The sequence below is a fragment of the Cherax quadricarinatus genome, chromosome 6 (assembly GCF_038502225.1).
Source record: "Cherax quadricarinatus isolate ZL_2023a chromosome 6, ASM3850222v1, whole genome shotgun sequence".
NCBI classification, from domain to species: Eukaryota; Metazoa; Arthropoda; class Malacostraca; order Decapoda; family Parastacidae; genus Cherax; species Cherax quadricarinatus.
In genome coordinates this window covers 1261211-1333299 of record NC_091297.1, presented here as the reverse complement: position 1 = coordinate 1333299, position 72089 = coordinate 1261211, and the positions used below count along the sequence as shown (strand labels likewise).

At 43.2% G+C, this 72089-nt stretch overlaps 2 protein-coding genes across 2 annotated transcripts in view; one reads left to right on the top strand and one right to left on the bottom strand.

Moving 5' to 3' along the window:
- LOC128691739 (solute carrier family 23 member 1) overlaps positions 1–23244 on the top strand; it is a 123813-nt gene extending 100569 nt beyond the window's left edge. The window contains exons 11-13 of the mRNA XM_070079692.1: positions 14976–15105; positions 15664–15766; positions 23027–23244. Coding sequence (XP_069935793.1) covers positions 14976–15105; positions 15664–15766; positions 23027–23219 — 426 coding nt within the window. The 3' untranslated portion in view covers positions 23220–23244. The remainder of the gene's footprint in view (positions 1–14975; positions 15106–15663; positions 15767–23026) is intronic.
- A 22611-nt stretch (positions 23245–45855) lies between these two features.
- On the bottom strand, positions 45856–67764 carry LOC128693551 (uncharacterized). Its single transcript, XM_070079685.1, has 18 exons — positions 67282–67764; positions 66853–67077; positions 59361–59804; positions 58972–59196; positions 58142–58603; positions 57443–57667; positions 56854–57327; positions 55193–55417; positions 54425–54898; positions 54021–54245; positions 53426–53887; positions 52768–52992; positions 52165–52623; positions 51690–51914; positions 50715–51176; positions 50280–50492; positions 48931–49242; positions 45856–48625 (listed from the first exon to the last, which is right to left on the bottom strand). Exons 1-18 carry the CDS (start codon positions 67609–67611, stop codon positions 48401–48403), a joined length of 5892 nt encoding a protein of 1963 aa, XP_069935786.1. The 5' UTR covers positions 67612–67764; the 3' UTR covers positions 45856–48400.
- Positions 67765–72089: the final 4325 nt, after the last annotated feature.

Sequence of the window (72089 nt, the reverse complement as noted above, 5' to 3'; positions counted from 1 at the left end):
TGGAAAATTCTTGAGGAACTAGTCCCAAATCTGCACACGAAAATCGCTCCCTACGAAAGCAAAAGATTCGGCAGGAGATGCAACATTCCCCCAGTGACAAGCAGGGGCGCCACGAGTACACTAAGAAACAACACAGTAAGTGTCAGGGGATCAATACTTATCAACTGCCTCCCAACATACATAAGGGGGATTACCTATAGACCCCTGGCTGTCTTCAAGAAGGAGCTGGACAGGTAAATAAAGTCATACCTGACCTGCCGGGCTGTGGTTCGTACGTCAGTTTCTTAGCGGCCAGCAGTAGTAGCCTGGTTGAACAGGCCCTAATCCACCACGAGGCTTGATCAAGGACCGGGCAGCGGGGACGCTGACCCCCGAAACCAACTCCAGGTATCGTTTAATATCTTTATTATGCTCCCTTTACCCATCCTGTGGCGGTAGTCATAGGATTACAGAGGTACGCAGTTGGTCCAGGGACTGGACCCCAAAGTTTTGATAGCTGAACAAGTTACAGCGGTAATGAACTATTTACATGTTTGCATTCGTTCACAATCGTAACGAGTTATTTATGCAGACATTAATATGGTCACGAACAAAAAGTGGTAATGCTTTATTTACAGTGAGCAAAGTCAGGGTATTTTTCCAGAATGGTTTGTAATATACCACTGTGAATAAAAAACTCTGACATTTCTGGAACATTTCTGAGTTGTCTCTGAATTCATTAATTTTATCGCACTCCAGTACATAATAGTAAGGGATCAAGACCCCCTCACAGGCCTCAACATACCCTTCTGGAGGGGAGGTATCAAGACTCCCCCATCACCGAGATCAACATGCCTCCCTGGAGGGGAGTCAAGACCCCCTCACCGGCATCAGCATACTTCCCTGGAAGGGGGTGAAGTCCCCCTTCACCGGCATCAGCATACCTCCCTGGATGGAATTGAGGGTAAGGAAGAGAATCCAACACTAACGTTCACCATCAAAGACTCACTGCAGCACAAGCCTCGTCTCAAATATTTTACTCATGATTACACATTCTTATATCTCACCTTATCGTAGATTCAGAAAAAAAAAATCTAGCTTACAAACGTTTGGTTGTATACCACGCCTGTACATTCATACACTTAGTGTACAGGCGTGGGAGGGCCGGAGGCCAGGGCTTTAGGGGCTTCACCCCAGGGACCTCCGCCAGCTAAAGGGCCTCCACCAGCTGGAGGGCCTCCACCAGCTGGAGGGCCTCCGCCAGCTGGAGGGCCTCCACCAACTGGAGGGCCTCCGCCAGCTGGAGGGCCTCCACCAGCTGGGGGGCCTCCACCAGCTGGAGGGCCTCCACCACCTGGAGGGCCTCCACCACCTGGAGGGCCTCCACCAACTGGAGGGCCTCCACCAGCTGGAGGGCCTCCACCAGCTGGAGGGCCTCCACCAGCTGGAGGGCCTCCACCAGCTGGAGGGCCTCCACCAGCTGGAGGGCCTCCACCAGCTGGAGGGCCTCCACCAGCTGGAGGGCCTCCACCAGCTGGAGGGCCTCCACCAGCTGGAGGGCCTCCACCAGCTGGAGGGCCTTCACCAGTTGGAGGGCCTCCAGGGCCCTCCAACTTACAGTTTACTGATGTTTTCGAGAAATTTGTTTCCAATAAATTACACAAAACATATTTTGTGTAATTTATTGAGGCCTGACAGTGCCTGTAGCTCGGGGGCCTGACAGTGCCTGTAGCTCGGGGGCCTGACAGTGCCTGTAGCTCGGGGGCCTGACAGTGCCTGTAGCTCGGGGGCCTGACAGTGCCTATAGCTCGGGGGCCTGACAGTGACTGTAGCTCGGGGGCCTGACAGTGCCTGTAGCTCGGGGGCCTGACAGTGCCTGTAGCTCGGGGGCCTGACAGTGCCTGTAGCTCGGGGGCCTGACAGTGCCTGTAGCTCGGGGGCCTGACAGTGCCTGTAGCTCGGGGGCCTGACAGTGCCTGTAGCTCGGGGGCCTGACAGTGCCTGTAGCTCGGGGGCCTGACAGTGCCTGTAGCTCGGGGGCCTGACAGTGCCTGTAGCTCGGGGGCCTGACAGTGCCTGTAGCTCGGGGGCCTGACAGTGCCTGTAGCTCGGGGGCCTGACAGTGCCTGTAGCTCGGGGGCCTGACAGTGCCTGTAGCTCGGGGGCCTGACAGTGCCTGTAGCTCGGGGGCCTGACAGTGCCTGTAGCTCGGGGGCCTGACAGTGCCCGTAGCTCGGGGCCTGACAGTGCCCGTAGCCCGGGGGCTTGACAGTACCTGTAGCTCGGGGGCCTGACAGTGCCTGTAGCTCGGGGGCCTGACAGTGCCTGTAGCTCGGGGGCCTGACAGTGCCTGTAGCCCGGGAGCCTGACAGTGCCTGTAGCTCGGGGGCCTGACAGTGCCTGTAGCTCTAGGGCCTGACAGTGTCTGTAGCTCGGGGGCCTGACAGTTCCTGTAGCTCGGGGCCTGACAGTGCCTGTAGCTCGGGGGCCTGACAGTGCTTGTAGCTCGGGGGCCTGACAGTGCCTGTAGCTCAGGGGCCTGACAGTGCCTGTAGTTCGGGGCCTGATAGTGCCTGTAGCCAGGGGGCCTGACAGTGCCTGTAGCCCGGGGGCCTGACAATGCCTGTAGCTCGGGGGTTTGACAGTGCCTGTAGCCCGGGGGTCTGACAGTACCTGTAGCCCGGGGGCCTGACAGTGCCTGTAGCTCGGGGGCTTGACAGTGCCTGTAGCTCGGGGGCCTGACAGTGCCTGTAGCTCGGGGGCCTGACAGTGCCTGTAGCCCGGGGGCCTGACAGTGCCTGTAGCTCGGGGGCCTGACAGTGCCTGTAGCCCGGGGGCCTGACAATGCCTGTACCTCGAGGGCTTGACAGTGCCTGTAGCCCGGGGGTTTGACAGTGCCTGTAGCCCGGGGGCCTGACAGTGCCTGTAGCCCGGGGGCTTGACAGTGCCTGTAGCTCGGGGGCCTGACAGTGCCTGTAGCTCGGGGGCCTGATAGTGCCTGTAGCTCGGGGGCCTGACAGTGCCTGTAGCTCGGGGGCCTGACAGTGCCTGTAGCTCGGGGCCTGACAGTGCCCGTAGCTCGGGGGCCTGACAGTGCCTGTAGCTCGGGGGCCTGACAGTGCCTGTAGCCCGGGGGCTTGACAGTACCTGTAGCTCGGGGGCCTGACAATGCCTGTAGCTCGGGGGCCTGACAGTGCCTGTAGCCCGGGGGCCTGACAGTGCCTGTAGCCCGATGGCCTGACAGTGCCTGTAGCCCGGGGGCCTGACAATGCCTGTAGCTCGGGGGCTTGACAGTGCCTGTAGCCCGGGGGTCTGACAGTGCCTGTAGCCCGGGGGCCTGACAGTGCCTGTAGCCCGGGGCTTGACAGTGCCTGTAGCTTGGGGGTCTGACAGTGCCTGTAGCCCAGGGACCTGACAGTGCCTGTAGCCCGGAGGCCTGAGAGTACCTGTAGCCCGGGGGCCTGACACTGCCTGTAGCTGCTAGGGGTTAGGTTAGGACGTGTTCTGTTATTGCTGTTCTTACTGTTGAACAGCGGTTTAGTGCCGATGAAGGTAGCGTAGGTAGCAATGATACGGCCGTGGACTAGATTGGCTTTAATCGGGTAGGAGTGAGTACACAACGGGCAGTGTGAGGAAGTGACCGCAAGCCAGTCCGTGGAGGGGGAGTACCTGTGTACCTCAAGTCGGTCGAAGAGGGAGTGAGAGAGGGTGGACTGTGTGTCCCACCGACCTAGGTAGGCCTACAGAGGGCAGCACTGAATGCCGCGAAATATGAACTAGTCAGAGCAGACGGCTAGGCTGTGTGCTCTGCCAGTACAGGCTGTCTACATTTGCTCGGCCACGCACCTCGCGTCGTCCCGACGCGACAATACTGGTGGGCCCATAGGTATAAAGGAATTACACTAGCTACCCCAGAGAGGGACTGGCTTTCGCTCACTAGTAAATAAAAAATGGACAAAAAAATGCAACAGGCAAAAAAAAACTCTCCCATCCAGGGGAAGAGAAAACTGGTTTGCCCGCGCTGTTTCATCGAGTAGAGAGCCGGGAGACGTCAGCACTGGAACTAAAATCTTCTATATACAGGTTGTCCGCAGGGCTGAACATCAGTTGACCACTCGTCTACTAACGTTGTTGCACGCTCACATCTGCAAACAATGACTGACAGTAGCATTTCCTAAGGTGTGACATGTAACTCAGAGGGCAGCACTACCCTGACCGTAATACAGGCTTTTTCCTTTAGTTAAAAAAACACTGGTGCACATACATACAATAATACTATATCCATGGAATTCATTACACTCTGGGTACCCTTCTAAAAGTATTTACATAATTACATGATGTTGTCCACCCTGACTCTATTATCGCCTAGCTATACAATGTGTGTGCATTTATACCCATTTCTGCAAGCAAACAATTAGCATAACTAGCGTAGGAGTCGGACAAGTCAGTAGGTACGTCAATGTCACAGAAATGTACTGTTGTCCTGGGTCGCAGGCCATAAGTATGGAGCCTTACTGGGCCGTCTTCCGTACCAGCAGTAGTGGGAGAAGGGGTAGACGGTTTGTCCCTAACATTAGTCTGATCGTGGCGTTGCAACGCACGCGCCTCCAGCTCTACTTCGGCCTGCATATGGTCCACATACTTCATGTGATCAAGGTGGGCTTCCTTGATAGCTCCCGTAGCAATCTCCCTCACCTCGAACTTATTGCCACGGAGCTGTCGTAGGACACGGTAAGGACCCACAAACTTTGGGACAAGTTTGTGCATACCTGGGGTCTGCACTGGGTTGAGCAACATAACTTTGCAACCTGGTTCCACTTTGCTTTCCTTGGCGCGGGCATTGCGCTCTGACGTGAACCTATCAGTAGCTTTCATAAGGTTCTCTCGTACCCGCTGGAAGACAAGCTGCGTTGTCCTCATCTTTACTACACTGGGGTTATCAGTATCGTAAGTAGGTCTAGGTGGAGTAAACAGAATTTCATATGGTAAGCGCTTGTCATAGCCATACAAAGCAAAATGAGGTGTCTCACCGATCGAGCTGTTGAGGGAGGAATTTAATGTACACTGAACATCTGGGATAACCTCATCCCATGTAGTACAACTTGGGTTAACGGTTACTCTGAGCACCTCCAGGACTTTGCGATTTGTACGTTCAGCAAGACCATTACTCGCAGGGTGGCGTGGAGCTACTGGCGCTTGATGAATGTTGAATCTGGAGCAAAGATCCTGCATTATGCCATTTATAAACTCAGACCCATTGTCTGACAGAAGGACACGTGGGCAAGTATGACGAAGAACAACATGCTCACGGAAAGCACTAGCGACCGTTTCAGCGGTTTTATCAGGAATGGGTACTAATTCACTGTACCGCGTCAAGTTATCTACCATTACAAGCAGGTGCTTATTTCCCTTCTCCGAGGTCGAGAAGTTCGTCAACAGGTCGACAGAAGTTCTCTCCCAGGGCTCCTTTGTAATGGGATACTTTAGAATGGGGTTAGGACCTGTAATGGTACCCTTGTGCTGTAGGCAGACAACACACTGGTGTACATGCTTGGCAATGTCCGATGCCATCTTAGGCCAGAAATATTTCATTCGTGCCTGTTTGATACTGCGGTCCTTCCCGGGGTGCGCTACACCTGGGACATTGTGGATCAACCTAAGAGTAGCTGGTATCATGGACTCTGGTATCACCAGTTGGTATACGGTTCTGCCGGGGTCCACCAGCTGTGCAACACGGCACAGTACTCCTTGGTTGACCACTAAATCCTTCAGTGGAACGGGAGACTTGACCTGTAAGTCAACGTCCTCCTTGGTAAGGAAACGAAGGACTGGAGACCACACAGGGTCCTGTCGTTGGGCTCTCTCGAGATCCTCAACAGAGAACGAATTGCCGACACTCACGAATGCTATATGTCTTGACAGGGCGTCAGCTACAACATTTTGCTTACCTGGGACATAGCAAATTTCAGGGTTGTAGTCATTGAACGTGAGCGACCACCGAGCATGCTTTCCCGAGAGGTTCTTATTTGCAAAAAGGGCCAATAAGGGTAAATGATCTGTATAAATCTTGATAGGATAATGATAGATGATATCCCGAAAATGACTCAGGGCCCATACAATGGCTAAAGCTTCTAGCTCTGTCACTGAATAATTGACTTCCGCTTTAGTAAGAACACGGCTAGCATAGGCAATAGGCTGTTGCTTCCCATAAGATTCCTGTGACAAGACTGCACCGATGCCAACTTTGCTGGCATCAGTCGTCAAGGTAAATGCCTTGGTGAAATCAGGGAATCTAAGGGTTGGGGCTGATGTTAACTTGTTCTTAAGAATGACAAAAGCTCGTTCCTGATCGCACGTCCACTCAAAAGGGGCATCCTTCTTGAGTAAGCGTGTCAGGGGTGCAGCAATGGTGGAGAAACCTGCGATAAAGGTGCGGTAGAAACCCGCCAGGCCTATGAAGGACCGGACTGCATCCGCCGTCATGGGTCTGGGGAATTTCTGCACGGCCGAGATTTTAGACTCGTCCGTCTTTATGCCATTCTGAGTTACTACGTGACCCAGAAATTTTATTTCCTTCCAGAGGAAATGACATTTGGAGAGCTTTACCTTAAGATTTGCCTGAGCTAGCCTGTCCAATACCCTGTCAAGTTTCTCAAGATGTGACGGGACATCTTGCGACATGACTATGAGATCATCCAGGTAGACCATGAGCGTGCCACCTAGGAGGGTACGGAAAATTGTCGTCATCAAACGACTAAACGTGATTGGGCTTCCGCGCAAGCCGAAGGGCATCCTCCTGAACTGGTAATGACCAGTTGGAGTAGAGAAAGCTGTCAACTCTCTACTCTCATCATCGAGGGGGATCTGCCAGAACCCTTGAAGAAGATCAAGAGTTGAAAAGACCTTATTATCGCCGATGTTCTGCAACAGGTCGTTCAGAACTGGCAATGGAAAACGGTCTGGGATGGTACATGCATTCAGTTTCCTGTAATCGATAACAGGGCGCCAGGTTCCGTCTTTCTTGGGAACCAGAATAAGGGGAGCATTCCACGGGGAAGTGGACTCCTCAATAACTCCATCACGGAGCATCCGTGTAATGAGTTCTTCGGCGAAGACTCTTTGCGCATGTGGCAGGCGATACGCAGGTACATAAATGGGTTTAGTACCTTTGTCAAGTGGAATACGGTGAGAGATCAGTGAGGTCAAACCCATTGACTCACCATCTAGTGCAACTGCAGAACGTGCACGATTGAGAACCTGGAGAAGTTTTGGAACCTCTTCAGGATAGTCTGTCAAAGCTAGATCATCTTCCTGCACTGGCCGGGTGTTGGAAGAGTCAGCAGCAGACTCGCCTGGGAGAACTGCACTCACAAGGAAGTCAGCTGGGGCTTCACCCTCCACTCTCACCGGGAGAGGGAATCTGACAAGGTCAACAAGTGAGGTATTCTTCCGCAGGGGAAATTCTCGACTATGCATGTTGACAACAAGGACTTGCAACTTACCACGTTGCACTGTGTGCAAGGATGGTTCAAGGGAGAGGCCCTTGACTCGGCATGTGTCGTTGTCAACCAGCACATGGTCTCCTTCAAAAGCTCTGCTCACGTACACCGTAACAGGAGTGAGCGAGTTAGCTGACAAAGTGACGTCATACTTTGTACAAGCAGTAACTCTGCTCGCTGATGCCATGACACGAGTCAGACAGTCGCCTGCCGACAGGGATACTGCGGCTTGACAACTGCTGGTCTCTACAACAGCGTCAGAGTTAGAGTGAAGGTTAGACTGGGCGTCCCCAGACTGGGTTTCACTGGTAACTACGCGCTGATGGCCAGGAGGTGATGGGCAACGAGCTCTACTACGAGGTCGATCAGGACGAGAGACCGACCCCGGGGAGAATGTGCTATGGAAACCACCGGTTTCCAACGATTCTAGGCACTGTGCGTACTCTGAGACGGAGTAGCACGTAGTGGATCCTAAGCGCACACCCCAGAAGGGCACATCCACTCCGTTGAATTCCGCTTTCCACTCAGCTGGATCTAAACGGATCCTAAGATCTGCCATGGTTTTGAACCCTATGAGCAGGTCACCATGGAAAACAATACCATCTACGACTAAGAATTTTGCGGACAGCTTGTGACCCTGGACCACAAATTCTAGCGTTGTGCGACCGCGAACCGTCAGCGGTTTACCTGAGACTCCTCTCAAGGTCTGAATGGCAGATGGCTCTGTCAACATGGCCGCGTGAAGGCCAATGTCTCGGAAAAAGGTGGAGCGGACAATGTTAACCACCGAACCTGTGTCTAGGAAAAGCTGAACAGGCTTATTGTGGACAGTGGACTCGATGAGCGGTCCACATGGGTTGTCATACCGAACATGAAGGCATGACAGGCCGACGAGATCCCCGGAGTCACAGCTGCTCGAGGCTCGACACTTGTTGACGAGGCTCGACCTGGAAGGTACGGTAAGAGTCTCAGCAACAACGTCAAGACACTCGGTTTCCTCACTGTCGGCAAGCGTATCACTGCCCAGGGCGGCGAATGCATTGCGGACAGGGACGGAATACAGCGACTCCGACAGGGTTACTACGTCTTTCGCTGGTTTTGCGGACGCGCCTCTTCCCCCGAACTAGTGGAAGGGCTTCTACGAGCATGTGCATTGCGCGACGACTGCTTGCTCCACTCAGCTGTCAGCATACTTCGCAGCTTGTTACACTCATGGGAGGTATGACTGGAAGTATTGTGGTAAACACAGATTCCCTCGCGAGACTGGGCATGGGGACGGTGACGGTTACCTTGATACTGAGCGTGGGGACTGTGACGGTTACTTTGCGGGGACTTAAGTTTGTAACACTCAGATCGGTAGTGCCCTCGTTTGCCACAGTTGAAACAAGTCACTACACGCTTAGCGGGTGAGGTTGGGGGTGGTGTCTGCTGGCGACGTTTCGCCCTGGTCCAGGAAGTCGATGACTGCCTTTTTGTATAAGACCGACTGTTGTTACTGTGGTCGCTATTTTTACTTAGGCGCGTATTAGTGGGACTGGGGTTAGAACCTTTGTGGGTTGGCTGTCTGACAGCAGCAGCAAAAGTGACTTCCGGCTGCGACCGCGGGGTCACTGCGGACGGCGCTGCAAGGATGGGTAGGGGATCATCCGCAAAGCGGCAAACCTTGCCTTGCTCGGAAGGCGGCTTGAGCGAGTCGATGGCGTCATATGCACCCAGGACGTCGTGCTGAGGGCCGAGTCCTAGCGCATCAATGGCAGCCCAGAGGTTAGGGGCGGAATCCCTCCGCATGATGCCGACAGCCAGCATGGGGATGATGTCTTTAATAGCCATACGGCCATCACCATCCGCCCACTTAGTGGAGTTGACGGCATCAGTAAAGTCCGTGGCGGCTTGCTCGAAACGGCAAACGCAAGCCAGGGGGCTTTCGTGCCGGTATTGACATTCGGCCAAGACGCTGGTAACGATGTCAATGTAATGGCGTTGGCGACTACGCCGAAAATAACGCCTAAATTCCTCCTTAAGTTCACCCCAAGACTGAATCTTACAAACGCGCTTGAGCTGCACAAAGGCACCTATATCACCCTGGGTGAGATCCACTGCTGCAACAGCAGCACGAATGTACTGTGTATCTGTTGGGCTATCAAATAGAGCCTGAACAGTCGCCTCGACTGACTGCAGCCATGGCTCTAAACTATTTGCACGACCGTCAAAAATAAGGGTCAGGTATGGACGATGAGCCGGCCCACTGGTGGTCGAGGCTTGAGCCACAAGTTGACCAACTGTCGCTGGGGCTTCGATGCCCTGCCGCGTGCTCACGCTGGCTGAGGCACCATTGCTGGCACCAGCAGAATCTGGGGTAACGGCATGGCCACTGCGTGTCTTAGTCATGACGTCAATTGTTGAAATGCAAGTAGGTCACGAAGATGGTAAACAGGTCAGAGCAAGAAATGGTATGCACTGGCTACAATTCAAAACAGAGTCAAAGAGAACTCAGCACCACAGTACTAGGTAAACTGCTTAGTGATAGAAATAATTTGAGCAAAACAACAATAAAAAGGGAAATAGTGATACACTCTGAAAACAAAATAAGAGATGTATGCAAGTGAATGTACTACAGGGAAGTGCACAAAATGAAGCTAAGGATAGTCAATAATTTCACCAGGAATCTGGCAACAAAATTTATGAAAAGGAGTTGAACTGTAAACACTGGTAGCAAAAATTGCACAAAATTAAAATAAATCAGGTACTACACAACACTAAACTGTGCTGCAAGCACAGTTTAAAAAGATTGCGGGTGCTAGCAGTAGCAAATTGAAACGCAAAAAAAAAAGGTAATTCACTTGCACAAGGGAAGTTGGCACAAAAAAGATATCAGAGTATGGAATAGTGCCAAAAATCACACAAAAAAAAATACACTGACCAGAATTGCTATATTGCACACAAAATAAAATTAATAAAAATGCAAATTATTAAATTCAAGAATATGGCAAAGGTTAACTGGTGTTAGCAGGGTGTACACTGGCAAAAAGAAAAAAAAAATTTGCACAATCTCAAGGTCAAAATTAATTAACTTCACAAGGAATTTTGGTAATTAATGGTAAATAAGCAGGTTCCCAAAAATACACTCAATGACTTGGGTATATAAAATAGCAAAAAGCAATGCACATAGGTGAATATTCACTGATAAAACATAGAATATATGTAGAGCAAAATAAATGGGGGAACAGAAAAAAAAAATTTAATGGGCTAGGCACAGATTGTATGACTGCAGGTAGAATATACTAATACTTAAGTACTTGAAGATTACACTTATAAAAAAAAACTAACAAACAAAACAGTGCAGGGGTGTCAACAATCTGTGGCTAACTTGCAGGTGCAACTAAAAAAAAATAACAGCACACAGGAATTACATGAAAACTGTATGTGAGAGGTAAATTGTATAAATGGTTAACACTGAACAATTTAAATCAATAACTGAGGTGCAAGAAGCAGAATAGAGAAAAACTGGAATTTAAAATGTAGGAGTGCAAAAATAAATTCACAAAATTTAAGCTGTAGGTAAATGGCAAAATGTGCACTGGAGTTTACCTGGAGAGAGTTTCGGGGGTCAACGCCCCCGCGGCCCGGTCTGTGACCAGGCCTCCTGGTGGATCAGCGCCTGATCAACCAGGCTGTTGCTGCTGGCTGCACGCAAACCAACGTACGAGCCACAGCCCGGCTGATCAGGAACTGCCTTTAGGTGCTTGTCCAGTGCCAGCTTGAAGACTGCCAGGGGTCTGTTGGTAATCCCCCTTATGTGTGCTGGGAGGCAGTTGAACAGTCTCGGTCCCCTGACACTTATTGTATGGTCTCTTAACGTGCTAGTGACACCCCTGCTTTTCATTGGGGGGATGGTGCATCGTCTGCCAAGTCTTTTGCTTTCGTAGTGAGTGATTTTCGTGTGCAAGTTCGGTACTAGTCCCTCTAGGATTTTCCAGGTGTATATAATCATGTATCTCTCCCTCCTGCGTTCCAGGGAATACAGGTTTAGAAACCTCAAGCGCTCCCAGTAATTGAGGTGTTTTATCTCCGTTATGCGCGCCGTGAAAGTTCTCTGTACATTTTCTAGGTCGGCAATTTCACCTGCCTTGAAAGGTGCTGTTAGAGTGCAGCAATATTCCAGCCTAGATAGAACAAGTGACCTGAAGAGTGTCATCATGGGCTTGGCCTCCCTAGTTTTGAAGGTTCTCATTATCCATCCTGTCATTTTTCTAGCAGATGCGATTGATACAATGTTATGGTCCTTGAAGGTGAGATCCTCCGACATAATCACTCCCAGGTCTTTGACGTTGGTGTTTCGCTCTATTTTGTGGCCAGAATTTGTTTTGTACTCTGATGAAGATTTAATTTCCTCATGTTTACCATATCTGAGTAATTGAAATTTCTCATCGTTGAACTTCATATTGTTTTCTGCAGCCCACTGAAAGATTTGGTTGATGTCCGCCTGGAGCCTTGCAGTGTCTGCAATGGAAGACACTGTCATGCAGATTCGGGTGTCATCTGCAAAGGAAGACACGGTGCTGTGGCTGACATCCTTGTCTATGTCGGATATGAGGATGAGGAACAAGATGGGAGCTAGTACTGTGCCTTGTGGAACAGAGCTTTTCACCGTAGCTGCCTCGGACTTTACTCTGTTGACGACTACTCTCTGTGTTCTGTTAGTGATGACACTGAACAATTTACTGAAGTATGGCTTCAGTAACTAACTGTATTGGTGCAGGACAGTTAAATAATGTCACAAAATATTAGGAAATGCTAGGTAAGTCACTGTTTACTTAACTTTGAGTGCAGGTGGACGAAGGTACGGCAGGTGCTGGAACTTTCAGTGATGTTCTAGTGACACTGCCTCGTAGCATTTGTATACTGCTATGGGGCTTCAATGTCGTAGAAAAAAAATATCAGAAAGGACTTGGGAAGAACAGGAAGGACCGGAGTAACTCTGTGGAGGTATAAGATATTAGACGTGGGTACCCGGCGTGAACCACAGCTGGTGTATGGTTGTTTACACTGGCAAGCGTGTCTGGGCGCGCTGACTGACTGCGGCTTCAGCACACGGAGAACAAAACATTTACTGCACTACTCGAACGTGCTAAAAACAAGCTTAAGTGAAACTTTGAACTGGGACGAGTAAGTTTTACTGTAACAAATCACTGGGGAAAACAGAACTGGTGATGAACTGGGAATATAACAGCAAGGGAAAGGAAAAAAAAAAAAAAATTAAACTGGGCAACACAAAAAAAAAGCTGCACTGGCTGGAGATACGTAGACGCTGAGTAGTTGTAGACACTATGATGAGTCACGAGCTGCTGTAGACGCTGAACTGAGCTGGCTTAGGGGCTAAGCCAACTGGGTTCCCACGTGGTTAAGCAAGGTAGAACTTCTTGGAGGAAACTGGGAAGAACACAACACACATGGACGGCGAGATGGACGTCGTTGCGTAGCAGAGAAGGCTGTAGAGGAGGCTGGTGTGTTTACACGCTGATTAGGGTATAAACCAACCCCAGAGCTGCCTCGTGGTCACGCGTGGAGCCACACGAAGCCAACACACTAAACGACCTCACCTCTACTTCTTGTAGCTGAGAAGGGCGTAGGGACGCTGTAGGAGGCAGGAGAATGGTGCTGGAGAGTGTTGAAGGGCTGTAGAGAAGGTGATGAGGTGAACACGTGACTGCTAAGGCTGGAGATGACGCCGTGACGCCTATGTCCAGATTTTGTGGGAAAAATCTAGGACGAAGATCTATCTCAGGTCCCGTCAAGCTGCTGGGAGTAACAGATAACTCTTTAGGGCAGCAGGTGCGTTGGATGACGATGGATGATGTTGACTGGCGTCGACCGATGGTGTTGACCCCTCCACCCTGAAGAGGCTCACAATGCCGTTGACTCCGCTGTCACCACTGTTATTTCTGTTCTTGCCGCTGAACAACGGTTTAGTGCCAATGAAGGTAGCGTAGGTAGCAATGATACGGCCGTGGACTAGTTTGGCTTTAATTGGGTAGGAGTGAGTACACAACGGGCAGTGTGAGGGAGTGACCGCAAGCCAGTCCGTGGAGGTGGAAGCACTTGTGTCTGTCAAGTCGGTCGGCCTAGGAGTGAGAGAGGGTGGGCTGTGCCTCCCACTGAACTAGGTGAGCCTACAGAGGGCAGCACCTGAATGCCGCGAAATATGAACTAGTCAGAGCAGACGGCTAGGCTGTGTGCTCTGCCAGTACAGGCTGTCTACAGTTCCATCAGCATTAAGTGTATTCCATTAATTAAATGAGAAGTGTTATTACCAATTATATTCGTTGTTCCCAGCAAATAAACCAGAATACCACAATCCACAAAACTTCAGTGTGTCAGAGTAGCTGATTTAATTGTATAATCATTAATTTAATGTCAGTGAAAGTTGTGAAAGTGGATAGGAAGTGGGCATTCGAAGAAGTGACAGTACTGTGACCTACTGTGACTAAGTCCCACTTACCTCACACAAATTACTTGCAGCACGGACATTATATGTCAAATGAGTTCCTACATTTCTTGCCTTAATAATTCTAAATTAGATTTCTTTGTTTACCTTAATTTACTTAGATAAGTCTCTCTCTCTCTCTCTCTCTCTCACTCTCTCTCTCTCTCTCTCTCTCTCTCTCTCTCTCTCTCTCTCTCTCTCTCTCTCTCTCTCTCTCTCTCTCTCTCTCTCTCTCTCTCTCTCTCTCACACACACACACACACACACATAGTACATACACACCGAAAGGTGTGTATTACTTAGTGAATACGTATATATTCGCCAAACGGTGTATCTTTTTCCACCGATATTTAAACATACAAGGAGAATTGTGCACTTTTCAGCGCATACACAACGGAATGTGAGTTTTTAATTGGACACACATACAGAGTTGTGTATTTTTCGGTGCATCAGCAATGAAAATTTATTTTGCTTCCCCCTTTTTTTAAGATATGAAGTGTTATTGACACTATTGTTTAATGTTTTCTGCGGCCAATATAACATAACCAGATTCGACTCTAGGGAGGGGAGCTGGCAGACTAAAACAAATGGGTAGGTCTCCTGACACCCGCTACTCATGGTTACCTAGAGGCCGCTTGCGTGCAGCCAGCAGTAACAGCCTGGTTGATCAGACCCTGATCCACCATGAGGACTGGTCTCAGACCGGGGCCGCGGGGGCGTTGACCCCCCGAAACCCTCTCCAGGTAAACTCCAGGTAATAAGATACACTTCTTCCTTTTGTTGATTATCCTGGGTTTATAGGCCTGTCGGGGCTTAGAAAAAAAAACCCTTTGAGTGTAGAAGAACATTCAGGTTTTAAAGAACTTTATTTAAAAAAACCTCAATGTTTAAAGTGCTTTCTTCCAGTACGTGGGGTCCAGTACCTGGACCCATTATGTACCTTTGTAATCTTTTGACTACCACCCACAGGATGGGTATGGGGTGCATAATAAAGATATTAAACTAACTTCTAGTACGTGAAGGCCAACCCTGAGAGCCTCAAGACAGGGCTGCCGCTACTGGACCAGACGCTGTTAGTGCTGTTGCAAACCACCATTTTCCTGGGCTGTGTGTTAGGCTGCTTCCTCGACAACACTATACCGGGTAAGGCACAGTACCATGTTAAGTATGGAATAATACAGAAGGGAAAGGGGGGATATGTAGAGGAAAACAAAGATGGGAGGGGAAAAAAGCGACAGAAAGGGTATGAAGAGAAATGTGAAAACTAATGTAACGGTAAACGTGTTAAATTATGATTTGTACTGTGATAATATGGTCACCCCCAGCCTGTGTGAAATACAGAAGATGCCAGTTTAATTTTGTTTTACAATATAACTGTTCATCCATGAATTCCATTGCCTTTCAACTGTGAAAATTCATGATACATTTCTCTTGTATATTTTAATTTTCCTGAGTTTGGGATGGCACATTGTAATTCCCACGTATGTTGCAAATACTCTCTTCATAGTTCGCCTTTATACATGCTCTGATGATGTCAATATTTTTAAATGATTTCAAATGCCGTTGAAGACAATGTTCTTTGACTAATTTCATATATCACTAAAGACAATCGTTTAGTGTTTTTAATTAATTTGTAAATTTCTCTGAAAACAATTGCTTACCTTTTCCCCCCGTGAATTTACTGTTCTTATTCACTATTAGGAACGAAGGAGGAACGAGGACTGGTCAGCTGGCGTGCCCAGCAAGGGGACAGCAAGTCATGCCCTGGCTATGACCTGCCCTATGGCATGGATGCTATCAGAAGGTAGGTGTATGGGTTGGTTACTTGAGTTTAAAGCCTATCAGCTACATATAGGGGTCATTAAGGCTGCGTGTATCCTGTTATTCATTGTTAATCAAGGATGCTTGAAACCTAAACAGAAATTGGAGTCAACTCTACGTGCATAAACATTGACAATTAATGTTCATACACTGTTGCTTTCAGTGTATAATACTCGTTAAAAAAAATTATCGTAATATATACCAAGTGAGTACTACATAATACGTAAAACCTGAGTACATACCGCCTTGATACCGGCGAAGGGCTCTGAATGCGAGGAACTGGAGCCACCTTCCTTCTCTCAGTAACAACGCAGAGTGCTTCCCAGTCTCTAGGCACTGTATTACCCCTACGAATTTAACACTTTACAATGAGTACAAAAATAACAGTAACGGGAAAACTGTTTCTTAAAAAATATTCAAATTCACTATTATATAAGTTTTCCAATATAATTTCTGCGAACTTTAGACCCATCACGGGGGGGGGGGCGCAGTTGTGGGAAGGTTACTTGATCCAAGGAATTAGAGCTACTCTCCTTTTCCTTGGCTTGAACATCCCAGTCCCTCAGGGACTGTATGCCCCCTTCGGGTTTGGCGCTTCCCTGTTAAAACGAACAGGAATTTCTTATAATAATATTCATCCCCAGGTTAGATTTAGTTTATTGTGTCTCATAAAACCTTCACTTCTTTTACCTCACAAAAAAAAATTAAAACATTACTTTGCAATAAACAGAAATAATGTTCCTGAGAGAACAATATAAATCTCTACCAAAATTAACCAAAAGAAAACGGAAGAAGAGGAGGAACAACAAGAACAAAGAACAAGATGGGGGAAGATAAAAAAATAAAAATTTTAAGTGGATGAGGAAGAGCAACAGTATGAGGTATCTGGTCTTCCCCGGGATGAGTAATGGTAGTCTTGGCAGACCAGACCAAACACTCACCTCCTTCATAAATACACAAGTCACCAGGAAGTGTCTGAACCATGTAAACCTTTATACAATGGCTAAGATTTATTCGTTAAAACGGTCTGTTGACATTATATACTTTTCTTTCGATTCTGACACGCGAATAGAAGCCTTTCGAGATAATAGTCAGAAATATGACTCACGAAATCGTAATGACACGATTGCAAACAAAGCATACCACGGGCGGGGATAGAATCCGCGATCGGTCTGGAGTTTTGAAGCTCTCTGATCGCGGGTTCTATCCCCGCCTGTGGTATGGTTAGTCAGAAATATATCCAGGTCCTTAGAATACCTACAGCGAGAGATATAATGCATTTATTGTATTATATACTTTAGTCCCCATCTACACTTAGTGATAGTCATTAAAACGTTAGCTAGAAGAGACTGAAAAGTTAATAAATGACACGAAACAATGCAAGTTGCAATCATAGCATTTCACTTCAAGATCATTTTTAAGAAGTTATACAGGGCTTGTAAATTACCTACATTGTCCATCCGGCCAGCTGTAGGGTAAGTTGACGATTCCGAGTAAGTAACTTGTGCCGCTGTATAAGGTAAAAAAAAATCACTTGCTGGCAGGTTGCTCTAACGAACTGAGGTGTGGACCTCATTCAGAGGTGGATCCACCAACCAGTTTATCACACTAGTACACAGGGTCATCACATCTGACATGGAGTTACCACTCTTTTTTTTCCCCAAAGAAGTTTTTTACCTCACTGAACTTTGATGACAACTTCTTCAGAGAGAAACTGGGCGTGGCCAAGGGTCACCGTTCTGTGCAGTAATAACTAACCTCCAACGGAGGATCTTGAGACTGAGCATTTCTCCAAAATAATCCTCTAAACGTCACCTGGCTGAGATATGTTGACAGCATTTTACTCGTTGCAGCTCGCCGTCTCACTCTTGGCGAATTTAGAGATAGAGTCAACTGTGTGCAACTTCCATGTAGTTCACCCTTGAAAAAGAAATAGGCCAGTCTCTCCCATTCCACGATGTTATGTTAATAAAAGACGTCAACACACTCGAATTTAATGTCCACAGAAAACCCACCAATAAGGATGACCTCATTCATTTCTTATCATGACCTAGAAACCAAATTTGGTGTCCTGATCAGAATCTTCCTCAGAGATTATTGGGTTTGCAGCACTGATTTCCTTGAAGATGAAGGCCACTTTATCTTCGATATGTCCTGTTTCCTGACAAACCTTACCTAACCTAACCTATCTCCGACAGTTATGCTCTTAGACTAAAGTTCCCCAACACACTGTTACAAACTGCAGTCGAAAGGCACAGTGTGTACAGCCTGGAAGCCTCCAAGGTGAACACAGAAGTCTATGGCGTAGTTCTTCTCATTTTATATGAAGCCAAAATTGACACGACTGTGGTTTTATCGAGAAACATTCGCAGTACATCTAGTAACTCAACGGGTTACGGGAGTCTTCACCATTCCTTGTGTTGATGCGGTAAACTGTGTAAGTGAGACGGCCAGTGATCTCAAGACACGACTCCTAGAACATAAATATAAACTTACAGCACACAACTACCCTTGTGTGATACATAGGGACATGACCAATCTGCTTGACTTGGTTCTTGCCAACAAAGATTCACTAATTAATAATCTTGAGGTTAATGATGAACTTGGGGAAAGTGATCACAAATCACTTAGTTTCAATATATCATGGAATTACCCAGATAACTGCAATCAAATCTCTGTCCCAAATTTTCGCTTGGCCGACTTCATGGGACTGAAAAATTATCTGGGTGGGCTAAATTGGGATGTCCTGACTATGGGTCAGGTAGGTGATCTTGGTTGCCAATATGACGTTTTTCAGAGCATAGTTCTAGCTGCTCAGACAACTTTTGTTCCAAGTAGGGAAATTAGATCTAACAAAAATGATCCCAAATGGATGAACAATAGATTAAAACATCTCATTGGTCAAAAGAGAAGCATGCATAGGCGTGTCAAAAGAGGGGATGGGCAGTTAAGAAATCAATATATTCAATTAAAGAGAGAAATAAAGAAAGGAATAAGAAAAGCAAAAAAGGGATTATGAGGCTAAGGTCGCAACGGATTCAAAGACTAACCCAAAAGGGTTCTTTCAGGTATACAGAAGTAAGATTAGGGACAAGACTGGCCCACTTAAGAGTAACTCTAGTCAGATCACTGACAGTGATCTGACCAGTGATAAGGATATGTGTGAAATTCTCAGTACCTACTTCCTCTCAGTTTTCACCCAGGAAAATACTAGCGATATTCCTGAAATAATAGATTATGTAGAACAGGATGATAATAAACTATGCACGATTGCGGTAACTAGTGACATGGTCCTCAGACAAATAAAGAAACTAAAACCTAACAAATCCCCAGGTCCTGATGAACTGTTTGCAAGGGTGTTAAAGGAATGTAAAGAGGAACTTAGCATACCTTTGGCTAATCTTTTTAACATATCACTACAAACTGGCATAGTGCTTGATAAGTGGAAAATGGCAAATGTAATACCTATTTACAAGGCAGGTGACAGGTCCTTGGCTTTGAACTGTAGACCAATAAGCCTTACCTCCATAGTGGGAAAATTTATGGAATCAATTGTTGCCGAAGCAATTCGTAGCCATCTTGACAGGCACAGATTGATTAATGATTCTCAACAAGGTTTTACAAAGGGGCGTTCCTGTCTTACGAATTTACTAACTTTTTCACTAAGGTGTTTGAGGAGGTAGATCATGGGAATGAATATGATGTTGTGTATATGGACTTCAGTAAGGCTTTCGATAGAGTTCCACATCAGAGGCTATTGAGGAAACTTAAGGCACACGGAATAGGAGGATAATTTTTTTCCTGGGTAGAGGCATGGCTGACAAATAGGCAGCAGAGAGTTTGCATAAATGGGGAGAAATCAGAATGAGGGCACGTCACAAGCGGTGTTCCTCAGGGGTCAGTGTTGGGTCCGTTGTTGTTCACAATTTACATAAACGACATAGATGAGGGAATAAATAGTGACATAAGCAAATTTGCTGATGACACCAAAATAGGCCGTCCATTTCATTCTAATGAGGACACTAGAGCACTCCAGGATGATTTGCATAGACTGATGCAATGGTCGGAGAAATATCAGATGCAGTTTAATATTGACAAATGCAAAGTTCTAAATGTTGGACAGGTAAATAACCATGCTACATAAACTAAATAATGTAGATCTTAATACTACTGATTGCGAAAAGGATTTAGGAGTTCACGTTAGCAGTAATCTGAAACCAAGACAACAGTGCATTAGTGATCGCAATAAAGCGAACAGAATTCTTGGCTTCATATCTAGAAGTATAAATAATGGAAGTCCTCAGGTTGTTCTTCAACTCTATATATCCTTGGTTAGGCCTCATTTAGACTATGCTGCTCAGTTCTGGTCACCGTATTACAGAATGGATATAAATGCTCTGGAAAACGTACAGAGGAGGATGACAAATATGATCCCTGAATCTGCACTCTCTCGAAAGGCGTAGAATTAGGGGAGATATGATCGAGGTGTATAAATGGAAAGCGGGAATAAATAAAGGGGATGTAAATAGCGTGCTGAAAATTTCTAGCCAAGACAGGACTCGCAGCAATGGTTTCAAGTTGAAAAAATTCAGATTCAGGAAGGATATAGGAAAGTACTGGTTTGGTAATAGAGTTGTGGATGAGTGGAACAAACTCCCGAGTACAGTTATTCAGGCTAAAACGTTGTGTAGTTTTAAAAATAGGTTAGATAAATACATGAGTGGGTGTGGGTGAGTATGAGTTGGACCTGACTAGCTTGTGCTGCTGGGTCTGGTGCCGTGCTCCTTCCTTGAGTGGAGGTGGCCAGACTGGATGGGTTATTGGGCTTATCCGGGTGGGGGTGGATCGTTGGGCTAATCGGTGGGGGGGGCACATGGACCTGCTACGCATGGGTCAGTAGGCCTGTTGCAGTGTTTCTCCTTTCTTATGTTCTTATGTTCTTATTAAGACCTATGATACCATGGACCAAAACCAGGATGCATCTATGCATTGCTTGCCAACTTGACCTCACACATGCTACTGTGTGCTATGTGCTTTTATTGCAATATATGGTGGTATTGTGGGAAGTGTTTTTGTGTTATATGGTGTTATTGTGTTTTGTGGTGTTATTGTGGAAAATTTTGAATTTTCCTAAATTCGGCATATGTAAATTTGAATAATATAATAATTGTGTATTAAAATGTGATGCTGATTTGACCCTTCGAGAAATTTCGAGTGGGGGGAGAGATGTGGAACAGCCACACAGCGGACGGGAGGATGCCATAGTGAAACTGAATGTGTGAACACTGGTCAGGCGTCACTGAAGTTCATTTGGTGTACATCGGCCTCAATCCGTAATTTAGAAATTGCTGACACGTTTCCGCTGAAGAATTGGGATAAATAGTGTGGAAACCCTTACAATTCGGCAGCAAGGACAGAAAAATAGAGGTTTCCGAATCTTCCCAGCAGCACACCTTAGCTAAATGATGCTTACCCATACTGTACAGTAGTTTTGCGTTGGTTAGTTTAATATGTTTATTATGCACCCCATACCCATCCTGTGGGCGGTAGTCAAAAGATTAAAGAGGTACATAATTGGTCCAGGGACTGGGCCTCAAAGTTTTGATAGCTGAGCAAGTTGGTCATCGTAAATTCTAGCTGTTAGGATAGCATTAGGATGTGTTCCACCAGCATTAAGCGTTTTCCTGTGACAAATGGTAAGTTAATTTGTATAAAATTTATTGTTCTAATGATATGGTTAGGAGAAAAACCTTCCGTAGTCTGTAAAAATATTCCCATTAACCATTTCTAACAGTCAGGTCCTAAAATCATATACAGTCCACATTATAATTTACCATTATTGATATTAATGTTCAATATTGTAATTATTAATTTAAATATTAGGTCTAGCTTTCTGTGAGAGTGGTGATGACTTAGTGGGCATCGAGGGAGTGACAGTTCTGTGACTAAGTCCCACTTACCTCACCCAAATTACTTGCATGTAATAATTCAGGTAATACCCTGTAAACTTCATGAGGGTAATTTCCCACAGTTATTGTTATATGGTGTTACTGTATTGTTATATGGTGTTATTGTATTGCGTTATATGGTGTTACTGTATTGTGTTATATGTTATTATATTATGTGTTATATAGTGTTATTGTATTATATATTATATGGTGTTATTGTATTGTGCTTTATGGTGTTATTGCGTTGTGTTATGTGGTGTTTTTGTGCGTGTTAAAGTGATATTGAAGATTGAGACACTTATGCAGCATATGGGAATCTTTATTCAGGAAACGTTTCGCCACACAGTGGCTTCATCAGTCCAATACAAAGAGGAAGGCGTAAGGAGAGGAGGAGTGTGAGGTAATCAGTCCCTCAGCCTGGAGTCGATGTGTTCAGTCCATCAATCTTCTACAAGATTGATGGACTGAACACATCGACTCCAGGCTGAGGGACTGATTACCTCACACTCCTCCTCTCCTTACGCCTTCCTCTTTGTATTGGACTGATGAAGCCACTGTGTGGCGAAACGTTTCCTGAATAAAGATTCCCATATGCTGCATAAGTGTCTCAATCTTCAACTTGTCGGTTTTCCAAACCATTCATCATAAAGTGATATTGTTGGGTGTAATGTATAGGTGTTTCAGTTACGCACCGAGAATAATGGAAACCCAGACTTAGACTACAGGATGGTCAACAGGTGACATGCAGCCTTAATACAGTTGTATCAAGTTGACAAGATCTTAAGTCAAATTATCCATCCTTAGTCATGAAGTAAATAACGTCTTTTTGATTATAATAGGCTTTTACACGATAAAGCCTAGTCAATTTTTTAAATCAATCTTTGTAAACACTTCGAAAGTTAAAAAGCCTAGCCAAAGAATATTTGGGGAATTTCGTCATACATATTTCATTTATCTTTCTAGTACCAAAGAATTGTAATAAATGTAAAAAATTATTTACATGGTATTTATTAGTAATATTAATTAGGCTGCTACTTAGATTATTATTACATTCAAACAAGGTTAAAATTAAATGTGAATAATGATTAGATATGTACTCAAGTCTCAGGATTGTTTGTGTTCATACTCGCTACATTACAAGTTTTTTGTGTCCCATTAATGCTGTTCTGCAAGGTGTGTCTCTGCATCACTATTGCCGACAATAAGTAATTTGGACACAGCTTGGTTATGTTGAAGTTAAAGAATTCGAGACTAGTCTTGGGCAGCACGTAACGTGATCCGTCATGTTTTGTCAGGAGGAAGTGGCTGAGATATCTTCCCTTCAGTCCTACCTTCAGAGGCTTTCATTCAGCGAAGTATAATGTTACTGTCAACACCACCACGTCCACACCTGTACCTGTTACTACCACTACGTCCACACCTGTACCTGTTACTACCACCACGTCCACACCTGTAGCTGAAACAACTACTTCCGCTGCAATTATATAGATTATATATATATACATATATATATAATTATATATATATATATATATATATATATATATATGTATCTTTCTTCTTTCTTTCAACACACCGGCCGTATCCCACCGAGGCGGGGTGGCCCAAAAGGAAAAACGAAAGTTTCTCCTTTTACATTTAGTAATATATACAGGAGAAGAGGTTACTAGCCCCTTGCTCCCGGCATTTTAGTTGCCTCTTACAACACGCATGGCTTACGGAGGAAGAATTCTGTTCCACTTCCCCATGGAGATAAGAGGAAATAAACAAGAATAAGAACTAGAAAGAAAATAGAAGAAAACCCAGAGGGGTGTGTATATATGTGCTTGTACATGTATGTGTAGTGTGACCTAAGTGTAAGTAGAAGTAGCAAGACGTACCTGAAATCTTGCATGTTCATGAGACAGAAAAAAGGACACCAGCAATCCTACCATCATGTAAAACAATTACAGGCTTTCGTTTTACACTCACTTGGCAGGACGGTAGTACCTCCCTGGGCGGTTGCTGTCTACCAACCTACTACCTATAATATATATGTATATATATATATATATGTATATGTATATATATATATATATATACAATGTATATATATATATATATATATATATATATATATATATATATATATATATATATATATATATATATATATATATATATATATATTTTATATATATAATGTATATATATATATATATATATATATATATATATATATATATATATATATATATATATATATATATATATATATATAATTAAAATGCACATCTGGTTTCGCACTTATATAGGTGTGAATGAAGTATATGTATGTATCAGGCTCTATATCTGACCATTAAAAGATCATGTTAAGACTGAGGTACATCTGGGTTCAGAACCTTATAGCTGGTAGTCTCAAGACACACATCTGCCTCACAGCTATATAGCTGGTTCTTGTATCTCAAGCGCCAACACTGAGACGAAAAGCTATTATCTTGGCGACTTTATTATAAATCTCTGCTGTCTGTGCCTTGCACCTTATTTTATTTTTATTACTATTGCATTTAATTTCTGGGCTAGGACGAGAACGTCACCAGAAAAGCATTCCATTTCATTTACAGAGCATTTCCTAAAGGAAATGCTCTGGAAAAATCTTCCAAGGAGGGGTGATGGGAGTGTCTTGTGAAGGGCTCTTGATCTAAGGAACTGGAGCTACCCTTCTCTTCCTTGAATCCAAATACATGTATGACCTTTACGGATTAAACACCTTCCTCCAATAAAATAATGTGTTGATCTCAGTATTTTTGTTGAATCCGGGGAACAAGTTTGCTATCATAATAAAGTTTGATGCCATTATTTATAGACATGTTTTACTGTGGCTGATTAGAATTTAGTCTCTGTTAGGAGCACAGTTGGTCCTTGCATATCACGCTGACATACCATGAAAACTTATAGAGTTAATTGCACGATATATAGGTGCTTCTCCTTTATATATATATATATATATATATATATATATATATATATATATATATATATATATATATATATATATATATATATATATATATTTATATATATTTATATATATATATTTATATATATAATGTATATATATATATATATATATATATATATGTATATATATACTGTATATATATATATGTATATATATAATGTATATATATATATATATATATATATATATATATATATATATATTTTATATATATATATATATATATATATATATATATATATTATTTATTTATTATCACACTGGCCGATTCCCACCAAGGCAGGGTGGCCCGAAAAAGAAAAACTTTCACCATCATTCACTCCATCACTGTTTTGCCAGAAGGGTGCTTTACACTACAGTTTTTAAACTGCAACATTAACACCCCTCCTTCAGAGTGCAGGCACTGTACTTCCCATCTCCAGGACTCAAGTCCGGCCTGCCAGTTTCCCTGAACCCCTTCATAAATGTTACTTTGCTCACACTCCAACAGCACGTCAAGTATTAAAAACCATTTGTCTCCATTCACTCCTACCAAACACGCTCACGCATGCCTGCTGGAAGTCCAAGCCCCTCGCACACAAAACCTCCTTTACCCCCTCCCTCCAACCTTTCCTAGGCCGACCCCTACCCCGCCTTCCTTCTACTACAGACTGATACACTCTTGAAGTTATTCTGTTTCGCTCCATTCTCTCCACATGTCCGAACCACCTCAACAACCCTTCCTCAGCCCTCTGGACAACAGTTTTGGTAATCCCGCACCTCCTCCTAACTTCCAAACTACGAATTCTCTGCATTATATTCACACCACACATTGCTCTCAGACATGACATGTCCACTGCCTCCAGCCTTCTCCTCGCTGCAACATTCATCACCCATGCTTCACACCCATATAAGAGCGTTGGTAAAACTATACTCTCATACATTCCCCTCTTTGCCTCCAAGGACAAAATTCTTTGTCTCCACAGACTCCTAAGTGCACCACTCACCCTTTTCCCCTCATCAATTCTATGATTCACCTCATCTTTCATAGACCCATCCGCTGACACGTCCACTCCCAAATATCTGATCCATACTCTCTCCCTCCAATCTGATATCCAATCTTTCATCACCTAATCTTTTTGTTATCCTCATAACCTTACTCTTTCCTGTATTCACTTTCAATTTTCTTCTTTTGCACACCCTACCAAATTCATCCACCAATCTCTGCAACTTCTCTTCAGAATCTCCCAAGAGCACAGTGTCATCAGCAAAGAGCAACTGTGACAACTCCCACTTTATGTGTGATTCTTTATCTTTTAACTCCATGCCTCTTGCCAAGACCCTCGCATTTACTTCTCTTACAACCCCATCTATAAATATATTAAACAACCACGGTGACATCACACATCCTTGTCTAAGGCCTACTTTTACTGGGAAATAATTTCCCTCTTTCCTACATACTCTAACTTGAGCCTCACTATCCTCGTAAAAACTCTTCACTGCTTTCAGTAACCTACCTCCTACACCATACACCTGCAACATCTGCCACATTGCCCCCCTATCCACCCTGTCATACGCCTTTTCCAAATCCATAAATGCCACAAAGACCTCTTTAGCCTAATCTAAATACTGTTCACTTATATGTTTCACTGTAAACACCTGGTCCACACACCCCCTACCTTTCCTAAAGCCTCCTTGTTCATCTGCTATCCTATTCTCCGTCTTACTCTTAATTCTTTCAATAATAACTCTACCATACACTTTGCCAGGTATACTCAACAGACTTATCCCCCTATAATTTTTGCATTCTCTTTTATCCCCTTTGCCTTTATACAAAGGAACTATGCATGCTCTCTGCCAATCCCTAGGCATATATATATATATATGTCGTGCCGAATAGGCAGAACTTGCCATCTTGGCTTAAATAGCAACGCTCATCTTGCCATATAGGACAAGTGAAAATTTGTGTATGCAATAATTTCGCCAAAATCTTTCTGACCCTAACGAAAAAAATATATTTCACTGTGTTTGTTTAGTATTAAATTATTATAAACAAATCTAAAATATATTTGGTTGGGTTAGGCTAAAATAAATTGTTCTTGTTATAATAAGGTTAGGTAAGTTTTCTAAGATTCTTCTGGTGCAAAATTATAATTTTTTACATTATCATTAATGAAAAATATATATCTTTAAACGTATAAGAGAAAATTTTAGAAAGGACTTAATTTTAAATGAGTTCTTGTTAATTGACCAGTTTTACATATTCGGCACGACATTATATATATATATATATATATATATATATATATATATATATATATATATATATATATATATATATATATATATATATATATATATATGGTATTTTTGTTTAATAAATGTATGAAAGAGGGGAAGGTACCTAGGGATTGGCGGAGAGCATGTATAGTCCCTTTATATAAAGGAAAGGGAGACAAAAGAGATTGTAAAAATTATAGAATAAGTTTACTGAGTATACCAGGAAAAGTGTACGGTAGGGTTATTATTGAAAGAATTAGAGGTAAGACAGAATGTAGGATTGCGGATGAGCAAGGAGGCTTCAGAGTGGGTAGGGGATGTGTAGATCAAGTGTTTACATTGAAGCATATATGTGAGCAGTATTTAGATAAAGTTAGGGAAGTTTTTATTGCATTTATGGATTTAGAAAAGGCATATGATAGAGTGGATAAGGAAGCAATGTGGCAGATGTTGCAAGTATATGGAATAGGTGGTAAGTTACTAAATGCTGTTAAGAGTTTTTATGAAGATAGTGAAGCTCAGGTTAGGGTGTGTAGAAGAGAGGGAGAATACTTCCCGGTAAAAGTAGGTCTTAGACAGGGATGTGTAATGTCACCATAGTTGCTTAATATATTTATAGATGGGGTTGTAAAAGAAGTAAATGCTAGGGTGTTCGGGAGAGAGGTGGGATTAAATTATGGGGAATCAAATACAAAATGGGAATTGACACAGTTGCATTTTGCTGATGATACTGTGCTTATGGGAGATTGTAAAGAAAAATTGCAAAGGTTAGTGGATGAGTTTGGGAGTGTGTGTAAAGGTAGAAAGTTGAAAGTGAACATAGAAAAGAGGAAGGTGATGAGCGTATCAAATGATTTAGATGAAGAAAAATTGGATATCAAATTGGGGAGGAGGAGTATGGAAGAAGTGAATGTTTTCAGATACTTGGGAGTTGACGTGTCGGCGGATGGATTTATGAAGGATGAGGTTAATCATAGAATTGATGAAGGAAAAAAGGTGAGTGGTGCGTTGAGGTATATGTGGAGACAAAAAACGTTATCTATGGAGGCAAAGAAGGGAATGTATGAAAGTATAGTAGTACCAACACTCTTATATGGGTGTGAAGCTTGGGTTGTAAATGCTGCAGCGAGGAGGCGGTTGGAGGCAGTGGAGATGTCCTGTTTAAGGGCAATGTGTGGTGTAAATATTATGCAGAAAATTCGGAGTGTGGAAATTAGGAGGCGTGGAGTTAATGAAAGTATTAGAGGGCTGAAGAAGGGTTGTTGAGGTGGTTTGGTCATTTAGAGAGAATGGATCAAAATAGAATGACATGGAGAGCGTATAAATCTGTAGAAGGAAGGCGGGGTAGGGGTCGTCCTCGAAAAGGTTGGAGGGAGGGGGTAAAGGAGGTTTTGTGATCGAGGGGCTTGGACTTCCAGCAAGGGTGCGTGAGTGTGTTAGATAGGAGTGAATGGAGACGAATGGTATTTGGGACCTGACGATCTGTTGGAGTGTGAGCAGGGTAATATTTAGTGAAGGGATTAAGGGAAACCGGTTATTTTTATATAGCCAGACTTGAGTCCTGGAAATGGGAAGTACAATGCCTGCACTTTATAGGAGGGGTTTGGGATATTGGCAGTTTGGAGGGATATGTTGTGTCTCTTTATACGTATATGCTTCTAAACTGTTGTATTCTGAGCACCTCTGCAAAAAACAGTGATAATGTGTGAGTGTGGTGAAAGTGTTGAATGATGAAAGTATTTTCTTTTTGGGGATTTTCTTTCTTATTTGGGTCACCCTGCCTCGGTGGGAGACGGCCGACTTGTTAAATATATATATATATATATATATATATATATATATATATATATATATATATATATATATATATATATATATATATATATATATATATATATATACTGACAGGTGTATATCTTTCATTATATATACGAGAAGTGTAAATATGTGTGCGTGTACTCACCTATTTCTGGTTGCAGGGATCGAGACTCAGCTCCTGGTCCCGCTTTTGCACTGAACGCTACTAGGTCCTCTCTCTCCCTGCTCTATGAGCTTTATCATACCTCGTCTTAAAACTATGTATGGTTCCTGCCTCCACTACATCGTTTACCAGACTATTCCACTTCCTGACAACTTTATGACAGAAGAAATATTTCCTAACATCCCTTTGACTCATCTGAGTCTTCAACTTCCAATTGTGACCCCTTGTTTCTGTGTCTTATCTCTGGAACATCTTGTCTGTGTGTGTGTGATATACACACCCCTCTAAGTTTTCTTTTTTTCTTACTGGTTCTTGTTCTTGTTTATTTTCTCTTATCTCCATGGGGAGGTGGACTAGAATTCTTCCTTCATAAGCCATGCGTGTATTAAGAGGCGATTAAAATGCCAGGAGCAAGGGGCTAGTAACCCCTTCTCCTGTATATATTAATAAATTTAAAAGGAGAAACTTTCGTTTTTCCTTTTGGGCCACCCTGCCTCGGTGGGATACGGCCGGTACGTTGAAAGATTGTGATTGTATGTATATAAATAAATAAATAAATAAATATATATTATATATACATATATATATATATATATATATATATATATATATATATATATATATATATATATATATATATATATATATATATATATATATATATATATATATATATATATATATATACATATATATATATATATATATATATATATATATATATATATATATATATATATTTATTTATTTATTTATTTATTTATTTATTTATATATAAATTGAGATAAGCATATCTCTCATGTATAGTCACTGACACTTCACTTAAATCCTTCCTGTGAATTAGTACATTTGATATCAGTGTTCAAGGCAGAAGCGGCCTTAATGACCAGCGAACAATCCTTAGGCCGTACATGGCGAAATATCTTATCTAGAAGAATGCTGAGTAAATAGAGTAGGGACAGTTTGACAAGCAGCTTGGTGGTGATTCACACGAACACTTGGCTTCCTCTCAACACTATGCTCCTGTGCGGCACCTTCAGACGCTCAAAAAGATCCACCTAGAATTGTTTTCCTCTGAATATACTTGGCACAGGCTGCAGCCATGCCTCACCTAGCCTAGCCTTGAGAGGATTATACTGACACTTGTATCCAGGTAAGTCGTAATAAATTGTACGTTTCTTTGATAGATATTTAGTATTTCTATCTGTGGTATTTATGTCGCTGAAGCAGGGCGATAAACACCCTATAAATATTGTTTATTTCCCATGCATGAAATTGTACACAAGGACATTCATACATACGCATATAGAATAAGAAATCTACAAGACACTCAATGATGCCTTGAAAATTTGAGGTTCGTATTTAACTTTATATTAACTCGACTTCAAATAAAACCTAAATGAACATCGCAACAAGAACTGACAAGTGCAATAAACACTACTAGTGTGTTCTTAATTTCTTAATTAGTGTAGCCTACTTATTTTATCATGATAAATCCTTGTAATATATCGTATGAAAAGATTAAACACAAAAATATATATTTCATATCTATGTCTTGTTAATGGATGATCAAGTTAGAATATACTGTGACTGGAACATTATAATGATGTTTCCATTGGTCCTTGATACTAATAAGGGCCTCTTGATCCAAGGAATTGGATGTTTTCTCTGATAGAAAGTGATTACCCCCGCTTCACCAGGCGATGCGTAACCCCCTGCGGGTTTATTTCTTTCCATAACTAATAACTCATATCAAGTAAACCGTAACAGATGAATATACTAATAATTAAGAGTGACTATACGGAAATCAGGCATGTTTACAAGCATCATATAGTGTTTTGTCAGGAATATTGAGATATATGGAGGCAGGGAGCCACGGAAGGCTCGATCACTAGCACACTCAGTTCACACACTGAGGTCCAGGGTTAGAATCCCCTCCGGTACGGCTGAAAAACATTAGGGACCTGTTTCCATAACACACCTGCTGTCCCTGTTCACCCATCAGTTCAAAATTGGTACCCGGGTTGTGAAAAATACTATATATTTTCCTGAAATACAGTATATGTAAACTGATGGCCAAATTGTATTTAATAAAAATTATGTTATAAAAATGGGAAGCCCTGCACATGCGCAGAAGACACTCGCCATTGTTGTTTGAATTGGACAAGAAACATTAGTGAATTGGAAGAACTTTCGTCGCTCTAGAGGTTAAATTGGGCTGACACCTCTCAAATAGGAGCCGAAATTGTTGGATGTGCATTTCTGCATAAGTTGAGCATTAAACCGATGTGCAGGGCAGCTCCAGGAACCTCAGATAAGTCTGTTTATGTTAAATTCTGGCCAGTAAATTTATCATAAATGTAGGCAAAAAGAGGGGTCCTGTACATGACACACAGTAATCTCCAGTCAAATTGGTGAGTGGTATTAAGATATATTCTCCTTCTGTTATATAAATGTGTATAAGTATCATTAATTTTAATATACAGTCCACCAATTTTTATATTTACCAGAATTCCTGGTGTGTATGCACATTTCGCTTGTAATTAATAGGTCTAGAGCAATTTGTGGACATGACAGTTGTTGGTATCGAAGGGGACATTTTTGTGACCTAGGTGTCCCAAATTCCAACTTGTCTAAGTAACTTTGATAAATAATAATTATCTGTGCTACCATTTACTGGTATGTACCTTATAAATTACATCCAGATAAATGCAATTTTCCACGCGGGTGTTAGTGGACTGGTGAGGGTCAGCATAACATGGGACTTTCTATATTCTATGTCATTGATGTCAGCTATGGTCTGTATACCTTGTACATGTACTGGTAGTAAATAAAGATATTATTATTAGTATTAAAGGGGAGAGCTGCTGTTATTCGACCATCATTTTAGAAAATCTTCGGTGTAATAAAAACAATACTAAAACAATTCTACTTTCACTTCAGTAAGAGTACCAGGATCTACTTAGAAAAAATATGTCAATAACATACATTAGGCCTATGTATAGAGTGAAATATAAAATAAAATTGTTATAATCACAAGAAACTACTTAAAATGATTGTGTAAACAAGCCAGATAAGGAAACTCCAAGACTTGGAGCTCTCAAAGTTCGAATTTGAAATCAAACACTTGAAAGTCTAAGGAAAGGCAATTAAGAAGATTTAATATACTACATTATTTTACAATTGTGGTTGATCAAGAGATTTTTTTTTAAGTTCATAGGCCTATAAAACGCATTAACTGACGAAGTGGAATGTATATTTTTATGTGATACTCCAATACTGAAACTATGTACTGTGCCAAAACAAAAGCATTCACATTGCTAAACTCACAAACTAGTATTTAGTCACTTAGCCATAATACCAACTTACCTCATAATTTGTAATATTTTAAATTTAAGAATTAATATAAGTCTGCCCGAAATGCCTAGCCATGCTAGGTGTTCTAGTGGCCCCCTCTGTAATTATTATTTTACTACATGTAAACCACACAATAACCAAATTCTGTAAACTCAGCATTGTAATCCTTATAGAGAATAAACTTTGAACTGAATTGAAAGCACCAAACATTACTATAGGGTAGACTGAGGTGTTTGTTACGTAAGTTAATACACTAATACTGCCAAGACAAATGATCGCATGATACGTTCATCTGGTAAACTTACAGTGGAACTTAAAAGTTATTTTTCTACTGTTACTGCCGTATATACTTACCTTTTAATGTTGTCCATGCATGAGCTCTAGCTCCTGGACCCGCATTATTGTCAGCATTCCTGTGGATGAGCTGCAATTACTGGTCCCTTCTTTTGGCCAACGATCCTGTGGGTGAACTTTAGTTTTCGGCTCCCAGGTCTTAATCAAGATTCCTGTGGAAAAGCTATATCTCCTGGTCTCACCTCTAGCCAGCATTCCTTGTGGGTGAGTTCTAGTTCCTGGTCCCTCCATTTGACCAACACTCCACTGGGTGAGCTCTGTTTTCCGGCACCCACCTAACATTCCACTGGAGTTCTCTCACTATTAATGGAGTTTCCCTCCACTACTTTCCCTCATGTATGTATTTACGTCACAGAAAGTGTATAGAGTGTTCCTCCATTCATCTGCATGATCGAAATTATGAATACGGGTCATTTCTCTTAAAAGGAAAGGTACAATTATCACAATTCAGGATGACAATAATGGTATTTTAAGCTATCACCACCATCAGCAGAACCAGGAAATACTGAGAGGAGGAGTGGCGCAGTCTATAATGAGTGCTAATGTGTGTGCAGGTTGTGATGGTGGGTGGTAGTGGGTGACAATGATGGGGAGGTGGTAGGGTTGTAGAGTGATGGTGGGGTTGTAGAGTGATGGTGGGGAGGTGGTGGGGTTGTAGAGTGATGGTGGGGAGGTGGTGGGGTTGTAGAGTGATGGTGGGGAGGTGCTGGGGTTGTAGAGTGATGATGGGGAGGTGGTGGGGTTGTAGAGTGATGGTGGGGAGGTGCTGGGGTTGTAGAGTGATGGTGGGGAGGTGGTGAGGTTGTAGAGTGAAGGTGGAGAGGCGGTGGGGTTGTAGAGTAATAGTGGGAAGGTGGTGGGGTTGTAGAGTGATGGTGGGGAGGCGGTGGAGTTGTAGAGTAATGGTTTGAGGTGGCGGGGTTGTAGAGTAATGGTGGGGAGGTGGTGAGGTTGTAGAGTAATGGTGGGGAGGTGGTGGGGTTTTAGAGTGATGGTGGGGAGGTGGTGGGGTTGTAGAGTGATGGTGGGGAGGTGGTGGGGTTGTAGAGGGTGATAGTGGGGAGGTGGTGGGGTTGTACAGTGATGGTAGGGAGATGGTGGGGTTGTAGAGTGATGGTGGGGAGGTGGTGGGGTTGTAGAGTGATGGTGGGGAGATGGTGGGGTTGTAGAGTGATGATGGGGAGGTGGTGGGGTTGTAGAGTGATGATGGGGAGGTGGTGGGGTTGTAGAGTGATGGTGGGGTGGTGGTGGGGTTGTAGACTGATGGTGGGGTGGTGGTGGGGTTGTAGAGTGATGGTGGGGCGGTGGTGGGGTAGTAGATTGATGGTGGGGAGGTGGTGGGATTGTAGAGTGATGGTGGGGTGGTGGTGGGGTTGTAGAATGATGGTGGGGAGGTGGTGGGGTTGTAGAGTGATGGTGGGGAGGTGGTGGGGTTGTAGAGTGATGGTGGGGAGGTGGTGGGGCTGTAGAGTGATGGTGGGGAGGTGGTGGGGTTGTAGAGTGATGGTGGGGAGGTGGTGGGGTTGTAGAGTGATGGTGGGGAGGTGGTGGGGTTGTAGAGTGATGGTGGGGAGGTGGTGGGGTTGTAGAGTGATGGTGGGGAGATGGTGGGGTTGTAGATTGATGATGGGGAGGTGGTGGGGTTGTAGAGTGATGATGGGGAGGTGGTGGGGTTGTAGAGTGATGGTGGGGTGGTGGTGGGGTTGTAGACTGATGGTGGGGTGGTGGTGGGGTTGTAGAGTGATGGTGGGGAGGTGGTGGGGTAGTAGATTGATGGTGGGGAGGTGGTGGGATTGTAGAGTGATGGTGGGGTGTTGGTGGGGTTGTAGAATGATGGTGGGGAGGTGGTGGGGTTGTAGAGTGATGGTGGGGAGGTGGTGGGGTTGTAGAGTGATGGTGGGGAGGTGGTGGGGCTGTAGAGTGATGGTGGGGAGGTGGTGGGGTTGTAGAGTGATGGTGGGGAGGTGGTGGGGTTGTAGAGTGATGGTGGGGAGGTGGTGGGGTTGTAGAGTGATGGTGGGGAGGGGGAGGGGTTGTAGAGTGATGGTGGGGAGGTGGTGGGGTTGTAAAGTGATGGTGGGGAGGTGGTGGGGTTGTAGAGGGTGATGGTGGGGAGGTGGTGGGGTTGTAGAGTGATGGTGGGGTGGTGGTGGGGAGGTGGTGGGGTTGTAGAGTGATGGTGGGGAGGTGGTGGGTTTGTAGAGTGATGGTGGGGTGGTGGTGGGGTTGTAGAGTGATGGTAAAGAGGTGGTGGGGTTGTAGAGTGATGGTGGGGAGGTGGTGGGGTTGTAGAGTGATGGTGGGGAGGTGGTGGGGTTGTAGAGGGTGATGGGGAGGTGATGGGGTTGTAGTGATGGTGGGGAGGTGGTGGGGTTGTAGAGTGATGGTGGGGTGGTGTTGGGATTGTAGAGTGATGGTGGGGAGGTGGTGGGGTTGTAGAGTGATGGTGGGGAGGTGGTGGGGTTGTAGAGGGTGATGGTGGGGAGGTGGTGGGGTTGTAGTGATGGTGGGGAGGTGGTGGGGTTGTAGAGGGTGATGGTGGGGAGGGGGTGGGGTTGTAGAGTGATGGTGGGGAGGTTGTGGGATGGTAGAGTGATGGTGGGGAGGTAGTGGGGTTGTAGAGTGATGGTGGGGAGGTGGTGGGGTTGTAGAGTGATGGTGGGGAGGTGGTGGGGTTGTAGAGGGTGATGGTGGGGAGGTGGTGGGGTTGTAGTGATGGTGGGGAGGTGGTGGGGTTGTAGAGGATGATGGTGGGGAGGTGGTGGGGTTGTAGAGTGATGGTGGGGTGGCGGTGGGGTTGTAGAGTAATGGTGGGGAGGTGGTGGGGTTGTAGAGTGATGGTGGGGAGGTGGTAGGGTGGTAGAGGGTAATGGTGGGGAGTTGGTGGGATTGTAGAGTGATGATGGTGGGGAGGTGGTGGGGTTGTAGAGTGATGATGGTGAGGGGGAGGGGTTGTAGAGTGATTGTGGGGAGGTGGTGGGGTTGTAGAGTGATGGTGGGGAGGTGGTGGGGTTGTAGAGGGTAATGGTGGGGAAATGGTGGGGTTATAGAGTGATGGTGGGGAGGTGGTAGGATTGTAAAGTAATGGTGGGGTTGGAGAGTGATGGTGGGGAGGTGGTGGGGTTGTAGATTGATGGTGGGGAGGTGGTGGGGTTGTTGAGGGTAATGGTGGGGAGGTGGCGGGGTTGTAGAGTGATGGTGGGGAGGTAGTGGGGTTGTAGAGTGATGGTGGGGAGGTGGTGGGGTTGTAGAGTGATGGTGGGGAGGTGGTGGGGCTGTAGAGTGATGGTGGGGAGGTGGTGGGGTTGTAGAGTGATGATGGTGAGGGGGAGGGGTTGTAGAGTGATTGTGGGGAGGTGGTGGGGTTGTAGAGTGATGGTGGGGAGGTGGTGGGGTTGTAGAGGGTAATTGTGGGGAAATGGTGGGGTTATAGAGTGATGGTGGGGAGGTGGTAGGATTGTAAAGTAATGGTGGGGTTGGAGAGTGATGGGGAGGTGGTGGGGTTGTAGAGTGATGGTGGGGAGGTGGTGGGGTTGTTGAGGGTAATGGTGGGGAGGTGGCGGGGTTGTAGAGTGATGGTGGGGAGGTGGTGGGGTTGTAGAGTGATGGTGGGGAGGTGGTGGGGTTGTAGAGTGATGGTGGGGAGGTGGTGGGGCTGTAGAGTGATGGTGGGGAGGTGGTGGGATTGTAGAGTGATAGTGGGGATGTGGTGGGGTTGTAGAGTGATGGTGGTGAGGGGGAGGGGTTGTAGAGTGATGGTGGGGAGGTGGTGGGGTTGTAGAGTGATGGTGGGGAGTTGGTGGGGTTGTAGAGGGTGATGGTGGGTGGTGGGGGGTTGTAGAGTGATGGTGGGGTGGTGGGGTTGTAGAGTGATGGTGGGGAGGTGGTGGGGTTGTAGAGTGATGGTGGGGAGGTGGTGAGGTTGTAGAGTGATGGTGGGGTGGTGGTGGGGTTGTAGAGTGATGGTGGGGAGGTGGTGGGGTTGTAGAGTGATGGTGGGGAGGTGTTGGGGTTGTAGAGATATGGTGGGGAGGTGGTGGGGTTGTAGTGATGTGGGGGAGGTGGTGGGGTTGTAGAGTGATGGTGGGGTGGTGGTGGGGTTGTAGAGTGATGGTGGGGAGGTGGTGGGGTTGTAGAGTGATGGTGGGGAGGTTGTGGGATGGTAGAGTGATGGTGGGGAGGTAGTGGGGTTGTAGAGTGATGGTGGGGAGGTGGTGGGGTTGTAGAGTGATGGTGGGGAGGTTGTGCGATGGTAGAGTGATGGTGGGGAGGTAGTGGGGTTGTAGAGTGATGGTGGGGAGGTGGTGGGGTTGTAGAGTGATGGTGGGGAGGTGGTGGGGTTGTAGAGGGTGATGGTGGGGAGGTGGTGGGGTTGCAGTGATGGTGGGGAGGTGGTGGTGTTGTAGAGGGTGATGGTGGGGTTGTAGAGTTATGGTGGGGAGGCGGTGGGGTTGTAGAATAATGGTGGGGAGGTGGTGGGGTTGTAGAGTGATGGTGGGGAGGTGTTGGGGTTGTAGAGATATGGTGGGGAGGTGGTGGGGTTGTAGTGATGGTGGGGAGGTGGTGGGGTTGTAGAGTGATGGTGGGGTGGTGGTGGTGGGGCTGTAGAGTGATGGTGGGGAGGTGGTGGGGTTGTAGAGTGATGGTGGGGAGGTTGTGGGGTGGTAGAGTGATGGTGGGGAGATAGTGGGGTTGTAGAGTGATGGTGGGGAGGTGGTGGGGTTGTAGAGTGATGGTGGGGAGGTTGTGCGATGGTAGAGTGATGGTGGGGGGGTAGTGGGGTTGTAGAGTGATGGTGGGGAGGCTGGTGGGGTTGTAGAGTGATGGTGGGGAGGTGGAGGGGTTGTAGAGGGTGATGGTGGGGAGGTGGTGGGGTTGCAGTGATGGGGAAGTGGGGGGTTGTAGGTGGTGGTGTTGTAGAGGGGTGATGGTGGGGTTGTAGAGTGATGGTGGGGAGGTGGTGGGGTTGTAGAATAATGGGGGGAGGTGGTGGGGTTGTAGAGTGATGGTGGGGAGGTGGTGGGGTTGTAGAGGGATAGTGGGGAGTTGGTGGGATTGTAGAGTGATGATGGTGGGGAGGGGGTGGGGTTGTAGAGGTTGGTGATGGTGGGGTTGTAGAGTGATGGTGGGGAGGCGGTGGGGTTGTAGAATAATGGTGGGGAGGTGGTGGGGTTGTAGAGTGATGGTGGGGAGGTGGTGGGGTTGTAGAGGGTAATGGTGGGGAGTTGGTGGGATTGTAGAGTGATGATGGTGGGGAGGTGGTGGGGTTGTAGAGTGATGGTGGGGAGGTGGTGAGGTTGTAGAGTGATGGTGGGGAGGTGGTGGGATTGTAGATGGTAATGGTGGGGTGGTGGTGGGGTTGCAGAGTGATGGTGGGGAGGTGGTAGGATTGTAAAGTAATGGTGGGGTTGGAGAGTGATGGTGGGGAGGTGGTGGGGTTGTAGAGTGATGGTGGGGAGATGGTGGGGTTGTAGAGGGTAATGGTGGGGAGGCGGTGGGGTTGTAGTGATGGTGGGGAGGTTGTGGGATGGAAGAGTGATGGTGGGGAGGTAGTGGGGTTGTAGAGTGATGGTGGGGAGGCGGAGGGGTTGTATAGAGTGATGGTCGGGAGGTGGTGGGGTTGTAGAGTAATGATGGGGAAGTGGTGGGGTTGTAGAGGGTAATGGTGGGGAGGTGGTGGGGTTGTAGAGTGATGGTGGGGAGGAGGTGGGGTTGTAGAGTGATGGTGGGGAGGTGGTGGGGTTGTAGAGTGATGGGGGGAGCTGGTGGGGTTGTAGAGTGATGGTGGGGAGGTGGTGGGGTTGTAGAGTGATAGTGGGGAGGTGGTGGGGTTGTAGAGTGATGGTGGGGAGGGGGAGGGGTTGTAGAGTGTTGGTGGGGAGGTGGTGGGGTTGTAGAGTGATGGTGGGGAGGTGGTGGGGTTGTAGAGTGATGGTGGGGAGGTGGTGAGGTTGTAGAGTGATGGTGGGGTGGTGGTGGGGTTGTAGAGTGATGGTGGGGAGGTGGTGGGGTTGTAGAGTGATGGTGGGGAGGTGGTGGGGTTGTAGAGATATGGTGGGGAGGTGGTGGGGTTGTAGTGATGGTGGGGAGGTGGTGGGGAGGTGGTGGGGTTGTAGAGTGTTGGTGGGGAGGTGGTGGGGTTCTAGAGTGATGGTGGGGTTGTAGAGTGATGGTGGGGAGGTGGTGGGGTTGTAGAGTGATGGTGGGGAGGTGGTGGGGTTCTAGAGTGATGGTGGGGAGGTGTGGGGTGTTATAGAGGGTAATGGTGGGGAGGTGGTGGGATTGTAGAGTGATGATGGTGGGGAGGTGGTGGGGTTGTAGTGTGATGGTGGGGTGGTGGTGGGGTGTAGAGTGATGGTGGGGAGGTGGTGAGGTTGTAGAGTGATGGTGGGGAGGTGGTGGGGTTTTAGAGGGTAATGGTGGGGAGGAGGTGGGGTTGTAGAGTGATGGTGGGGAGGTGGTGGGATTGTAAAGTGATGGTGGGGTTGTAGAGTGATGGTGGGGAGGTGGTGGGATTGTAAAGTGATGGTGGGGTTGTAGAGTGATGGTGGGGAGGTGGTGAGGATGGAAGAGGGTAATGGTGGAGAGTGGTGGGGTTGTAGAGTAATGGTGGGGAGGTCGTGGGGTTGTAGAGTGGTGGTGGGGAGGTGGTGAGGTTGTAGAGTGATGGTGGGGAGGTGGTGGGGTTGTAGAGGGTAATGGTGGGGAGGGGGTGGGGTTGTAGAGTGATGGTGGGGAGGTGGTGGGATTGTAAAGTGATGGTGGGGTTGTAGAGTGATGGTGAGGAGATGGTGTGGTTGTAGAGGGTAATGGTGGGGAGGCGGTGGGGTTGTAGTGACGGTGGGGAGGTTGTGGGATGGTAGAGTAATGGTGGGGAGGTAGTGGGGTTGTGGAGTGATGGTGGGGAGACGGTGGTGTTGTAGAGTGATGGTGGGGAGGCGGTGGGGTTGTAGAGGGTGATGGTGGGGAGATGGTGGGGTTGTAGAGTGATGATGGGGAGGTGGTGGGGTTGTAGAGGGTAATGGTGGGGAGGTGATGGGGTTGTAGAGTGATGGTGGGGAAGTGGTAAGGTTGTAGAGGGTGATAGTGGGGAGGTGGTGGGGTTGTAGAGTGATGGTGGGGAGGCGGTGGGGTTGTAGAGTAATGGTGGGGAGGTGGTGGAGTTGTAGAGTGATGGTGAGGAAGTGGTGGGGTTGTAGAGTAATGGTGGGGAGGCGGTGGGGTTGTAGAGGATGATTGTGGGTAGGTGGTGTGGTTGTAGAGTGATGATTGGGAGGTGGTGGGGTTGTAGAGGGTAATGGTGGGGAGGTGGTGGGGTTGTAGAGTGATGGTGGGGAGTTGGTGGGGTTGTAGAGGGTAATGGTGGGGAGGTGGTGGGGTTCTAGAGTGATGGTGGGGAGGTGGTGGGGTTGTAGAGGGTGATGGGGGGGAGGCGGTGGGGTTGTAGAGTGATGGTGGGGAGTGGGGTGAGAGTGATGGAGGGGGAGGGTTGTAGAGTGATGGTGGGGAGGTGGTGGGGTTGTAGAGTGATGGTGGGGAGGTGGTGGGGTTGTAGAGTGATGGTGGGGAGGCGGTGGGGTTGTAGAGTAATGGTGGGGAGGTGGTGGGGTTGTAGAGTGATGGTGAGGAGGTGATGGGGTTGTAGAGTGATGGTGGGGAGGTGGTGAGGTTGTAGAGTGATGGTGGGGAGGTGGTGGGGTTGTAGAGGGTGATGGTGGGGAGGTGGTGGGGTTGTAGAGTGATGGTGATAGTTGTAGGGAGGTGGTGGGAGAGTAATGGTGGGGAGGTGGTGGGGTTGTAGAGTAATGGTGGGGAGGTGGTTGGGGAGTGATGGTGGGGAGGGGTTGGGGTCGTAGAGTGATGGTGGGGAGGTGGTGGGGTAGAGTAATGGGGAGGTGGGGTGGTTGTAGGTGGTGGGGTTGTAGAGTAATGTGGGGATGGTGGGGTTGTAAAGTGATGGTGGGGAGGCGGTGGAGTTGTAGAGTAATGTTGGGGAGGTGGTGGGGTTGTAGAGTAATGGTGGGGAGGTGGTTGGTTTGTAGAGTGATGGTGGGGAGGGGTTGGGGTCGTAGAGTGATGGTGGGGAGGTGGTGGGGTTGTAGAGGGTGATAGTGGGGAGGTGGTGGGGTTGTAGAGTGATGGTGGGGAGGCGGTGGGGTTGTAGAGTAATGGTGGGGAGGTGGTGGAGTTGTAGAGTGATGGTGGGGAGGTGGTGGGGTTGTAGAGTAATGGTGGTGAGGTGGTGGGGTTGTAGAGTGATGATGGGGAGGTGGTGGGGTTGTAGAGGGTGATGGTGGGGAGGTGATGGGGTTGTAGAGGGTGATGATGGGGAGGTGGTGGGGTTGTATAGTGATGGTGGGGAGGTGGTGGAGTTGTAGAGTTATGGTGGGGTGGTGGGGTTGTAGAGTGATGGTGGGGAGGTTGTGGGGTTGTAGAGGGTGATGGGGAGGTGGTGGGGTTGTATAGTGATGGTGGGGAGGTGGTGCAGTTGTAGAGTTATGGTGGGGTGGTGGGGTTGTAGAGTGATGGTGGGGAGGCGGTGAGGTTGTAGAGGATGATGGTGATGGTGGTGAGGTGGTAGTGTTATTGACAGTGGTGGTGGTGAGGTGGTAGTGTTATAGACAGTGGTGGTGGTGAGGTGGTAGTGTTATAGACAGTGGTGGTGGTGCGGTGGTAGTGTTATAGACAGTGGTGGTGGTGCGGTGGTAGTGTTATAGACAGTGGTGGTGGTGAGGTGGTAGTGTTATAGACAGTGGTGGTGGTGAGGTGGTAGTGTTATAGACAGTGGTGGTGGTGAGGTGGTAGTGTTATAGACAGTGGTGGTGGTGCGGTGGTAGTGTTATAGACAGTGGTGGTGAGGTGGTAGTGTTATAGACAGTGGTGGTGGTGAGGTGGTAGTGTTATAGACAGTGGTGGTGGTGAGGTGGTAGTGTTATAGACAGTGGTGGTGGTGCGGTGGTAGTGTTATAGACAGTGGTGGTGGTGAGGTGGTAGTGTTATAGACAGTGGTGGTGGTGAGGTGGTAGTGTTATTGACAGTGGTGGTGGTGAGGTGGTAGTGTTATAGACAGTGGTGGTTGTGAGGTGGTAGTGTTATAGACAGTGGTGGTGGTGAGGTGGTAGTGTTATTGACAGTGGTGGTGGTGCGGTGGTAGTGGTATAGACAGTGGTGGTGGTGAGGTGGTAGTGTTATAGACAGTGGTGGTGGTGAGGTGGTAGTGTTATAGACAGTGGTGGTGGTGAGGTGGTAGTGTTGCAGACAGTGGTGGTGGTGAGGTTGTAGTGTTATAGACAGTGGTGGTGGTGAGGTGGTAGTGTTGCAGACAGTGGTGGTGGTGAGGTGGTAGTGTTATAGAAAGTGGTGGTGGTGAGGTGGTAGTGTTATAGACAGTAGTGGTGGTGAGGTGGTAGTGTTATAGACAGTGGTGGTGGTGAGGTGGTAGTGTTATAGACAGTGGTGGTGGTGGGGTGCTAGGGTTATTGACAGTGGTGGTGGTGAGGTGGTAGTGTTATAGACAGTGGTGGTGGTGAGGTGGTAGGGTTATTAACAGTGGTGGTGGTGAGGTGGTAGTGTTATTGACAGTGGTGGTGGTGAGGTGGTAGTGTTATAGACAGTGGTGGTGGTGAGGTGGTAGGGTTGTTGAGGGTGGTGGTGGTGAGGTGGTAGGGTTATTGACAGTGGTGGTGGTGAGGTGGTAGGGTTATTGAGGGAGGTGGTAGTGAGGTGGTAGGGTTATTGAGGGTGGTGGTGGTGAGGTGGTAGGGTTATTGAGGGTGGTGGTGGTGAGGTGGTAGGGTTATTGAGGGTGGTGGTGGTGAGGTCGTGGGGTTATTGAGGGTGGTGGTAGTGAGGTGGTAGGGTTATTGAGGGTGGTGGTAGTGAGGTGGTAGGGTTGGTGAGGGTGGTGGTAGGGAGGTGGTAGGGTTATTGAGGGAGGTGGTAGTGAGGTGGTAGGGTTGTTGAGGGTGGTGGTGGTGAGGTGGTAGGGTTATTGAGGGTGGTGGTAGTGAGGTGGTAGGGTTATTGAGGGTGGTGGTGGTGAGGTGGTAGGGTTATTGAGGGTGGTGGTAGTGAGGTGGTAGGGTTATTGAGGGTGGTGGTAGTGAGGTGGTAGGGTTGTTGAGGGTGGTGGTAGTGAGGTGGTAGGGTTATTGAGGGAGGTGGTAGTGAGGTGGTAGGGTTGTTGAGGGTGGTGGTGGTGAGGTGGTAGGGTTATTGACAGTGGTGGTGGTGAGGTGGTAGGGTTATTGAGGGTGGTGGTAGTGAGGTGGTAGGGTTGTTGAGGGTGGTGGTGGTGAGGTGGTAGGGTTATTGACAGTGGTGGTGGTGAGGTGGTAGGGTTATTGAGGGAGGTGGTAGTGAGGTGGTAGGGTTATTGAGGGTGGTGGTGGTGAGGTGGTAGGGTTATTGAGGGAGGTGGTAGTGAGGTGGTAGGGTTATTGAGGGTGGCGCTGGTAGTGAGTCAAGTGCCAGCAATGGAACCTTGGTATACATGGCTGACTGCCATACCTTTCTTGCTTACTTTATCTCTTCTCAACTGTTTTCAGATACTCCTCCTCAGTTTTTTCTATAACTTTTTTTCTGAGGAAAAGTATATGGAATGCGGAAGCAGAAAAAGACCGACAACTTTTTTTTTATGCCCCATTAGGATGCTCCATTTTTATGCCCCATTAGGATGCTCCATTTTTTAGGCCCCATTAGGATGCTCCATTTTTATGCCCCATTAGGATGCTCTATTTTTTAGGCCCCATTAGGATGCTCCATTTTTATGCCCCATTAGGATGCTCCATTTTTTAGGCCCCATTAGGATGCTCCATTTTTTATGCCTCATTAGGATGCTCCATTTTTTATGCCCCATTAGGATGCTCCATTTTTATGCCCCATTAGGATGCTCCATTTTTATGCCCCATTAGGATGCTCCATTTTTATGCCCCATTAGGATGCTCCATTTTTATGCCCCATTAGGATGCTCCATTTTTGGCTGTGTAATCCCTTCTGTATCAACGTGTTTTTAAATAATTTATTACAGACTAATTTGTTGTGTTTGGGGAGGTAATTAATAAGGTTTCATAATAGCTGATAATTGGCCAAATAAGTTCACTAAATAGCGAAACTCGAGCCGATATTAAATAACGAAATGAAGTAGGCCTAACTTCAAGAAACTAACAGAATCAATGGTTTGGTATGTGTAATAAGTATTTTTTTAATACAGATGTGTGTTACGAAACAGTGATATCCTCTTAAAATTAGTACGAATTACACACACACACACACACACACACACACACACATATATATATATATATATATATATATATATATATATATATATATATATATATATATATATATATATATATATATATATATAAACTTATGAAAACAACATGTCATCAATACACTTACAAAAAGGCGATGCTCGTGGCAAAATTGTATACAAATATTATAATATAAAAACGTATATAAAACGGAAGGCCTTGGTCAGCTGACCAAAAGCTCCAGCTGTGGGTCGTCACATGACTAAGACCAGCGCCAGGAAACACTTGTTCTGTTTCCTGACAAACATTATACCAACACTGCATACACGAGACACACGAAATCGTAATGACACGATTGCAGACACTGCATACACAAAAATGTTTAAAGGGAGGGACCGGTAAGCCAGCTGAAGGCCTCGGTCAGACGACCATAAGCTCCAGCTGCAGGTCACCATAAGACTAAGACCAGCGTCAAGAAACACTTATCCCGTTTCCTGATGAACCTGCCTAACCTAACATGTCTCTGCGTATAGGTATTGAGAGCCGCGGTGCGTATATATACACAGATAAATGTATATTTCAGTTTTTATGGACTAAGATTTTATTTTTATTCATATTTTTAGAATTACAGTAATTTTGAGTGATATATAGATGATATGCAGCATCAATGACCATCATACAATAGCTAGTCCTTAAGCTTAACAACCGAACCATCCGGCTTCCACTGCAGAGACGCTCACATCTCTCTCTAATCACTTAACTTTCATTTTTCGTTTACCTTCTTAAGGTCTAGTTAGTTAAAGAATATAATTTTGTTAGTTCATATGTCCCGTTGGGACCTTTATTTTGCCAGGCAGTCCCGGTCATCATTAGAAAGTTGTTTGTGACAGACCTAAATAACACTCAACTACCACATTATCATTAAAGACTATTATTATATAATTATTGTTATCCTTAAATTAATTTTTAAGTTTAAAATTATATATATATATATATATATATATATATATATATATATATATATATATATATATATATATATATATATATATATATGTCGTGCCGAATAGGCAGAACTTGCCATCTTGGCTTAAATAGCAACGCTCATCTTGCCATATAGGACAAGCGAAAATTTGTGTATGCAATAATTTCGCAAAAATCTTTCTAAAACTAACTAAAAAAATATATTTCATTGTGTTTTTTTAGTATTAAATTATTGTAAAAGTATTTAAAATATATTTAGTTGGGTTAGGCTAAAATAAATTATTCTTGTTATAATAAGGTTAGGTAAGTTTTCTAAGATTCTTTTGGTGCAAAATTAGAAATTTTTACATTAACATTAATGAAAAAAATATATCTTTAAACGTATAAGAGAAAATTTTAGAAAGGACTTAATTTTAAATGAGTTCTTGCTAATTGACCAGTTTTACATATTCGGCACGACATATATATATATACATGTATATATATATATATATATATATATATATTATATATATATATATATATATATATATATATATATATATATATCGGGTGGATTAAAGTGTTTTTGACTAGTGGTATACAAGTAAAATGCAGCCCTAATGACCCACGTACAGATACGCTTTAAACAAAATCATCCAACAAGTAGAATGTTACCAGGATTATGTAGTTGGAAACACCAGATCTGATATGATCTGAGGCATAAGTACATTTCAAGAGGGATGCATTGATACTGGTGAAAAGTTCTTGGTCAATATTCACCTCCCGACTGGTACTTAGTAGCAACTAAACTCTATTTGATCGCCTCCTTTAAATTCTGAAGAACACTTAATTCTCGTAATGACCTCTAAAAAGCTACTCTGGTATATATGAAGAATCAGTCACATATTTATGGGGATACTGTTCTGAAACATGGATACACACTACATATGAGAGAGTAAACTGATTTATTACCTAGCTATGAAAACTAGGGGGAATACAGAATTATACTGGTAAAGTACACTTACAATAAAGTGGTCCACTACAGCTCCCATATCAGTCTCCTTAAGTTCTTCAACACTGATTTCAAAAGGAGCTTTACCCACTAAAATAGATCTTGTAAGGCATCCAGCCAGCTAGGTAGCTGAGCCTTGTTGTCTCGTTCTCTCCACCATACAACCCCTCGATGTACAGCAGAACAAGGGAGCAATACATATAGAGGCACCGCCTTTCTTACATGGTAATCTCAAGCGGTAGGTTGGCACTCAGCATCACCCCTTGTCCTCCCCCTTTTACAAATAACGAAGAGTTTGAAGAATCTATGATTTTTCCATAACTCTTAGGCTCTTTTTATCCCTGTCCCTTAACACTATAAATATATAAAACATACAGAAACATAAATATTAGTTATCATTTTTACCTTAAAATGATACGATAGTTTCTTAACACAAAACATTAACTTTCCAATTCTGACAAAGCAAGTTCTTCCCATAGTTAAAAAAAAAAAAAAGATTATCAAAAGCGAGATAACTTGCTCTACCCTTCCTACTCTTTTTCCCAGGGGCATACCATTCAATTCCCCATTAATTTACGTACTTTAAGGAACACTTCTAGAGCACCCATTCAATCTCATACCACCTCTTGCCCCTAACAGCAGACGCTCCAGTATGAGCAACCCCATAGATATTTGAGTGTAAGCTGACTGACCTCCCTGGGTCTGCCGTGTTGACATACAACACGTTAGGTTACACATCGCCTCCCATACCTAAACCACCTCATACCTTCAATAACCATCCACATTATCTCTCTTACTACAAACACATTATCATCAGCGCACATTACAGGATATCACAATGCATTTCAATATATTTCTTGCATCATAACACAGACAACATTAAAATACAAGAAAAAATAGTATCACCGAGAAGTGAGCCTCACGGGCGATCACTCACTTGGCTACAAAATTAAAAACCTTAACCTGTTGTAACTATATATAATACAAAAAAAATTAATAAGCTTTAATTAAGCACTAGAGAGACACCAGCTCATTCTCATTTCTTCGTTTACAAAACAAGAAGAGTTCCTTTAAAAATTTAAACATTTTTCTAAATCAAAAAGTAGATTTTTTTTTTTGCCATACTACTGTACAGACTGGTCTTTGCTTCAGTACACACCTACATACAGAGGTCTTCCAGTGAGGCCTGGTCATGGTCAGGTCCGCGGGGGGCGTTGACTCCCGGAACTTCTGGCCTACTCCAAGGAGTCTTCTCAACGCAGCAGGACAGAGCCAGTTCTTCCAACGCAGGACAGAGCCAGTTCTTCCAACGCAGGACAGAGCCAGTTCTTCCAACGCAGGACAGAGCCAGTTCTTCCAACGCAGGACAGAGCCAGTTCTTCCAACGCAGGACAGAGCCAGTTCTTCCAACGCAGGACAGATCCAGCTCTTCCAACGCAGGACAGAGCCAGTTACAGCACAAAAGAGTCAGACTTAACAGGTGAGCCAGAATATGTGATTCCATGGAGCGGCCCCACTTTAAAACCTGTTTCCCTAAAAAAAAAAAAAAGTACAAACCTCGTATATGTCAAGGTGGTGCCTTGGTGCTGGTGAAGAGCTCTTCATCTATGAAATTGGAGCTACTTTTCACTTACCTCGGATCAACCCAAACTCTCTTTTATTCCCTAGGTATGACCTTTATGGGACTGTTGTTTTCCCATAATAATAATAATGCTGTAAATGGTTTAAAAAAAAAAAAAGGACAAGTTGAAGAAGGAGACTGAGGCTGAGGGACTGTTTTTTTTTTTTTTTGAGGGACTGATTCCCTCAAACTCATCTTCCACCGAAACAGTTTCAGTAATAAAGATTCCCAAATGCTGCACAAGTGTCTCATTCTTCAATAATCATAATAATAGCAATAATCTTAATAACATTACAGCCATTTTGATAATACAGTCACAGAGTCAAGAGACAGCAACAACATACCCGAGCTAAGCCTTGAGACTGGAATATTTGACCAGGAAAGATTCAGAGATTACAAATAGTAAATATAATAAAAAAAATCATGTATGTCTTTTCCAAATATAACTTACCGAATATACAGCTTCCAGTTTCTGCAGCCACACGTACAGCTTCAGTCACACGTGTGATTATTTTGACAATCATACGGATATATATATATATATATATATATATATATATATATATATATATATATATATATATATATATATATATATATATTGTGTGTGTTTCAGTGAATCTTATTCAATACTAAAGCATATAATTGTCAACAATTATTATATAAATTTATTAATATATATCACACGCATTTCTTATTAATATAATTTTACTAAGCAAATCACTAAAATAAAAAGTGAAAAATATAAATAACTCAACAGCTCTTATTAGACGATAATCTTATATATTAATCATAACATATAAAAAAAATCTCAGTATCTTAAAAGATGTTAATTGTAATAGGTATTATGGTGGGACAGTCTATTTTATCTTGGGTGCGATGATGGTAAGTATACCCTCAGAGGACATGACAGCTGAGACAGCCTCAAGGTCAGCGTCGTCAGGCAAGATGAAGCCTCGCATGAAGCTGAAGGAGACCACGGATACACCTTCCTGTCTGTTGCCTCGTCCCTCTACCTTTATTTCACTTCCTCCGATTATCTGTACCTTCACACCCCCGACGAAGTCGCAGACATCGATGACAGCCTAGATGTGAAAAAGTGTTTGTGTTTCAAGAGTTCCTGCCAGGCTTTAATTTTTTTTTTTTTTGGAGGGGGGGGTAATTCTGTATGACATTATAAATATAAGGAGGAAAAGATATATTCAGATTCACTACTTAACTTTCAAATTGAAGAAAATTAGACATCGTTTCGATCATGGATGACTATAATGAAAAATGCTCGTGACTTCATAATGTTCGAGAAAGGATCAAAACATTATCTAGTTTTCTTTTTCACTGTGTGGAAGGATGCAAAGTGTTCCAGCAGCAACTGTGTTATATATATTCTTACCTTCCATACATCCTCAGTGTCCTTTACAGCAAACGCTTGATTTTCATTTTTTGGGTTACTCTTGCGGAAGTTTCTGTAGGCTGTGAACTGTTCACTGCTGGTGGTCTTTATCTTAAATTTCTCCACAACTGTTTTGATGGAAGAGTCAAATTCTTGACGGATGTCTTGGAAGATTGTGTCGCTGAAGAATGCTCCCTTTACTGTGATGGTAAGAACTTTGTTGAAAGTACTGCGATCAACTGTCTTACTGGTTTTCTTCTCTACACTGACTTCCTTTTCGCTCGTTTCCTTTTTTGTCGTCGTGATGGTAATCTGCAAAATGGGAGTAACAGCCATCAAATACGGGGAATAGATGGTAGACACAAATAAAGTTAAACGGAATCCTAATTTAATAACGACTTTTTGCCAGTTGCAAACAGATAAACCTGGTAAGAGACAGTGTACATAGAGACAGTGTACATAGAGACAGTGTACATAGAGACAGTGTACGTAGAGACAGTGTACATATAAGCAGTGTGTAGCGATGAGGTGAAGAGTAAGTTGGATACATGTCAGGTTGTGTTGATTCTCAAATGTTCAAATAATTTTCCAGCAAGAGGTTCAGAAAAACTGTAGAAAATGCTGTTTGGTTGAAATTGTTGGAGATACAGATGAGTGCAGCTTCAAGGCAGCTTCTCTGGACGTCATTTTCTTTGCCAGTAGCTATTGCGTCATTCTAGTTTATCAAGTGGTTGTGGGGATTTATTCCGTCCATTCTGATGGCGTCAGAAGAATGAACTAAGTTAACAATCCGTGTGTAATACACTATATTTTCCACAATCAAGTGATGAACTGAAATGGCATTTTACTCATGATCGAAGTTAGTGACAATCAGATACCTTAAATATGAACTCATCGGTATCTCCAACAGTTTCAGTCAGAACAACACTGCAATTTAGGTGAAACTCTCGGCAGAAAATTAATTGAATGCTTGGGAATCAGTGTGATCTGACACACTTACCACTTGCTCTTCATCTCACCGCTACTCACTAATTACATATTCACCTTTGCCTATCAGGTTTATCTGTGCTTGGGCGAAAAGCTATCATTTAAGGAATCATTTAACTGTATTTGTGACTACCATCGTGTCAATATCTCATACTATTACTTAACTAAATAAGGGGAATTATTTAGTAAGCTAAACAATAGTAGGCACCCCATGATATCGCACAATGTACTAAGTTACGTCTTTCTTAACAGTCGTCTTACAATTAGATATTTTCGGATTACTATGAAATTGTCAAAACAATCAGCACGTACAATGACGTCTGGGACTATTTTTGTCCTTAAGGTATCTTGAAATAATTTACCTTCTTTTTAGTTATGATAGTGAGTACTCCATCAGCTGACATCACAGGTGACACAGACTTAGCGTCAGCACCCTCAGGCAGAACAAATTTTCTGCAGAAGCGTTTGGTGGCCTCCTGCTTCACTATGTGACCCTCGACAACCACCTCCTTTTCATTCACTATCTTTACGGTTACCTCTCCACCATTCGCAAAATCTTGAACATCTAATATTATCTGAAGAAAGAAATGTACATCTTCATTTAACTGTTACTATTATTGTAAATATATAGTTTAACAATATGATATATTTCACGTTTCATGTTTTCATTGTATTGATACTTTCCACATTTATTTTTGTAAAATGATTGAGGTTGCATAAATATAATTATCGTATTAATGAAAATTCATATTGCGTTTATTTCTTTATTAGCTACACACGTGTATCGTGTCACCAACCTTATGATTCTGCTGGTCTTCGTGAACGGTAGTGGCTTGGGTTTCCTCGCTCAAGTTACGCTGCCGGAGGCTCCTGTAGGTGGTGATCTCGTCAGTTTGAGTCGAGGTCTCGTGGAACTTCACCAGTACCTGCTTCACTGCTGTCTGGAAAAGTTTGCGAGTCTCCTCAAAGAACGAGTCGGTAAAGAAAAGACCCTTTCTAATAATGGTTAAAATCCTAGTGACGACGCCCGTGGTGGTGCTGTCTGTCACAGTTTTCACTTGCTGGGTCACAGTGGAGACGCTTTTTTCTTGGTCAGTTTTCTGACTGACAATATTTTCATCAGATTTTTTGACAACTTCTTTTGGCCGGACTGGAGCGGGTTCGCTGACGTCCTGTCCTTCCGTTGTAGTAATAGTTGTTTTCACTACTTTCTTATTTTGTGTTGTCTCAGTTGTTCCTTCAATTTGCTTTGTTCCTGACTGTAAAATATAATGAAAATGCAATATATATATAAAGATGCAAGACAACCACGGGAGAATTGTTTTGCATGTATCTCTTGTTCGCTATTTTTAACACACACACACACACCTATATATATATATATATATATATATATATATATATATATATATATATATATATATATATATATATATATATATATATATATATATATTATATGTGTGTGTGTGTCAAAATTTCACACCTCTCATGACAATTAAATATTAAGCCATTATGTGTGATATGTAGTTTGTAGGGGTGAAGCAGAATTAATGAGAGGAAGGAACCTCAGAGATGGAAATGGTAATACTACACGGAGTGTTTGGAGAAGCGAGAGGGTAGGAGGTCACTATGATAGATGTGACTGATGGGCGGGTGAGAAAGGGAGAATGGAAGGATTGTGGAATGAAAGAGGGGGAAAATAATGGAGGATCGAGAGGTGGCGGGATGGGCATGAAGGATGTGTGCCATACATAAGGAATGTTGCTTGCCTTTCTCAGAGCTGTGATGGTAAGCACTCCATCAGATGATACCACACATGTCAGGGATTCCACATCGATATCTTCTGAAAGAACGAATCGTTTACAGAAGCGTTTGGAAGACTTGGTGTTACCCTCCTGCTTCTCAATGTGACCTTCAATAATCACCTCCCTTTCGTTCACTGTCCTCACCGTCACTTCTCCTCCATTCACGAAATCTTGTACATCCACGATCATCTGAAATCACATTGCATAACTACCGTAATGTTTTGACGTAATTGACTTAAGTAGTGATGCTGTTTCACGTATAAATTGACTATTTACTGTATGAGAAACATTCTCATTATACCAAATTTCTCGCCATTTACAAAAATATTACTATGCTCAGAGAGAGAGCACTAACCTTAAGTAATATAATTCACAGCGTTAATATCTTGTTAAATTTGTTGTTTTTCACAAGTATAGGTATATAACTTATCTTACAAACCTTTTGAGTTGTTTGGTTCTCATCAACAGTTACAGCTTGGTTTTCTTCTCTCAGATCTCGCTGACGCAATTTCCTGTAGGTGGTGATGTCGTCAGTTTGGGAAGAAGTTTCATTAAACTTTTCCAGGACCTTCCTGACAGCTGTCTGGAAGAGTTGTCGAGAATCCTCAAAGAATGAGTCTTCGAAGAAGGAACCTTTCTTGATGATGGTTACAACCTTAGTGACAGTACCTGTCGTGGTGCTGTCTGTCACAGTTTTATCCAGTTGACTGACAGTAGACACGGTCTCTTTATCAACTTTTTGGGTTACAATATGTTCGTCAGGTTTTTTCACAACTTCCTTCGGTTTGACGGGAGCAGGTTCACTATCTTCACCTTCAGTCGTGGTAATGGTTGTTGTTTTCACCACTTTCTTAATTTGTGTTGTCTCAGTGTCACCCTCGATTTGCTTCGTTGATGGCTGTAAATTAATAAAATATATAGATTAACTAAGCAGAAGTATAATTTGTAATATATTTATTTAACAAAGAGCAGGAAAACGAGACACGTACACCTAAAAAGTAACACGATGTACATTTTTTCATTAAATAAGAGCATTACTTACTTTTCTTGGAGCTGTAATAGTGAGCACACCATCAGCTGACACCACAGTCGTCAGAGACTCTACATCAATATCTTCTGCCAGAACAAAACGCTTGCAGAAGCGCTTAGAAGACTTTGTGTTGCCCTCCTGCCTCTCTATGTGACCTTCAATCACTATCTCCCTCCCGTTCACAGTCCTCACGGTCACTTCTCCTCCGTTCACAAAATCTTGCACGTCTACTATCATCTGAAGCCAGAGTATATATCAAATTACCCCATACCATCACGATATTAATGAGCAATAAGTACATTATGAAGAACGCATTTTTCCAATGCTTACAAATTTAATTCATATAGAGAAATATTTGGATTTGTTAAAACAATATAGAGTAGAGAAAAATGAGAGTAGACTGGAAATAATGCTATATTAAGTACACCTTCATGGAAACGCTTTGTATACATAATGTCCTTGAGCTCTTGTAATCGTGATGAATTTGGATGGATACATGGTAAAAGCAAATATTAAAGATCATTTGAAAACATAATTCATAAAGAAAACAATGAAACAAAATAAATTACAAAGTATCTATGTTTCAAAATAACCATAATCTTTAGTGATAGTTATTTTAATACAATTTTGAACGTGGACCAAACGGATAATAATATAATATCTTGCAAACCTTTTGAGATGTTTGGTCCTCGTGGACAGTTACAGCTTGGTTTTCCTCTTTCAGGTCTCGCTGACGCAATTTCCTGTAGGTGGTGATGTCGTCAGTTTGGGAAGAAGTTTCATTGAACTTTTCCAGGACCTTCCTGACAGCTGTCTGGAAGAGTTGTCGAGAATCCTCAAAGAAAGAGTCTTCGAAGAAGGAACCTTTCTTGATGATGGTTACAACCTTAGTGACAGTACCTGTCGTGGTGCTGTCTGTCACAGTTTTATCCAGTTGACTGACAGTAGACACGGTCTCTTTATCAACTTTTTGGGTTACAGTGTGTTCGTCAGGCTTTTTCACAACTTCCTTTGGTTTGACGGGAGCAGGTTCACTATCTTCCTCTCCTTCAATCGTGGTAATGGTTGTTGTTTTCACCACTTTCTTAGTTTGTGTAGTCTCAATGTTGCCTTCGATCTGCTTCGTTGATGGCTGTGAAACAAGGATGTAACAGCATTAGCGCCGAAATAACTTTCCATAAAAAAATAAAGAACACAATGCAATCACATATTTGAAAACATATCAATTTCGATTTCCTATGTATATAATGAAGATACTGGCTCACTTTTCTTGGCGCTGTAATAGTGAGAACACCATCAGATGACACCACAGACGTCACAGATTCCACCTCTATGTCTTCTGGAAGAACAAATCGCTTACAGAAGCGCTTGGAAGACTTGGTATTACCTTCCTGCTTCTCAATGTGACCTTCAATAACCACTTCCCTTTCATCCACCGTCTTCACGGTGACTTCTCCTCCGTTCAAGAAATCTTGTACATCAACTATTATCTGAAATATACAAACACTTATTCATTACTTAATACGACTGAGTTTTTTTTCAAACATCACTTATTTCTTAGTATTTAAAAATATTGCATTAGCATTATAAATGTATTACTGTGAAGATAAATATATACAAAGCAGAGCTGCAATGCCATGGAATGATTAAATATGGGAATCACAGTAACCTTATGAGTCTTCTGATCTTCATTGACAGTAACAGCTTGGTTCTCCTCCTTTAGGTCTCGCTGACGGAGATTCCTGTAGTTGGTGATGTCGTCGACTTGAGTTGATGTCACATTGGACTTTTCTAACACTTGTCTGACAGCTGTCTGGAACAGTTCACGAGAATCCTCAAAGAAAGAATCATCGAAGAAGGAACCCTTTTTAACGATTGGTAATGGCCTGCTGGCGGTGTCACTGGTGGTGGTGTCTGTCACAGTTTTCACTTGTTTAGTCACAGTTGTCACGGTTTTCTCCTGCTCAGTATCTTTCTGGCTGGTAACATCCTGTGTAACTTGTGGAACTTGCTGAATTATGACTTGTGGCTCCTTCACGTCTTGTTCCTCAGTCGTTGTGACGGTGGTCTGAATTTGTTTCTTGGTTTCTGTTTTCTCTATACTAACGGCTTTAGTAGCGTCCGTTACTGGTACTGCTGATGGCTGTAAAATACAAGATGTGACATTATATGCAGGTTAATGTTTATATCACACACACAAAAAAAAATAATTAGAAGTAATGTTTATTCTGAACATGATATAGGCTGAGATTATTATTATTATAATCAAGGGGGAAGCGCTAAACCCGGAGGATTATACAGCGCCTGGGGGGAAGATGTGGAAGGCATTCAGGCTTAATTTGGGGAACTGGAGCACAGATCCAATTCCCTAAATCAAGAGCCCCTCACCAACATCAAGGAACCTTCCTTAAGGGGATACAGGCTGAGAGTTGCTCACTTTTCTTGGCGCTGTGATAGTGAGGACACCATCAGATGACACCACAGATGTCACAGACTCCACCTCTATGTCTTCTGGAAGAACAAATCGCTTACAGAAGCGCTTGGAAGACTTGGTGTTACCTTCCTGCTTCTCAATGTGACCTTCAATAACCACTTCCCTTTCATCCACCGTCTTCACGGTGACTTCTCCTCCGTTCAAGAAATCTTGTACATCAACTATTATCTGAAAAATATTCTTGTAAACTGAATCTTTAGGAAGTAAGCGAGAATAACTGATAAATTTGATGGCTTTTAGCAAAATATTGTAACAGTAAATGTTTTGGTAGTAATGTCAGAAATTTTTTTTAATAAATATAATGATGCTAATATTTTACATGGGCGCGCCCGAGTGTGTGTATGTGTGTACTCACCTAATGTGGTTGTAGGGGTCGAGTCTTAGCTCCCGTGTGTGTGTGTGTGTGTGTGTGTGTGTGTGTGTGTGTGTGTGTGTGTGTTTGTACTCACCTATTTGTGGTTGTAGGGGTCGATTCATAGCTCCTGGCCCCACCTTTACACTGATTACTACTAGGTCCACTCTCTCCCTGCTCCATGAGCTATATCAAGCCTCGTCTTAAAACTATGTATAGTTCCTGTCTCCACTACGTCACTTGCCAGACTATTCCACTTTCTGACAACTCTATGATTAAAGAAATACCTCCCAACATCCCTTTGACTCATCCGAGTCTTCAACTTCCAATTGTGACCCCTTGATTCTGTGTTCCATCTCTGGAACATCCTGTCTCTGTCCACCATGTCAATTCCTCGCAGTACTTTGTATGTCGTTATCATGTCTCCCCTAGCTCTCCTGTCTTCCAGTGTTGTCAGGCCGATTTCCCTTAACCTTTCTTCGTAGAGCATTCCCCGTAGCTCTGGAACTAGTCTTGTTGCAAACCTTTGCACTTTCTCTAATTTCTTGACGTTCTTATTTGTGTGAACCTGTGTGTCGATATGTTAGTGTGTGTCGGTATGTGTGTGTGTGTATAATTTATAACCGTCCCGAGATAAGCAGCTGCCGGCTCTTATTAAAATTAATAAAATATCAGGATCACAAAATATTATAACACACTTCAGCCTGTAAATTCAACTGAGTAAAAAAAAACACACACACAATCTCGTTGAGATGTTTCTGAGCTTTGTGTAGGAAAGATTATTTATCTAATTAATTTATCAAACAAATAAATATTATTTGTAGTTCATTTTCTGATCTAAAAACCGAGACAATTTCAAAGGTTCCATTTAACCTGTCATGGGAGAGAGGGGGGGGGGACCAAAAAGCAGCCGCTGGCATGACCTGCTAGAGACTGTAGCGCCTCTATAGGCACCTGCTAACCCTTTTGGGGCCTAGTTCCTAGGCCTTTTGTGTATCCATATCCTCTTGCGCTACCGTTCAGGATGGATATGGGGCGCACAATAAACTAGCCACTTATGTGGCAAAATCTAAATCTGAACTATATTAGAGTCGTCGATTGTCGTGATGTTTGAACTCATGATCCTTCGATGCTTACGATTTTAATGACCACTCTGAAAACATCGAAACTAGCACTCTCTCCAGTCTCCTACTCGTATGTATTCTTTTGTGACCATGAAAGTACAAATAACATCATTTTGACCTAAACTAACCTTATGAGTCTTCTGATCTTCATTGACAGTAACAGCTTGGTTCTCCTCCTTCAGGTCTCGCTGACGGAGATTCCTGTAGTTGGTGATATCGTCGACTTGAGTTGATGTCACATTGGACTTTTCTAACACCTGTCTGACAGCTGTCTGGAACAGTTCACGAGAATCCTCAAAGAAAGAATCATCGAAGAAGGAACCCTTTTTAACGATTGGTAATGGCCTGCTGGCGGTGTCGCTGGTGGTGGTGTCTGTCACAGTTTTCACTTGTTTAGTCACAGTTGTCACGGTTTTCTCCTGCTCAGTATCTTTCTGGCTGGTAACATCCTGTGTAACTTGTGGAACTTGCTGAATTACGACTTGTGGCTCCTTCACGTCTTGTTCCTCAGTCGTTGTGACGGTGGTCTGAATTTGTTTCTTGGTTTCTGTTTTCTCTATACTAACGGCTTTAGTAGCGTCCGTTACTGGTACTGCTGATGGCTGTAAAATACAAGATGTGACATTATATGCAGGTTAATGTTTATATCACACACACAAAAAAAATAATTAGAAGTAATGTTTATTCTGAACATGATATAGGCTGAGAGTTGCTCACTTTTCTTGGCGCTGTGATAGTGAGGACACCATCAGATGACACCACAGATGTCACAGACTCCACTTCTATGTCTTCCGGAAGAACAAATCGCTTACAGAAGCGCTTGGAAGACTTGGTGTTACCTTCCTGCTTCTCAATGTGACCTTCAATAACCACTTCCCTTTCATCCACCGTCTTCACGGTGACTTCTCCTCCGTTCAAGAAATCTTGTACATCAACTATTATCTGAAAAATATTCATGTAAACACGTATTTTCCAAAATAGGTAAGAATAATTAATTATATCCTAGCTTTCAAAAAATAAATAAATGCAGTATTGAAAATGCAAATAATGTTTTTCAAAGTAATTAATATAAATACTAGTGTCGGCCGGGGATTATCGTCTCTCTGTGAATCTATAATTCAACTTATTTTAAAATTTTGGCAACAGGTAATATATCCTTGTAAAGCATTGCTTTATCACCCAAAGATAATCTATTACTCTTGTTTTGGATAAAAGAATCAAATGACAAGATAACAGTTGATAGAGGAATCTGTATACTTTGTACAGCAATTTATATATATATATATATATATATATATATATATATATATATATATATATATATATATATATATATATATATATATATATATAATATGCTAGTCTATTTTCTACTCTGAAAAGAATTTTATTTTTTTTACTATATTTATGACCCACCTTATGAGTCTTCTGATCTTCGTTGACAGTAACGGCTTGATTCTCCTCCTTCAGGTTACGTTGACGCAAATTCCTGTAAGTGGTGATGTCGTCAGTTTGAGATGTCTCGTTGGACTTTTCAAGCACCTGCCTCACAGCTGTCTGGAAAAGTTGGCGAGAATCCTCGAAGAAAGAGTCTTCGAAGAAGGAGCCTTTTTTAGTAATTGGTAAAGGTCTTCCGGCGGTGTCACTGGTAGTGGTGTCCGTCACAGTTTTGATTTGTTTAGTCACAGTAGTTACTGTTTGATCTTTATCAGTGATATCCTGAGTCACTCTCGGAGCTTGTTGTGGTGTCACCAGCGCTTCTTTCACGTCCTCTTGACCTTCAGTCGTCGTCACGGTTGATTTTTGAACCACTTTCTTGGTTTCTGTTTTCTCTATGTTAATGGCTTGACCGCCACTCGTCAGCGGCAACGCTGATGGCTGCAACGCAAGAAGGTAAGTCGTTAACGTGAAAAAAAAAATTATCTTGCTTATTTTTATTGTGCGAATTTTACCCATCGTGTGAGCGGCAGTCAAAAGAATAGAGGCTTAATATTCCCTGACGTTTATGTATGAAAAATGTAGAGTATTTTATGATTTAATAATATAAGCATAGAAATTAAGTATGTATCAGCCTGTTATGTATAGAAATATGTACGGTGTGACAAGCAGAGCTGAAATACTGAAGGACATGTTAAAGGCTCAACGCAGTATTGTACACAGAACTTAGCTGGACGCAATGTAAATCAACAGCCCTCCTTCAGCATCAAAGGCCATCCTATGAAAGGATTAAAGACGTAGTTGCTCACTTTTCTCGGTGCTTTGATAGTGAGGACACCATCAGATGACACCACAGACGTCACAGACTCCACCTCTATGTCTTCCGGAAGAACAAATCGCTTGCAGAAGCTCTTGGAAGACCTGGTGTTACCTTCCTGCTTCTCAATGTGACCTTGAATAACCACTTCCCTCTCATCCACCGTCTTGACAGTCACTTCTCCTCCGTTTATAAAATCTTGTACATCAACAATTATCTGGTGCAAATGTAATTATTACCTTTTAAAAACTTTCAGTTGTTTAACAATTAACAATCCGGCAAATTTTAATGTTACCATATTATTTCAAATTATATCAGAAAACAATTACATCCATTTCCAGGTAAATGTAAAGATAACTGGAATTGGTACGAGTAACCAACCTTATGAGTTTGCTGATCTTCACTGACAGTAACAGCCTGGTTCTCCTCCTTCAGGTCTCGCTGACGGAGATTCCTGTAGTTGGTGATGTCGTCGACTTGAGTTGATGTCACATTGGACTTTTCAAGCACTTGCTTGATAGCTGTCTGGAAAGGTTGCCGAGAATCCTCGAAGAAAGAGTCGTCAAAGAAGAGACCTTTTTTGACGATGGTCAGGGGTCTGCTGGCGGTGTCGCTGGTGCTGGTACTCTCCCTCACAGTTTTCACTTGTTGGGTCACTTTCTGGCTGACAACATTATCTTGTGAAGCCTTGGTTGTATGCTGGACGTTCTCAGTTTTAACAGAGACTGTTTTGTCGACAGCTTGTCCTGTTGTTTCTTTGGTGACAGAACTTTGAACTTGCTTTTGTACTTTGACGCTAATCTGTGACTGCGTTGCACTGGATGGCTGAAACGTATCAGGACAAAACAGGAAAGAAAGGTATAATAAAGCATTAATAAATTCTTTAAATTAATGTGTAAATAAAAAAGACTGGGATAAAATAATTAGCCTAATTAAGCTTAGTTTAAGTTGTTTAATTAATTACCTAGCAAGCAGTGAGGTCAGCCTTGACAAGGTGCAAGAATACCCCCATCTTAAAAAAAAAAATATTCTTCTTTTCAAGCTCTTTTGAATTATTTACAGTTGTCAAAATATTTTATGATTTTGTTTATATTTTATCAGGATAATGTTATACAAATTATAAGTCATTTAGATCGTAAGTGTATTATTCGTTAATAGTATAATCATATTTAAAGTGGCAATAATTAATATAACAGATGTTCAGCATCTCGTATAAACATTCAACATTGTTCGTCACATTTGTTATATTATTAGCCTTCGAGACTGTTTTTCTGACTCTATTATTTCTATTGAACCATAATGTCCAAATATATGCAGAAATTATAAGTAACAGAATATTTACAGTCAATCACCTATGGGAGTTTTCGAAATATTAACTTAACAAAACCAGTCTATGACTTTAGTAATAAAACACTTCCAAAATAATGTAACTCTCTTGCATTAGTTACAGAAAGAAAACATATGCATATTTGTAACTATAAAATCTTTAGAGAAAGAGAAGATATTATCGAAGACGATCACAGACGTGTCTACTTAAACAAGCTTGGAGGAAATAATATTGCATTTTACTCCTGTTTCGTAACCTATATTCAAGGCTATTAGGGATTAAAACATTAATGAGTGATGGTGAACTGGTTACAAACCAGCCAATGTTAGTACCACTTACTGCATTATGAGCTGAATTATCAGGTTATCTGTGTGGCATTACTGGCATATGTTAGTAATTGTAACAATCAGTGCCATGTAATATAACAAATTAACGAGCAGCTGCACTAGATAAACAACGAGTTCGCTCTTGAAGGAGTTAGTGAGTTTATGAGTTTAATCTGCCTTTTAGTGTGAATAAATTTAATAAATAATAGCATGAGGTCCGTGCTAATTAACACTAGATGAGCTATGGTCTCTATCCAGTATTTTTTCACTTTTAAATATAATGCAGTGTCGAGGAAAATAAATTCATGAGTTAGTGCATCCGTATCACTAGATATTTAAAAAAAAAATACCATGGATGTCAGTTTCATCGGTCCGTCTACAAAATTATGTTGATGCTCATTGAAGCCTGTTATTACACACCCTCAGGTGAGTTTAAACAGGTGTCCACTTCAGTGTTTGTCTTGGATGCTTACATCATGAAGCTCTCAACACTCGCATTAAGACGACAAGGACCTTGAAAGGTGTGTGACGAGACCCACTTGGCTTTTGCACTCTCTGTCTGCCAAGACCATCCCACACACACCAACAGCTCTCTCTCGTCTCTCATCATGAGAATAAAATTTAGATTTTAGAATTTGCCACCGAAGCAGCTAGTATATTTTGCACCCCATATCCATCCTGTGTACTGTACAGTATGAGCATATAGATACGCAAAAGGCCCAGGAACTAGGTCCCGGAGGGGTTAACAAGAGAAAAGAAAATTCTGAGGAATTTATTTTCTTTAAGATTCTTAAGAAGAATGTTGGACCATCCAACGGAACCTCTGATTGTTATATAAGAGACGTAGCTCTCTTAATATATAGTCTCTGGGAAAAATGTGTTGCCAAGACTGACTTTGATGCGTGTATTTGTCTGCTTGCTGTTCAGAGGTTAAATCACCACCACCAGATGTAGACCAAACCAAATGTAAACTTTGCCAGATGGACTATTGTCACACCTTGCGTCATTATGTACTGGAGTGTGACCAAATTAATGCATTCTGAGACAACTCACTCAGAAATGTTCAAGAAATGCCAAAGTATTTTATTCACAGCGGTATATTACAAACCATTCTGGAAAAATACCCTGACTTTGCTCACTGTAAATAAAGCATTACCACTTCGTGTATGTGACCAAATTAATGTCTTCATAAGTAACTCATTACGATTGTGACCGGATATAAACATGTAAATAGTTCATTAACGCTGTAACTTATTCAGCTATCAAAACTTTGGGGTCCAGTTCTTGGACCCATTGCGTACCTCTGTAGTCCTCTGACTACCACCCACAACACAGGTATGGGGTGCATAATAAAGATGTCAGACTAACTGTTCGGCAATATTCTAAGCAATGTACCTTAAAGTTTTACCTTTTGTATGAGATTAATTAATTAAATATTCTTAATATTTTAATATTATAGTCAGTGGCTCAAAACTTTGTAACTTGCCATGATTGTGACCAGATCTACCTGGAGCTCATTACCTTTGTAACTAGTTCAGCTATCATAACTTAGCGGTCCAGTCCCTGGACCCATTATGTACCTCTGTAATCTTTTGACTAACGCTCACAGGATGGGTATGGTGTGACTACCGCTCACAGGATGGGTATGGGGTGACTACCGTCCACAGGATGGGTATGGGGTGACTACCGTCCACAGGATAGGTATGGGGTGACTACCGTCCACAGGATGGGTATGGGGTGACTACCGTCCACAGGATGGGTATGGGGTGACTACCGTCCACAGGATGGGTATGGGGTGACTACCGTCCACAGGATGGGTATGGGGTGACTACCGTCCACAGGATGGGTATGGGGTGACTACCGTCCACAGGATGGGTATGGGGTGACTACCGTCCACAGGATGGGTATGGGGTGACTACCGCCCACAGGATGGGTATGGGGTGACTACCGTCCACAGGATGGGTATGGGGTGACTACCGTCCACAGGATGGGTATGGGGTGACTACCGTCCACAGGATGGGTATGGGGTGACTACCGTCCACAGGATGGGTATGGGGTGACTACCGTCCACAGGATGGGTATGGGGTGACTACCGTCCACAGGATGGGTATGGGGTGCATAATGAACATATTAAACTAACTAGACATTCATGAATAGAGAGTAAGAATTAGCAGGAGTCGCATTCAGAGTTACACCTAAATTCATTTCAAATAAATTCTTTTCCAAATTCATTTATAATGAATTTTGGATGAGATAACGCATTGCCAAATGGTATATATACCAAAGTACAAGTTGTTGAACAAACTTACAGAGTGAAACATTATACCAATAAAAAAAATCGGCAACTTGTGTCTTTGTTTTAATTCTAATGAATATTATCATGTGTGTTCTTGTCATTTTTTCCGCCGACATTTTATAGGTTAAAGGGGAAAAAACAGCTCTTGCAAGTTTTAATGTTATTTTTAAACTTGACCTCGGCTTTCTGAGTAAAATTTCCAAAATTTGCTAGCAATATAATTATATTGCTAGCAAATTTTGTGCTTCGAGGAAATCTGTCACAAGTGCAACTCACGACACGAACCTCTGGCCAAATGAGTTTTTCATTTATTTATCTGACTGACTTTATGAAGTTTCTTGACAAGCTACACTAATTAAATCAGATTAAACTAACTAATGGTGAAAGTTGTTTATATATTAAGATCATATCACTGACCGAATAGAGAATGGAGAGCGCGAGTTATCTTAGTGTTATAAACCAGGGAATGGGTAGGGACCGAACCCATGGCGAGTGAGTCGTAAAACTCCAGGCCAGTGCGTAACCCACTAGGCCAGCTAGCTGCAATAAGATTCATCCAACTAGGTATATTTATACACCATAAGAAGGTTAGCATAGGTCCCATGTGACCGAAAATGCAAGTTTTTTACAAGTAAATCTCCACCATCGTGGCCGTAGGGAACTCAACCCAAAGTTCCCTCCAAGCCGCCATCATGACTCTCTAATCGTAATTCACAATTGTACACAACCTTTGGAACGAGCAAGAATACATGGTTTGTTTGCAATTGTCTTATTACGTTTTAGTGAGTTCATTGTTATAATTAGTGTTGCATAAATGTCGGAATATTTGTTTCCACGATAACCTGTCGACAGAGTTTTTATATTAATTTTCAGTTTTGTTTAGTGAGGACAAGAAGGCGAAAATCAAAGGCCACGGATAATAGCTAAGAATTTAAAGCTTAACATTCGTTATTAAATACAGGAACTTAAGTGTTGCTCTAATGAATGGGTGAAGTACTCTAACAGGTTAGATAAGATGTTATTATGTAGAGAGCAACTGACAGTTTTACTCTGTAAATACCAGCAGTAACTGTGGGGAGAGAAGTTAAAACTCTGGTCAGGAAGCTGTGAAGACTTGTGTGCTAAGTGTACACAGAGAAACAGGTATAGAACACACGTGGAAGATCAAAATAGCCACCGGTGCGGCACATGTGAACCCCCGGGAAAAAAAGAGAATTCAAGTTATGAGAGAAAATATTGTGATCCGCATCTCCAACAGATGGCATTAGTAAAGATAAAAATCAACAAGACGTATTTCAGTATCCCTGTATTTCGTAAATCTAGTCCCCTGTGCCTCGATGCACGCGATTGGAATAGTGCAGAGTGCGGTATAAACTGATAATGCAGTCGAAGACTGAAGATTTGAAAGGAATAAGAAAATGCATTCACTAGTTATTGTAAGGAAACTAATATCCAAATTTCATCAGTAAAACTGATGAATAATTACATACACAGACCAAACCTAATTCAAATCATTCAGAGGGACAAAAGAGACCAAAATTTAAAATACATAAGCACATCAAGTTTGAAGTCCCTCAGAGGTTGCGCTATCAAGTTATCAGTATGTGAAGGTTGAAGCTAATCAGATACGACAGTCAGAAATTATCATATGAAAAACAGTATGTATTTAAATTTCTTCCAAAAATAGCAAATTGGAACCTACATGAGCCAATAATCTTGAGGACTCACAGGTATTGTAGGTAAATATAAGAACATTAAGTCGATTTAAGCTAGGATAACCAAATAAAGTCAAACACTCTGACTAAATTCTGCTCAGAAAATACATTCTATAATGATTTCACAGAATCCAATTTGATTAATAAAATGGGCACATTGTAACTTACACAACCTAACATTAAGAGACTGCTTCCTCTGAGGAAAACACATCAGCATTATTTAAAACTGACCAGAAGATACATTTTCCAGTTATCTTACAGAATCTAACAAAATCTATGCCTACACAGCCTTAACCTATGAAATGTTACATCCATTTCATTCGATGCATCAGCCATTGAAGATTGATGATGTTTACACTTGTTATATTTTAAATCAGAGGAAAGCGCTAAACCCGTAGGAAGATAGTTCAGTTTCTTGGATCAAGAGCCCCTCACCAGCATCAAGGTAAAATAATGTAATACGGTAAAATTATATTGTACCATTTCGAGATTAAAAGTGATAAAATGGCATCAACACACTCCATTAAATATACCAACCTAACCTTATAAGTAGGATACAAGTGTTGAAATTCTGAAGTCGATCAGAGGAACCTGTGTCTCCATCTATCACACCGAAACAATGACCTGTGTAGTACCGTGTATTGGGCGTCCATGTATGCAAAAATTCACGGGAATCTTATCCAAGATACATTACACAAGCGATGAAAATTTGAAGCCGATTGGGTGAGTAATTCTCCAACAATTCCGAGTTCTTTTATTATTTTACCACATCATCAAAGTTACCTGTACACCTGGAGTTTACCGGGAGAGAGTTTCGGGGGTCAACGCCCCCGCGGCTCAGTCTGAGACAAACGAAACTTAATGAGTTACTCTCCTGGCCCTAAGATGCATCAGCTGTGAAATACTGAGACTCTTCAGAAGAGGCAAACTTATAATTAACGGGAAATAAACTTTCATGTTATTTTACACATAATGGTCGAATTTGGCGGAGAGTAAAATTCAATGCTGCTGAATTTTACTCTCCACCATAATCGATTTTTTGGGCTCATATTTTGAAAGGTTTAAGCTCCGCCACTGAGGATTTTGCAAGTTATCCGAGCCATTCCAGGAGGATGGTAATGGACTCAATAACTTTTATCATAGGGCACGTAAGTACACCAGTTGTTCCAAGAATTTGGTGCTTGGTACCATACACAAATGTTGAAAATTTGAAGCCAGTTGGATGAGGCATTCTCGAGTTATGAGCGAAGTAAAATAATGAGTCACAAAGTGTGACTTTGTAAATGGTCCAAGTCGGACCGAAACGTCGTCGTAAGCTCCTCTCTTCTATGTGCGGGTTATTTGTGTATCGTTCCAGTCACGGTATTGTGCCCTTTTTTGTTATTAATAAAGTTGGAGGAAGAAAGAAATGCGAAAAATTTCAGTAAACCTCTTAACGGTCCCCTTTCGAGGTATGCCTAACTACGTGACAAAAGATGAGATACTCTGCAATGAACATGTTCATCCTGTGAGTGAACTACTCACCATTCATTATGACAGTGAATATAAGGCATTAAAACAGTATAGCTTAGCACACTACTGGCGATGAAAGGTCAATCCTTGGCTGTTGCAACATTCACCTTTCCAAATTATCATTATATTTGCCTGAATGTTGACACAGTCAAGGATGACCTGAATGCTATCAACAGCTTGTTAAACTGACTTGTAGTGTCATCCTTACGGAGGTAACGTTCACTCACAGGACAAGTGACGCTTCCCATGCTATCTTTGTGGTGAGGATGTTCACTCACAGGATGAATAAAGCTGCTTAATGGCGTATTTATGGAGGAATTGTTCACTCACAGGATGAGTGGCATTCTCAATACCATCTTCTTGGCGTAATGTTCGCCCGCAGGATGAGTGGAGAAGTCCAATAAATACACTCCAGTCGAGGCAAAATCCGAAATATCTAAATGAATTTCCTCTTATTACCGCGTTTCACTGAAACATTTCTGTCCAGAATTCATAAGGTTTTTCTTCCACTGACTGGTAAACGATTTATTGGGAAATATTTTTGTCTGATAGATAGCTAACAATCCTTCCAGTGTCATCAATAATATGCATGCTAGTGTCTGGTTCTTTGTAATGATAAGTGTTACATAAGTTACCATTACTTTCTCGCAACTGTGTGTCTAAAGCTGGTTTGGCAGGTAGTATTAATATCACCTACCTTCTTCGGGGCTTTGATGATAAGAACACCGTCAGATGAGACCACAGCAGTGAGTGCCTCCACCTCAATGTCCTCCGGCAGGATAAAACTACGTTTGAAACTCTTGCTGGACCTGGTGTTGCCTTGTTTCCTCTCCACACGTCCCTCCACCACCACCTCCCGCTCCTCCACAGTCTTCACGCTCACCTCCCCGCCGTTTATGAAGTCATTCACGTCCACTACAATCTAGCGCAACAATATAAAATAAAATTTTTTTGGTCTGAACCTGAACGCATGAACATATATAAAGACAAAATTAACATTTCACATTTTTGTGAACGTAACTGTGTAAAGCAGGCGTCATGTGGGCCTTCTTTTTTTTACACAATTAGATATATGTTTGGCCAATAAAATCCCATTTGTAAATATTTCGCATGAAATATGCTTCACCTTGTGGTAGAGTTCATCATCAGTTGACTTAATGGCTTGGTTTTCATCCTTCAGCTCTCGGGTTCGTAGGCTCCTGTAGGTAGTGATGTCGTCGCCCGTGGAGGACTTGTCGCCACATTTTGTCAGCACATCTTTGATAGCATCTTGGAAGTCTTGCCGCGTGTCCTCGAAGAATGAATCGCTGAAAAACTGACCCTTCTTGGTGATTGTCAAGGTTTTCTGAGACGATACTTGGGAAGACTTGGTCACGGTGGACTGGGACTGAACTTGACCCTTTGTCTCCGTGACTTTCTTCGTTGTACGGGTTGTCTTTTTCTGCACCGTCGCCATCGTCTTTAGTCCTCGTCAGACTCTGGATTACCACTGAGGGGTGTGCACACACGCACGTGTATGTATACGTCCGTCGTCTGAGTGTCGACACTGAGGTGGAGTTAGCACTGGGAGATGGGAGAGAGGGCGTCCCATTTTATATCCGGGAGGCTTTGCCTACCCACCCATCCTCTGTTCACCACCCAGTGGTGTATTTCTGAACCCTGCACCCCTGCCAACTGTGATCAAGGTCCCGGAAATGGTTTATGGATTCTTTCGTCTGCGCATACTTTTTCTGTATGTAATCAAAGCGACAGAAATTAAAGCCCTCAAGAAAGGAGCTATCGTTCATTACCTTTGTACCTAGTTCAGCTATCAAAACTTTGGGGCCCAGTCCCTGGACCCATTGTGTACCTCTGTAATCTGTAATCTGTATTGCCACTGGACTAATAACATTGTTGTGCGTCCCACAACTATAAGGATCTGTTTGAGATTATAATGTATTCAGCCAAAATTTTTGAAGTGAAACAACAGTGATAATGATAATGTCATCAAAACATAAACAGTTACAATATAGTCTAAACATTTGCATTACAAACCCCAGGACTGGTAAGTAGTAATTTATTTGACATTTGTCTTATACATCCCATACCCATCCTGTATATCTCAGCCAAAATATTACAGAGATCCCAGAAGTTCTGTTGGCTGAAGAAAAGTAACTCACTACAGAGATCCCAGAAGTTCTGTTGACTGAAGAAAAGTAACTCACTACAGAGATCCCAGAAGTTCTGTTGACTGAAGAAAAGTAACTCACTACAGAGATCCCAGAAGTTCTGTTGACTGAAGAAAAGTAACTCACTACAGAGATCCCAGAAGTTCTGTTGACTGAAGAAAAGTAACTCACTACAGAGATCCCAGAAGTTCTGTTGACTGAAGAAAAGTAACTCACTACAGAGATCCCAGAAGTTCTGTTGACTGAAGAAAAGTAACTCACTACAGAGATCCCAGAAGTTCTGTTGACTGAAGAAAAGTAACTCACTACAGAGATCCCAGAAGTTCTGTTGGCTCACTACAGAGATCCCAGAAGTTCTGTTGGCTGAAGAAAAGTAACTCACTACAGAGATCCCAGAAGTTCTGTTGACTGAAGAAAAGTAACTCACTACAGTAACTCACTACAGAGATCCCAGAAGTTCTGTTGACTGAAGAAAAGTAACTCACTACAGAGATCCCAGAAGTTCTGTTGACTGAAGAAAAGTAACTCACTACAGAGATCCCAGAAGTTCTGTTGACTGAAGAAAAGTAACTCACTACAGAGATCCCAGAAGTTCTGTTGACTGAAGAAAAGTAACTCACTACAGAGATCCCAGAAGTTCTGTTGACTGAAGAAAAGTAACTCACTACAGAGATCCCAGAAGTTCTGTTGACTGAAGAAAAGTAACTCACTACAGAGATCCCAGAAGTTCTGTTGAAGAAAAGTAACTCACTACAGAGATCCCAGAAGTTCTGTTGACTGAAGAAAAGTAACTCACTACAGAGATCCCAGAAGTTCTGTTGACTGAAGAAAAGTAACTCACTACAGAGATCCCAGAAGTTCTGTTGACTGAAGAAAAGTAACTCACTACAGAGATCCCAGAAGTTCTGTTGACTGAAGAAAAGTAACTCACTACAGAGATCCCAGAAGTTCTGTTGACTGAAGAAAAGTAACTCACTACAGAGATCCCAGAAGTTCTGTTGACTGAAGAAAAGTAACTCACTACAGAGATCCCAGAAGTTCTGTTGACTGAAGAAAAGTAACTCACTACAGAGATCCCAGAAGTTCTGTTGACTGAAGAAAAGTAACTCACTACAGAGATCCCAGAAGTTCTGTTGACTGAAGAAAAGTAACTCACTACAGAGATCCCAGAAGTTCTGTTGACTGAAGAAAAGTAACTCACTACAGAGATCCCAGAAGTTCTGTTGACTGAAGAAAAGTAACTCACTACAGAGATCCCAGAAGTTCTGTTGACTGAAGAAAAGTAACTCACTACAGAGATCCCAGAAGTTCTGTTGACTGAATCCCAGAAAAAGAAAAGTAACTCACTACAGAGATCCCAGAAGTTCTGTTGACTGAAGAAAAGTAACTCACTACAGAGATCCCAGAAGTTCTGTTGACTGAAGAAAAGTAACTCACTACAGAGATCCCAGAAGTTCTGTTGACTGAAGAAAAGTAACTCACTACAGAGATCCCAGAAGTTCTGTTGACTGAAGAAAAGTAACTCACTACAGAGATCCCAGAAGTTCTGTTGACTGAAGAAAAGTAACTCACTACAGAGATCCCAGAAGTTCTGTTGACTGAAGAAAAGTAACTCACTACAGAGATCCCAGAAGTTCTGTTGACTGAAGAAAAGTAACTCACTACAGAGATCCCAGAAGTTCTGTTGACTGAAGAAAAGTAACTCACTACAGAGATCCCAGAAGTTCTGTTGACTGAAGAAAAGTAACTCACTACAGAGATCCCAGAAGTTCTGTTGACTGAAGAAAAGTAACTCACTACAGAGATCCCAGAAGTTCTGTTGACTGAAGAAAAGTAACTCACTACAGAGATCCCAGAAGTTCTGTTGACTGAAGAAAAGTAACTCACTACAGAGATCCCAGAAGTTCTGTTGACTGAAGAAAAGTAACTCACTACAGAGATCCCAGAAGTTCTGTTGACTGAAGAAAAGTAACTCACTACAGAGATCCCAGAAGTTCTGTTGACTGAAGAAAAGTAACTCACTACAGAGATCCCAGAAGTTCTGTTGACTGAAGAAAAGTAACTCACTACAGAGATCCCAGAAGTTCTGTTGACTGAAGAAAAGTAACTCACTACAGAGATCCCAGAAGTTCTGTTGACTGAAGAAAAGTAACTCACTACAGAGATCCCAGAAGTTCTGTTGACTGAAGAAAAGTAACTCACTACAGAGATCCCAGAAGTTCTGTTGACTGAAGAAAAGTAACTCACTACAGAGATCCCAGAAGTTCTGTTGACACTACAGAGATCCCAGAAGTTCTGTTGACTGAAGAAAAGTAACTCACTACAGAGATCCCAGAAGTTCTGTTGACTGAAGAAAAGTAACTCACTACAGAGATCCCAGAAGTTCTGTTGACTGAAGAAAAGTAACTCACTACAGAGATCCCAGAAGTTCTGTTGACTGAAGAAAAGTAACTCACTACAGAGATCCCAGAAGTTCTGTTGACTGAAGAAAAGTAACTCACTACAGAGATCCCAGAAGTTCTGTTGACTGAAGAAAAGTAACTCACTACAGAGATCCCAGAAGTTCTGTTGACTGAAGAAAAGTAACTGAAGAAAAGTAACTCACTACAGAGATCCCAGAAGTTCTGTTGACTGAAGAAAAGTAACTCACTACAGAGATCCCAGAAGTTCTGTTGACTGAAGAAAAGTAACTCACTACAGAGATCCCAGAAGTTCTGTTGACTGAAGAAAAGTAACTCACTACAGAGATCCCAGAAGTTCTGTTGACTGAAGAAAAGTAACTCACTACAGAGATCCCAGAAGTTCTGTTGACTGAAGAAAAGTAACTCACTACAGAGATCCCAGAAGTTCTGTTGACTGAAGAAAAGTAACTCACTACAGAGATCCCAGAAGTTCTGTTGACTGAAGAAAAATAACTCACTACAGAGATCCCAGAAGTTCTGTTGACTGAAGAAAAGTAACTCACTACAGAGATCCCAGAAGTTCTGTTGACTGAAGAAAAGTAACTCACTACAGAGATCCCAGAAGTTCTGTTGACTGAAGAAAAGTAACTCACTACAGAGATCCCAGAAGTTCTGTTGACTGAAGAAAAGTAACTCACTACAGAGATCCCAGAAGTTCTGTTGACTGAAGAAAAGTAACTCACTACAGAGATCCCAGAAGTTCTGTTGACTGAAGAAAAGTAACTCACAAAAACTAGGTATCCCCCGACATGGTATATCGAAAACGGCGGTTGTGTGCGGCCTTCTAGGGCATTGTATGTAGTCTTTTGAGTGAATTATTTTTCCTGAAGTTATTATATATTAATTAACTTTATTATAAAAATAACCAACATTTTACAATATATTTAATAAAAATTTCTTGAACGCGGCCTTATTAGATTACCTGGAGTTTACCTGGAGAGAGTTCCGGGGGTCAACGCCCCCGCGGCCCGGTCTGTGACCAGGCCTCCTTGTGGATCAGAGCCTGATCAACCAGGCTGTTACTGCTGGCTGCACGCAAACCAACGTACGAGCCACAGCCTTCCAACATAACAAGGTTCCTTACCCCTGGTTTAGTCCATAACTTGAGAATGCATCTTCTGATCGGCTTTAAATTTTCGACTCTAATATACTGTATCTAGAGAAAATTTGAAATTGTTATTGGTCTGTATAGGTACCAGGTTGCTAAGTTTATAGATCGAAATCTTCCCTAGAGAGGTTATCCCAGGTTCTCTACACATATGCTGCTATGTATGATAATTCTATGTAACTGTATTTGTGTATAC

Excerpts from the sequence above, each read along its gene's own strand:
- LOC128693551 (XM_070079685.1), bottom strand. The coding sequence starts at position 67,611 with ATGGCGACGGTGCAGAAAAAGACAACCCGTACAACGAAGAAAGTCACG. Across the intron at positions 54,899-55,192 it reads CTATCACAGCGCCAAGAAAA|CCATCAGCAGTACCAGTAAC; the intron begins GTGAGCAACTCT and ends TGTATTTTACAG. Across the intron at positions 49,243-50,279 it reads CTATCATAACTAAAAAGAAG|ATTACCATCACGACGACAAA; the intron begins GTAAATTATTTC and ends CCCATTTTGCAG.